The following is a 60,485-nucleotide window of genomic DNA, read 5'->3' on the forward strand; positions in this document are numbered from 1 at the left end:
TCGCACCCTCTTATGCAACCGAACCCACCATGTGTACTCGATATGGCTGGACTCAGCCTGACTTGTTAGGAACTCCTAGCACACATGTCTCGGGAGTGGTTTAAGTTTTATGTGGGACCAAATACTTGAATTTTGCACCATGCGGATCTTGTTGGGCCTGAGTCTACCAAACACGCCACATCAAACTGGCCACAGACACTTTACAAATCTGAAACCGCCATAATATCACTACTAGTAGTAATCTTTTGGGTATGAAGGCACATGTAAACTTTCAGCAGCAACCATCACGAATGTTAGTTACCGTTGGAATTTCATGTCCAATTAACTTATATGCTTCTTCCTACGATGAACGAATCTCATGCACAAAAAATATTTAATCACCCTCCTCTAGCCACACGGGGGAAAACCTAGTCACACCACGAGGCCTCCTCTACCCTGCTTTGCCGCCGCTGGAGGGGACACATGCAGAGCAGCGTGTGCCCGAGGGAAGGTGGCTGTGGGGCATCCTTGTTGGCCTGCTGGTGTCATGCGTAGGACTCACAATGGCTGATAGTGCGTGATGATCCGGCACTTCGTGACGGTTTGGTGGTCCTCCTGCTTGTGGGGTGGCGTCCCTATCCGGTGGCATGGCCTTTCCCTGAGCGACCCTTGGTGGTGTCAGCTTGTCATCTTGTGCTAGAGTACTTTGTCAGCTGCTACTGGGACATGTTTTCCGAGTAGAGATTTATTTGGTACGCTCAAAAATACTGTAATAGGCGTCACCATAACGGATTGAAATCAGAGAACCATTATTCCCTTTCCCCCCCTATTTTCTGTTATTTTTTTAAATAATTCAGGACTTCAAAAATGTTTGGAATTAAAATCAAAATGTTTGTGAATTTTAGAAATATCATCATTTCAAATACAAATCCGGATTTTAAAAAATGTTTGTGTATTCATAAAATGTTCATGATTTTTTTAAAAACAAATTCCATCGATTTTGTTTTTTTTTAATTATGAAAATGTAAAAAATTTATAAAAAACTTCCTGAAAGTTGCAGAGATGATCGCAATTTAAAAAAAAATGTTAATAAATTTGTAAAAACTTTTTGTGAATTTGAAAAGTGTTCATGATTTCAAAAATTGGTCATGATTGACAACATTGTTTGTGAATTCAAAAAATGCTCATGATTTGTAAAAGAATCCATGAATTTGGAAGAAAGTTAACAATTACAGAAAAATATGAACATATTTCAAATGTAATGGAAATATTTTGAATTTATAAAATGTTTACCCCAATTTTAAATAAGGGTCAAGTTAAAAAATCACCTATTTGAGAAAAAAATATTGGCTATGCAGAAACGTTCTCTGAATGAGTGCCAAAATTTGGCTATGCAGAAACGTTCTCTGAATTAAATATGTTTCTTCACCTGCCATACTGATACGTGTTTTGAAAGTCTGGAATTTGTCCGAATGTTGTTTTTCCATCGGTTGGTTTTGTGTGGGGAGTTAATGGATGATTATGAATGCAATGGAATCTGTTTTCTCGTGATGTTATCTTGGTTGTTGCATATCCCGACATGTTTCTATCTCCTTGCCACTACCAACTTGTTACCTGAATCCAGTACTTTGCTGTAGTTTTGTTCGCTGAATTCACGAACACAAAATTTCGTTCAGGAGTATGATTTTTTGCTGAATGCGCGCCTAAATTTCTGTCTCAAAAAGAACATATCATGCAGCGGGTGGAGCTCAAAACGACCAGGAAACATATCATTGCCTTTCTTTTTTATCTGGTTATGCGCAAATGTTCACTCGACTTAAATGTTTTCTTCATCAGTCATACTGATCTGTGATCTGAAATTCTGGAGATGTCAGATTGAAGCAGAGGCTGTGCAATTGCCCATTGCAAATTGGATGGTTTCATCCAGCTGGTTAAACAATTGCTCATTGCACAACAAAAAAGTTATCTGCCATCCTTGCTGACGATCTTGTGCTACTTTGTCAGCACTAGTTTGCTACTGTGACATGTTTTCCGAGTAATCATTTTATTTGGCACCGCTCAACAATATTGCATCAAGCCACAAGAGAACAGATTGAAACGGGGAAACTTTATTCTAGATGACACCATTAAACAAGATGAGAGAGGAGGATCCCTAGCACTTTGTCTAACAGCGTCGAAGCGATGGTCCGAGCCCGAGCTGGCCAAACGGCCCGGCCCGCCAGGCACGGTATACCCACGTGTTGTTTCACCTGCTAGGTTGTTTTTTGGTCATTTCGACCTATTGGGGTGTTTTTAGGCCATACATATGTAAGAAGTAATCTAAATAAAAACTAAATAAATAAGTGGGCAGTGTTGAGCCGGCCCATGTGCCTAGCCTCCAGGCCCGGACATGGCTCCTGACTTGGCGCGTGTGTCTAGCACGATCCATTTAGTCCATGCGGTGCCTGCATGCTAACAGGCTGGCCCAGCTAGCACGACCCCTTCGGCCAGCTTTAGTCCCATGCAAAGGGTAAAAGAGGTGCTTCCCTGTTCGGTGCATAGAGCGCAACAAAGCTACTATACACGTACCCCCTCGTGTGTTGGGTAGCGTTTGGGCCGACCCATTTTACGGGTTTTTTCCTACCTTTTTTCCTTCTTCTATTTTTTCCTTTTTCGTTTTCACTTTTATTTTCTGTTTTCGTTTTTCTTCTCTTTTTTTCTCATTTACCTTCATTTTTTTGTGAGTTTACTTTTAAATCGACGGATGTTTTTTTATCAAATTAAAAAAATGTTCATCGACTTCATTTTTTATTTATCGTGATCTTTAAAACTGTTCATCAACCTTCTAAAAAATTTCATCGAATTTCAAAAACGCTCATCAAATTAGAAATTTCTTCGTTTTTTAAAAATGTTCTTGAATACACATTTTGTTCATCAAGTTCAAGAAGATTTCATATAATTCGAAATTTGTTCATCAAATACCAGAATTTGTTCATCATTAAAAAGGATCATCAAAATTGTTCTTCAAAATACAAAAAATATTCATTATTTTGAAATCCCGAGCATTTTCTGAATTCGAAAACTATTTTTGAATTTGGTTAACATTTTTTTAATCTATGAATGTTTTTTGGAAGTTAGAATTGTTTTTGAGATCTAAAAAACACAGGCACCTGACGCCCCACATGGGCCAGCCCAGAAGGGCGCACCTGGACGCGGGAGGGGGGGGGGGGGATCGGGGTGTGCTTTCATGTCCTGGAAAGCATTGCGCCAAATAGGGGCTCCTGGTAAAAGCTAATTCTTGAGGGTTAGACGGACATTTTCATTACAATCTTTTTAGGCTGAAAGTTTTTTGTAAAGGGTGATGATGGTGGGCTATTTCAGCCCATTAGGTGTGACATCGAGTCTCGCTGTTGTGCTCGCTGATCGTCCTCGTCGATCTCTCCTTATATGACCAATCATTGCTCATGGCCGTGTCACCACCAGGCGGATGCAAATCTTAAACTCAAATTTGCATTGCATTTTTCGAAACATGAATTCACCCTCATCATAAATAAAGACACAAACAACTGAACTGATACAAAGTGATGAGAAAATCCACATATAGAAAGGTCAAAAGAAAAATAAGATGACATCGAATTAGGGGCGCACCCTATATGTGGTGGGAGATGTTGGTGGCCATGGTTGTGGTGGCGTGGTATCAACAGTTGTAGGATCTTCTCCGTCATGGCAAGGAGCAGCCGGAGATGATCTCCTCTGTGATGGCCAAACATATCAAGTTTTCGTAGTCCAATGGCATGCTATATGTAGTAGCCGGATGATATGTATGCATTGTAGTTGCATAAGTTCATATGAATTTAAGGTATGTTAATTAAGGTGTTTGATGATAAAAGTGAAAATTTAAGATATCACTAGTATAGATCGAATTTGTCTACTCTGGTTGTAGAAGCTCTTAACTCCTGAACATAAAAAGACAAAAAGACACCTAAAAAGGTTGCTCCAGGCGCTCCCTGGCATGGGCCACGATCCTCCACTGCTCGCATGAAAACGCAAGCAGCCATGGTCTTCTCATCTCCCATGAATAACGGTTCTTTTAATCCAATGGTAGAAAAAAAAATGAATGAAACCAAATTAAATTTCAACTGATTGTGTTTTAGGGCATCTTCAACGGTGATTCATAAATTTTTCTCCCGCATCTGTCCTGGACAATAAGTACGAGTCCGCGGACACACACTAGTACAAAAAGAGGTTTTCGGCCGGAGCACAAAACTACTTTAGCCTCGGGTTGAAGTAAAATCGAGACCAATGTCAGGGCATTGGTCCCGGTTTGATTCATCTCATTAGTCCCGGTTCGGGGCAAAAACCAGGACTAAAGATCCAGCGACTGTCATGTGGCGTGCCGCGGAGCATTAGTCCCGGTTCGGGGCAAAAACGGGGACTAAATGGTAGGTTATTAGTTTCGGTTTTAGACAAAAACGGGGACTAAATGGTAGGTTATTAGTCCCGGTTTTAGACAAAAACCAGAACTAAAATTTTGCCTATATATACCCTCGCCCCTGCCCACACTCTCCTCTGTTTATTGGCTGTTGAGGTGTGCTTCCCATGCTCTTTGCCAGCCTTCTATGCATGCACATGAGGTGTCCGATGAAATGCCGGAGCCACACTACTTAAGCTTTCTCCTCTCCAAGCTCGACCTCCAAGCTCCATTTTTATCAATATTTGTCTAGGTTTGGCCGTGCACCAACTACACAAGTGTTCTAAAAGGTTAGCTACTTCATCCTTTCATCTCTTAATGCTAGTTTAGCTCATTTCAAATGCTCTAGAAGTAGAGTGGTTTGTGGGTTTTAGTGTAGTAGTGTATGTGGGAGTTATTTTGATTTATATGCAAAATTTGAGCTCAAATTAACTTCTTAGAGTCTGCACATATGTAGGTTGTCGTCCCGTGTCCGTCCTCACCGTTGGTGATCTCGTCGCGAGCACCATCGTGGTGAGCCTCTTGTCCTTATCTTCTTTTTAAAAGGAAAGAAAAAAAATCTTACTTGTATGATTTAGATAGATACTTGTATAAATTACTTACTTCCATTATTTTGTTATTATATAGTGCGACGATTTTGGTATCCGCCTCCCTCGGCCCTCGTCCTGTCTATGATTCAGATGTGGTATATATTATCTTTTATAACTATTTGTTTTATTTAGTGTTTATGACAATTATGATGACCAACGTGACATATTTTTTAATCTAGGAGGTATGTGAACCGGAAATTCCAACCCACATAGAAATTCTTGTCGATAAGTTAAATTTGGTTGAAAAAGAAAACAATTACTTGAAGAAAAAATAAAAAAAATTGAGAAGAAGAATATGGAACTGGAGTTGCATGTTGCATGCGATGCGGTTGAAGATTGATGCAATGCGCTTGAAGATGGATGAAATGCGCTTAAAGATTAGGAATATTAGAAAATATGCCATTGATAAAGAGGCTTGGTATCATTATGTTGTTGGGTCAATTGTTACCTTAGTTGCGATTTTGATCGCATTTGTTGTTGCATTTAAATGTTTTACATAGTTGTATGTTGTTTTATGAGAGAACTTTATGTAATTATTTTTGCAATAATAACATTTGATCACTATTGTGCTTTGGTTTTAATGTGATGATGAACTTGTATTAATTTTGTCATTTCTCCATTCATGATGTTCTGCAATGGTTTTTTGATATACTTAATTTCATAATACGGATGAATCGGCAATGGATGCACGGTGACCGACGCACTTCGGAGTACATTACGAACCGGGACTAATGCCCGAGTCATACTTAAATTCACACAAAATGGTATCCTCGACCGAGGTTGGCAACCTTATCCTTTTCATCTGTAATTGATACAAAAATATTGCATGTGTCCATGTATGATGGTCATTTCACTATTCATGTATGATGCAGATCGATGCACGGAAGCGATGGATGTACGACGAACGACGCGGTTGCATATTTATTGGAGGCTTGCATAAATTTATCGATGCGGCTGAGGCAAACAAAGTGGATAATTTTATGTCTTGTCCATGTGTTGACTGTCGAAACGTGAAGGAGTACTCTAGCTCGAAAACCATTCAAGGCCACGTGCTTTGAAGAGGTTTCATGCCCACATATATTTGTTGGACCATGCACGGAGAAAGAGGGGTTATGATGGAAGATAATGAAGAAGAAGACGATGATGACAACTATCCTATGTTCACTGAAGAATACGGTGATACTACAATGGAAGACAACGAAGAAGAAGGAGGTGAAGAACAACCGGCATCAGATGAGCCCACTGATGGTCTTGGTCGGGTCATTTCTGATGCAAAGAGACAAGACAAGGAGAACCTGAACTTGGAGGCCATGCTAAAGGATCATAAAAAGTTGTTTTACCCAAATTGTGAAGATGACACCACAAAGCTCAGTACCATACTGGAACTGTTGAAATGGAAGGCAGAAACTGGTTTATCTGACAACTTTTCGTTTATTTCCTGATAGCAAGGAATTAATATAGAACTCCTTTATTCATTTCTTTTTCTTGGCAAGGCTTGTAAACGGTTCACTGCCAAGGCTCGGAGTGTTTGAAAGTCAGAGCTTACATTTAGACAATTGGATGTAAGTAACTACTAGCTAGATCTGCGCATCTCTTTATTCTAGTTTCAATACCGTTATCATTCTTGATTATGTTTTTGACTGAACTGTTTTCTCGTAAAGTGCTTGAGGCAGGAACACGAAAATAATTTATGTGGATACTATGTTTGCGAGTTCTTTCGCCTCACGACCCATGAGACGGGCAAAAATCGAGACATAAAAAAAATTGAAGTACGATAAACAATACTCACAACTTTATTTTATTACCATCAATTGTGTTCGGTTTCATTGATATATATTGACCCCTTCTTTAAATTAGATCGAACGGTTACGAGACGGTCTTCTACCACAGGAACGTGTACGAGCAATTCAAGACAAAATTGCCGGATTCTTAGATGCAGAGGTCCTAGATGTGAAGGGAGAATTTTATTGCCCGTCGATGCAATTCAGATGAAACGTTAAAGTGTAAAAGAGATGCATATGTGCATGTCTAACTCGTGTCTACATTTTGTAATATGTTCGACAAAGCACGACGAATAAGATGGTGTAATATATTCGTGGCGATGATGTGCAATATAATTGTTCCTTTATTGTTGTGTATGTACCATCCAATTTAGTGCAAAACAAGAATTAAAAACTGCCTAAAACAAATAAATGGGAAAATAGGGGGCAACAAAATAGCCCCATCCAATTTAATGCAAAAACCTAAACCCTAAAAAGTGCTAAAAAAGCAGCGAAGAAATAGCCCCGGTCCGTAATACGTATCGGGACTAATACCCCTCCCCCCTCGCTCCAAGCCCCGCCACGTGGAGGACTATTAGCCCCGATTGTTTAGTCCCGGTTCGTGAACCGGGACTAATGGCCCAACCGAACCGGGGCTATAGGCCCTTTTTCTACTAGTGACAGTTGCAGGAGAATGACATTCAACGCTAGCTGCATACATTTCAGCCCGCATTTTAAACAAACTGGACCAAATTCATGTAAACCGGACGATATTCATCAAAGTTCGAATAGGAAAGATCACAAATCATCCATACATAGCATTTAAATTAAGTCTAGTAGAACAAGGTCTCAAATTAAGCAGATGTCCAACAAGTTTTGATCAACGGATCATATCGTCCCACACATACTGCCCCTTCAGCTTCATTCGACTGTGTGGTTACGTAAATGATCGTCCCTCTTTTCTATGATACACCACGACAGCACGGCCGGGCTACATATAATGTATAGATCAACATTAAATGAATGAATTAATTAACAAGTTGAGCAAGAGGAAGCAAACAAAAATATGGCCACATTGCTTCAAGCTGACGAATCAGTCGTAAAACTTCATGATGCTGATCTAGATAGTGTGCGAGTAATGCGATAACGACCTTACGTTGGTTGGTTGAATGATTTACATGTCGCGGGATGCAATGTGCTTTCGTGTGTGAAATTTTTCGTGCACTTGCTGCCAGAATGGCTCCCCACTGCTACCAGAATGGCTCCCCATTGGTCGTGCCTACGAAATCCATGGACATGGCCAGCCACGCATCCCACAACAACTCATCCTATGCTCGAGTAGCTCACCATCCTTCGAACTTTAAAAATGACATGGCACTTTAAAATAGGCTCAATGTCATTTGACCGAACACCTGTCGGACGTGGTGTCCACCATGAAGGTCGTCGACGGGGCGGAATGTACCTAGGATGAAAAGCCCCGTCATAAACACCGACAATCCTTTTGTGGCGACCGGAGACGTACAAGGAACAGCGATGAGGAGGGTGAAGGCTGAAAAGCAAGTGGTAGAAAGGACGGAGTGCAAGAAAAAAAGACCGAGAGGAGGGATTATGTAGGCCGGGGTGTCAAGTAGGGACATTTTTCTTGTCCGGACTTTTTTAAAGCCCTTCATTTTTGTTTTCAAATCACGAAGAAATTGTGTTCGAGATCGATACATGACCATCTTACATGGCGTGTGTGGTCCAAACGAAAGAAATTGTATTCGGACTTCGTCGCGGATCGATACATGACCATCTTACATGACGTGTGTGGTCCAAACGATTACTGAAGCTTGGAAGGTGAGATGTCATTAGCAATCCCATATACATGTGCTGGATGTTTGACTATGAAGTCGAACGGTCATAGATAAATCATGGTTCTTTGTAGGAGCAGGATCTAGAGCGATGCGACGTTCCAGATTATTAACAAAGATAAATCTATCGGCGACATATCAGATGAGGCAGTGTCGAGTGGCAGGCAATCCAAAGCGGGCGCATGTCGTCCGCACGATACAAGATAAGATTGCATGCATGATAGGCAGCTACTACTCCTAGCTAGGTGACTACGACGGGGACGGCCCTGAGGGGCACGGCGAGCGTGTTCACGGTGGTGAACTTCTCGGTGACGTCCAGCTCGTCGGCCGACACGCCGTCCGGGAGCCGCCACTCGAACGCGTGCAGCAGCGACGCAAGCACGAACGGCACGACCCGCTCCGCCATCGGCAAGCCGGGGCACAGCCGCCGGCCGGACCCGAACGGGATGAACTCATAGTCCTTGCCCCGGAACTCCACCGCCTTATCCGCCGCCTTACCCAGGAACCTCTCCGGCACGAACTCGTCGGGCCTCTCCCACGCCGCCGGGTCCCGCATGATCGCCCACACGTTGAAGATCACCGTGGAGTCCCTGGGCACGGCGAAGCCGCCGATCTCCACGCCGTCCTCCACGGCCTGGTGCGGCAGCATGATCGGCGCCACCGGGTGCAGCCGCATCACCTCCTTCACCACGGCCTGCAGGTACTGCAGGCTCGCCGCGTCGGGCTCCTCGAGGGTGTCCGTGTCCTTGCCGCCGAGGACGTCCTCCATCTCCGCCCGCACCTTGGCCATGGCGCGCGGGTGCCGGAGCAGCTCCGCCATCGCCCACTCCACGGTGATGGCCATCGTGTCGGTCCCGGCCGCGAACACGTCGAACAGTATGACCGTCACCTTGTCGCGACCGATCTTGCCTGCGGTAACGAGCTCCAGCAGCGAGTCCAGGAAGTCGCCGTGCGCGTGCTCGCCGGTGGACGCCCGGGCATCTGCCAGACGGCGGTCGATAATTCCGTCAAGTATGCCGAAGACCTTCTGGTAGCGCGCGCCCGCCCAGCGACGCCAGCCCTGCAGGTCGAGCGGCCGGAGGAAAGGGAAGATGTCGGAGACGTTGGGCTTGGCGAGCGCGGCGATGATGTCCTCCACGACCTCCCGCAGCCCGGTGGCGGACTCGCCGCCCACGTCCACCACGTCGACGGAGAAGAAGGCGCGGGACACGAGGTTCAGCACGCCGCCGTACACGGCCTCGCCGACGTCCACCTCCTCCCCCGCGTGGCGGCGGAAGTAGCCCACCATGTGGCGCACCTTGCGCTCGCGCACGCCGCGTGCGGCGGCGAGGCCACGCGGCGAGAATATGTGCGAGGCCACGATGCCGCGCAGCGTCTTCCAGAGCGGGTCGGAGCTGGGCAGCCAGATCATGGACCGGCCGGAGTTGCCGACCGCGTTGGCGGCGTCGGGGACGGCACGCGCGGCCAGTTGGCGGTCGTACCGGGTGAAGGCCTCCCGCGCGGCGTCACGCGAGGAGACCACCACGGTGGTGACCAGGCCCAGCTTGAGCTTCATGACGGGGCCGTGGGCGCGTGCGAGGCGCGCCAGCGTGTGGTGGAGGTCGCCGCCTAGGACGAGCAGGTTGCCGAGGACCGGGAGCGGCGTAGGCCCCGGAGGCGGCCGTCCCCCGGTGCCCCCGCGGCGGGCTGCGCTGGTCAGGTAGTAGAGGAGCGCGGCGGCGAGGGTCGCGCATAGCAGCCAGACCTCGCTCTCCATGGCTGTGTGGTCTGCGATAGTACGTACTGACTGGCGTGCTCGGGCAAGGGTCTGGCCAGTGGCTTGTATAGTGACGGCACGATAGAGTGCTGGTGTGAGTGCGATGCCGTTTGTCTTGACAATTTTGCGTCGGATTTGGGTCGGACATCAAACGGCCACCTATCTCCCATCCGTCCGTCCACATCAATGCGCAGGAGAGGCTAGGGCCGCCTGTCATCCGTCCAGGAAACGGTCGTAGTCCTTTACCGTTCCTTCTTAAATAAGAAAGTCGTGGATCGGTCGTTCACAGTTTCCATCGCCACCCCGCGGTCTCCTCGAAACCCGACAGCCGCGAACCCTATCCTCCTCCTTGAACTCGCCGGCCGCCCACCTCGCAGCACCCATGGGCCTGTGGAACTACGACCGCAAAGGCATCCACGACCACGAGACTGGCTCCTCGTCGGGACGCCGCCGCGGCTCCATGAAAGAGGAGGCCGCATCGCCACCGCGCCAGGCCAACACTCCCTTCATCATCGCTCCTAGGCCCGCCGGCCATCGCGACCGGCAGTACCTCAGCGTTGAGGTATGCCGGCGCTACTGGGAGACGAGGACGCCGGTCCCGTAGAGCGATGTCCACCTCCCCAACGCGTGGCATCTCTCCGCCGACCGCATCCCTATCCCGCCGGTGCTGACGAGCGGCCGTGCACGCTGCGAGGAGATCTAGCGCCGTCGCCGCCTCCTCCCCGACGACCTCTACTACGACCCAAGGTACGTCGCCGACTCCACCCTCTGGGACACCTGGCTCAGGGACGAGCACGACGTGCGGCGTGCCTCCTACTTCACCGGGACGGTCGTGGGGCCGCGGCGGGCACGGGAGGTGCGCGGGCGTACACGGGTGTGCGTCCTCACGCCCACGCCGTCGCCTTCCCCGTCTTCGTCACCACCTCCACCTCCTCGCATGACGGAGGAGGAGGAGGAGGCCCGGCTCATGCAGCGCGTCATGGAGGACTCCATGACGACGCATGATGAGCGCCAATGGCCGGGCCTGGACCGCGCCATGGCCCTGTTTGCGGCCGGCGACATCGCCATCCCCGAGCAGATGGAGGAGGATGAGGTGGCCGCGTTCCCTTCGGAACTGGTGGGCGCGTCATGGGGTTGGTCGTGCACCGCACCGGAGATGGCGCAGGCAGTGAGGGCCGTGAACTGGTGCCCCACGCCGCCGCGGTCACCGGAGTGGGAGGTCTCGCCACGGGAGGAGGTGCTGCAGGCCAGCTTCCAGCCCGCCCCCGCGCACCAGGGACCGCCGGCCCACCTCTGGACGCCTCCGGCCTACGTCGACCTCGTCAGCGACGGCGACGACGACGACACCGGCGACCAGTGAAGACAGCGACGGCGACGGCAATGACGGGCTTCTTTTTTTATGTTAATTATGTCAAAACTGGACCGTTTTGTGGCCGTGAAAACTGGACCGTTTTTAATGTTAATCTTATTATGTTTTAAGTTTTTTTAACTGCGTTTATTTATTTTAGTTCATTTTTTCTTTTTCTTAATTAAGTCCAACACGAACATGATTTGGGGTGCGGCCGCGCGGTGAGCGCACGCATGACCCAACGGAAAGAGGCGGACATGGTCGAACCCATTGCTCCCAGACGGACAAAATCCGGCCAAACCGAACGTCCGTTTGGAATTGTGCGGTGGAGTTGGCCTTAGCGCGTGCGTGATTTTAACTCGTCTTTTAAAGTTGTCAATTTAAACGTGTGCATGTTAAAATTCCGTCTTTTCAAACGTGCGACTTATTTAATGTCATTGTAGAAGATGCTCTTAGATGTGCGTCAATAAATTTTGCAGGACCTTCCCGGTCATCTATCTGGGTATGCCGCTGTCCCTAAGGAATCTCACAAAGGTGGACCTGGATCCACTTTCAATGAAATTTGGAAACAAAACGACTACATGGAAGGGTGGTATGATGGTCAAGAGTAGACGCCTGATTCTTCTAAGTCGGGACTCATTGCACTCGTTATATATATGATGACGGTGCACAAGCTGCCTGTCTGGCTCATTAAGAGATAGTATAAATTTGTCGCGTTTGGCTCTCGAGCGGTGAGGAAACGTGCGGCGGGGGCAAGTGCACAGTGACATGGAGCCAGATTTATCGCTCGAAGAGAGCTCTTTTATGGTACCCTGGGTGAAATATCAGCCGTCAAATCTTAACTAACGAATGGTGACGAATGAGTTGTACTGCCCAGTTAAAGAGTTGGAATCGTGAATGGTAGAGCCTATATCGCGCCGTTCCAGTCCTCTAGTATAAACGTGGCGAGGGCATTTTGGGAAGAAAAAATCACAACTCGTCCGCGAACTAAAAATAAACAGCCCGCCCACGACGGCCAGTCGAACGGGCCCATCCCACCCTATACTGGACCTTCCAGTTCATTCCCCACCGCGCTCACTAGGGTTCCGGCCACCGCCGGTGTGCGTTGCCCTCCCTCCGTCACATAGAGAGGGAGATCCATGGCCCCTTCGCCTCGTCGGCGCAGGCACCTCCCCCTCTTGCTCCCGCTCCTCCTCGTCGTCGCCACGCTACGGGGAGCGGCGCCGGCTGCGGGTGCCGCAGAGTCGTGCGCTCACTAGGGTTCCGGCCACCGCCGGCGTACGTTGCCCTTCCTCCGCCGCACAAGGAGAGACCCATGGCTCCTTCGCCTCGTCGCCGCCGGCACCTCCCCCTCCTGCTCCCGCTCCTCCTCGTCGTCGTCACGCTGCGGGGAGCTGCGCCGGCCGCGGGCACCGCGAAGTCGTGTAAGGCGTGGCTGATGCAGTCCATCACCACCGACATGCCCCACCTCCGCCGCCTACTGGGGGTCCTCTCCACAGGTACCGACCGGCTCCCCCCTCTCCACCTCCCCACAGTCAGCGCGACTGTTCTCGCCGTGGATCCATTCTGTTTGGCTCCTGGGGTGTCGGTTCCTCGATTACCACGCCATTCCTCATCGATGTAGGATAGATAAGGCATTTGAAACGCTGAAAAATGTCTGAGTTCACCAGGATAGCATTTTGTTTCACATTGCTGCTGTGAATGCAATGCAAATGCCTTCTGAGTTAGTTAATAAGCCACGCATTTGGTTTAGCTCTAGGAGCATCATGTTGCCCCAGATTTCTATGGCAATTTTGGATTTGATTATAAAGGTAGCTCCCTGGTTGCAAGATTATTGCCGCTATCTGTTTGAGTATCTCGAGTACCCGCAACAAGATTACATTTGACAGGCATTGGGTTTGTACTCCTTTGGAGGTTGTTTTCACCACTTGTACGTTTATGATGTATTGGGCAGGCTTACCGAAGGAGGGTGGTCATGTGGATTTTCAAGCTGGAGTGAAGAAGATGGTTCAGCTGGCTGCTGCTTTGGCTGATCAGTCTATTCCTCGAGGCAGATTCTTGCTTGAACGTGGAGCTGGTACTCGTCAAGGCTGGTGGTCTATGGTGTTGCATTTTGCTTATTTGACGTTGTCGCTTTGCTGTTTTCCTGTACTCACTGGGGTTTGTTTTATGTGTTGGTTCACACAGTTTTTGTTAGTATACCGTGAACTTATCTCTCGTTGTTAGAGTTAGTAGGTTTTCGCCACGTAGTAGATACTCTGTTTTTGGATTATTTACAGCGAGTTTCCTATTAATGCTACAACTTCAGAGTGGACAGGATGCTCCTAGAGCCAAACCATTTTGTCTGACTTTTGTTGTTGCTGCTGATCCACAGTGGACATGCTCCAATGGCTCTCGGGGAACGCGAGGAGGAGTCGCCGCCCCCGACGCCGGTGCTCCCCCCGCGAGGACGACTGCGATGGGTAGGTGTTCCTCGGAACTGACGTCTACTGCTCGTCCACTACGAAGGCTGGTCGTTTTGGGCAGAGGAGACCATGGTGGCTGGCCGCCCTGCCTACCCTATAGGATCTTAGTCGACGCAAAATGCGTTTACAAATCAGTGCGGAGCAAATTCACGGGGCCATTTCGTGCGTCAAAGATCAGACCCCGTATACGAAACTGTAAAATTTGAAAAAGTCATTCGCGGGTGAAACTGCATCATTGTTCTTCATCAAAATACATCATTGTTCTTCATCAAAATATATTCATCATACTACTAGGTAGGGGGGAGGACTGCGGGTCGTGCAGCGTACCCGAGCCTAGACTACCAAAAATGACGGGTGCGCGACGACGATGCGGTGGAGGAGCTGGAGGAGCTTAGTCCTTGTCGATGTCGAGGTCGATCCAGATCTTGTAATGTTCGGCCTTCATGATGTGCATGTCTGCCTCCTTGGACGCGCTCGCCCGTGACGCTGTGACCCCTTGCTCGAGAAGGATCTGCTCGATCTCAAGCTCGCGGCAGTTGCACGCGGTGTCCTCCTACGCCTCCCTCACCGAGCGCTCCATGATGGCGCGCGTGAGGTGATCCTTCTGCCCCGGGGGGATGTAGTCCTCGTGGCCGATGACCCCTCCATGCGGTGGGACGGTGTTGTCCTCGAGCTTGACGGCGAGGGGCCCGAGCTCCTCTGGCCTTCTCTTCATCAGATTGATGGTTTGCGAGGACGAGGCACCCGTGGACGAACTCCCAGCGAGAGAGGAGCCGGAGGAGCCGATGCGTCGAGCCGCGAGCTTGCGCTCGTACTCCTCGAGCTCGCGGTGTTCGAAAGCCGACGGCGGCCCGTGGCCGTACTCCAGCCACCTCCGCGATCCCCACTTGCGTGCGGTGTCGGAGGTGCGGCGACGACGACGCTCAGCATCATCCCCTCCATTTCCATGGCCGTCCATGGTCGGTTTTTTGTCTCGCCGGCGGCGAGAAATTAGGACGGGGCGGGAGATGAATCGCGGCGGAGGATAGAGTTTGACCCGTATCGAAGCTGTGAAACCGCATATATGCCTGTTGGGGGGTTCTTTTTCAGGCCGCCATAAAAAATTTACGGACTGGATGCGCGATACGGGGTCCGCTAACATGGTCTGAACCCACAAAAATTTCGGCGAGTATACGTTTTCTTTTTCCAATATCGTCGAGCTTTTCTCATCCTTTTCCCCGTGTATCCCGAAGGCTGAGGAAATTACCATGCAATCCGCGGTAATCGTACTACTGATCTCCGAAGCACCGATACGTCGCTGATCTCTGTATCGCCGTTCAGAACGCGGCCGATACTCCGATACGCACGATACGGCTGGGATACGGGTATCTGAGATGTATCGCTATTTCTGATTTAAAACAAAAGGAAAAAATATACGGACACGTCTGGAAAACGGGGCAGAACGTCCCGGACACGGCAGCCCCATCTCAACTCTCAAGCGAGCCACGCACCAGCACCACGGGAGGATCCGCACGACCGCACCTAAACCTAAATCACACAGCGGAATGGATCCAGGGCGACTGCCGCCGGCGCCCCTCCAGCCGCCGACGCACCACTAGCAGCCGGTGCTCCTCCCGCCGGTGCTCCTCCCGCCGGTGCTCCTCCAGCCGGTGCTCCCCCAGCCGGCGCACCACCAGCCGCCGGCGCTCCTCCCGCTGGTGCTCCTCCAGCCGGCGCCCCTCCAGCCTGCCGCGTCCGCCCCTGCCAGCGACCCTGCTCTCGCCTCTGCTCAGCTCGGTGCCCCTCCAGCCTGCCGCGTCCGCCCCTGCCGGCGACCCTGCTCTCGCCGGCGCTCCTCCAGCCGGTGCTCCTCTAGCCGGTGCTCCTCTAGCCGGCGCTCCTCCAGCTTGTCGCGTCCGCCCCTGCCGGCGACCCTACTCTCGCCTCTGCTCAGCTCGGTGCTCAGCCTGAGACCTCTGTTTGTCTGAACTTGCTGGTAACTAAAAGCCTGAAACTTCATGTTTGTCTCATTGTCTGAACTTGCTGTATTTTATACCTGAAAGTCTGAAACTTGCTGTTTTTATACCTGAAGAAGATATATACAATGTCATCTGCGGGTAGTGGCATGGCAGCAAGCCAATCTTCAATCGGTGGTACTGCAAGCAATAGCATTGAGGTTGATGGTGCATGTCAAGGGGTTGAGAATGCCATTATGAATCCGAAATATCCATTATGGAAGCATGTTACAAAACTAGCAGCAGACCCATCAGGTCGAGGAGGCAACACATGTTTCCGTTGCCTGTTTTGTATGCATGATTTCCCGGGCAGCTACACGAGAATAAGAGCACATCTTCTTAAGATACTAAATGCAGGCATAAACCCGTGTAGCAAGGTAACACAACCTCTCTTTGAGGAACTTCGCAATGAAGATAAGGCAGCCGCTATACTTATTTCACATGGTAAAACGAGGAACACACTTCCTCTACCACCCTTAGTGGAATCCGGTCCATCGGTATCATCAAGGAAAAGGAAGGCAGCAGTAAAGCAATCTGGGATTTCGGAAAGTTTTCATTCAGAGCTTCGACAACAAGCTGATGCTCTTATTGCAAGAATGTTCATCACCGGAGGTATGCAACTTTGCATTACAATGTCAATTATTGTTGTATTTTTAAAGCATAGTTGTTGACTAGTTATTTTGTTTGTAGGGGTTCCCTTCAATCTAGCAAGAAATCCCTACTATCGAGAGTCCTACAATTTTATCGCAAACAATGAAATGGGTGGCTATGTGCCTCCTGGATATAACGCATTGAGGACTACATGTCTTGCAAAAGAGAAGAAGCATGTTGCGAGGATGCTGGAGCCCCTCAAGTCTACGTGGCCGCTCAAAGGTGTGACTATTGCGACTGATGGTTGGTCTGACCCTCAAAGGAGGCCAATTTTGAACTTCATGGCTGTGACAGAGAGTGGTCCAATGTTTCTAAAGGCGATCAACACTGAAGGGGAGGTAAAAATTGTTGTTTCTACCTTGATTAACTTGTTTTCTTGTCTTGTTTTTTTATAAATTGATTGCTGATTGTTCATTGTCTTCAATGGTAGACCAAATCTAAGCAATTCATATTTGAGAAGATGAAGGAAGTGGTTGAGGAGATTGGATCTGAGAATGTGGTCCAAGTGATCACGGACAATGCATCCAATGTCAAAGGTGCTGGATTGATGATTCAAGCAAAGTACAACAATATTTACCGGACTCCTTGCATTGTGCACTGCCTTAATCTTGTGTTGAAGGACATATGTGATCCAAAGGTGCATCATGAAGACTATGAGGTTCTTCAATTTATAAAAGAGGTTGCCGACCTAGCTCAATTTGTCAAGAACTTCATCATGACCCATGGTATGAGGTTGTCAATGTTGAATGAGTTTAGCAAACTCAAGTTTCTTCACATCGCAGAAACCAGATTTGCAAGTGTTGTCATCATGTTGAAGAGGTTGCTTTTAATCAAGGATGCACTCACGTTAATGGTTATTCATGCAAATTGGGCTAATTATAGAGAGGATGATCCTATTACAGCTCAAAGGGTGAAGGATCTTATTTTGAGTGATTTGTGGTGGGATAAAATTGTATACATTGTCTCTTTCACCTCACCCATATATGCAATGATAAGGTTGACCGACACGGACAAACCATCTCTCCATTTGGTATATGAGATGTGGGACGACATGATAGAGAAGGTGAGTTGTTCTTTTAGCTTTATTCATCATTATTTGGGCATTTTTTATGTGTGATGCTTGCTGATTTTAATTGTCCTCATCTTCATAGGTGAGAGTTCCTATTTATCGTTATGAAAAAAAAGAGCGCAATGAAGATTGTGCTCTCTATATCGCTATCAAGAAAAAACTTGCAAAACGTTGGGAGAAGAGTAGTACCCCCCTCCATTGTTTGGCTCACTCGTGCAATCCGAGGTTTGCTCTTCATATATGTTTGTCATTTGACAATCTCAAGTTGTCAACATTAAAAGGTTTGTTGATTTTACATTATCATGTTAATAGGTACTATAGTCCAAATTGGCTTGCGGCAGCCCCTGGTCGTGTTACCCCCCTTAATGATATTGAGATTTTTCAAATGAGAAACAAGTGTTTGCAGAAGTTATTTCCGGATCCAAATGACCACAAGACCGTCAAGAAAGAATTTGCAGATTTTGCTCTAATGATGAATGACTTCCAGAATGCCGATTCAATTGAAGATAGAGATGATTTTGAACCAAAGCAATGGTGGGGCACTCATGGAGGAAGCACAAAGTTCCTGAAAAGTTTGGCATTAAAGTTACTTGGTCAGCCTTCATCTTCATCTTGCTGTGAAAGGAATTGGAGCTCATATTCCTTCATCCATAGTTCCGAGAGAAACAAACTCACTCCTGAACGTGCTGAGGATTTAGTGTTCGCACATAACAACCTGCGTTTGCTTTCAAGACAATCTGAGGCTTATCATGTTGGGCCAAGCCGGATGTGGGATGTGGGTGGAGATGGGGTTGAGAGCTTCACTGGTGTTGGCATGCTTGAAGGTGCCAATTTGACACTTGATGAACCTGAATTGGAGGCTGAGATCATGGATGCTCTCACTTGAGTTGTCCTCATTTACTTTATGTTGTAATGCACAATTATGCACTGTATGACTAAGGATTTATGGCCATGTGAGCCTTTTATCTTTCTGTTGTCATGTTGTAATGCACTACTTGATATGGATCATCCTCTTTATCATGTTATTTTCTCTTGGTTTATGCTATTGCTACAAGCCAACTTGTTTACTGCTTTTTCACTTTTCATGCTTGTCTATCTCATATTATCATGTCTAATATCATATGTTGCATTTTCTATTTTTCATACATCATGAGGAGTTGAGGACCTGGATGATTATTCAATTCAAGACTGAAAAGAAATGAGGCATGGAAGCAACCAAGCTACCTGTAGGACGGTATTTTGATCCCATCTCATTCATTTTATTATGTTAGTTTTTATTACATGTTATTTTTATTATTATTCATATATGCTTGCCGTATCGCCGTATTGATGTTTTTAGAAATTGCCGTATCCCGTATTGCCGTACCCGTGTCGCCGTATCGGTATCGCCGTATCGGTGCTTCGTAGCTACTGATAACGGAAAAATAGGAGCCGTTTCCTTCCTCGTGAAAAAACAAGGAAGCTCACGCCAGCCTTGGTTTCCCAAAACGGGGCGGGGCCCTCCGAGCTCCCTGTCTCCTTCCTTCCTGCTGGCTGTAGACAGGCAACGCGGCCTACAAATACGCGCTGCTGCTGCGTGCTGCCTGGCGGAAGCTCCAGCACGGGATTTGTCAACTGTCAGCAGCAAGTAAACTCGGATACAAGCGCGCGCGTGAGCCGAGAGATAATCAGGGATGGGGGGCTGCTTCTCCGGCGACGTGCGCGGCGGCACGGAGCCCGTCGGCGTGGGCGCGAGGGCGGCGGCGGCGGGGCAGGGCCAGGGCGGGCCCAACGAGGCCGTCGACCACTTCCTCCAGGGCCACGGGCTGCGCGGCCTCTACACCCCTCTCGAGGTGATGCTCCCCTTCCCTCCCCTCCTCAGCGGGAAACCCTAGTACGTACGTAGTGTCCAGTCCACCATCCCTCGCTAGTCGTGGAGAATTTCCCATGCTTCACGGATTCGTGGCCACCATTGAAGCGGGCAGGTGGGGTGAGGAACGAATTCGGTGGGCATTCGCTGTCAGGCGAGGTGGATTTCGGGGGGCGTTTACTTGTTTATATTTCGAGAGGTATAAAACAAAATCGTGCTACGCTGTCACAACCCACAACGGGCCGGCAGGTGCTACCGAACCTCACTTCATTTCGGGTGGCACCGCAATTATATATCGCTTTGACTCTGGTTTTGAATAGATCCTGCTTTTTATATGCAGGCGTTCACCGAATTTTTAACTGCGCGCAATTTTGAGGGCTTATTACTCCAGAGTTTGCGAAATGCCGGTGCTCGTCTCTGGATCTGGGTTTGGCTTGTTTTCGAGATATGTGGATAGCATATTTATGCTGTCGTGCATTTTCTCTGCTGGTCCGAGTCCACAAAATTGCTCGATATGATGTGACATCTCACGTGTTCTTTGCTTTTACGGGAATCTTTAAGCATGACAAATTATGTTGCCGCGAGGATGTCTATTTCCTTGCCAGGTTCAGTTCGTAGTGAAATCTAACGTTGATGGCAAAAATTGGACGTTCGATTTGTAGCAAAATCATACTCTTATGAAATCTCATTAAAGTACTTGGAGAAATTCGTCTTTGTCGGAGCCAACTCGGATGTGCCGCACTAGCACACCTCAATTATGTATGTTTCGTATGTTTTTTTTTTTTTGCATCAACTGCATGCATGCGAATAAATTCGATAAGTTCTTATTTTACAGAATGGCTTGCGATTTTTCTTGGTGATCTGCTTATACAGGAATAAGATCCTAACAAAGTAATATTTTCAGTTTCCGCACGCATTTCCTCCATTGGTGGTCGCATAGAGTTTTGATGAACCAATCTCTGGAAAACTTCTTTTATGTTTTGATTGAAATTTTGATGCTGGGACATTTTCTGGAAGTGAACCAAAGGATCGGTCTAATATATTTTAGGCAGGAGTGGGTGGTGGTGGACATCAATCGCCTGCTCTGCAAATGGAACAATGTTGTGCAGACGATGGAGCACTAACTTGCATACACTGGATTATGAACTTTACGTCCTCCAATTTACCGACTAATTAATTATTTTTCTATTTTATTTATGATTTACTCAATCATTTTCAATTATAAAAGGTACTTAATTGGATTTTTACTAAGAGAAGTCATTAGAACAATATAATACTACGTTTACGATGTCATGATTTATGATGATTTGACAATAGGTACAAGAACTGTGTGGTCACTTGTTTCATATTTTAGAGTTTTCATCTGTTAGAGTGTTTATTATATTAGTTTCCATACATATTCAAGGAGAATCCATATGCTCGGATATGTTCTAGTCAGCAATAATGTTAAACCAGTTCAGTGTATGGTGTTGTTGCATGCGAATATGTTCTCAACTGGGTGATAGTACACGTCAATATGATCTGCCCTGATTGACATGTCGCCATCTTCTTGCATTACAGCTATCTTTTTCAGCTTCCAAACTGAGAGATATGGATGCTCTTTCTAAGGTAAAAACTACCATCCAGTTCTCCGAAGCATTTCAATATCTATATCTCTGTTCCCTTTCGGGTAGTTCATCTTACTGTACCATAACTTGAAAAGTAAAATTAAACTCTGTTGGAACTGAAGTAGATCTGCTAAATGTTGGATATCCTTTGGCCTTTTGCTAAAATGACAAGTTTAAAACAAACAAAACTGTACGATTATGTATGAATAGGTGCAGATTCGTGTTTCTATATCCGCATGCCATTTGTTTACCTTATTGTTACGTCACCCTTTGTAGCAACAAAAAATATGTACACGAGCAATATTAGAAGTTCCAAATTGGAATTGATTCTCCGTGTAGTTTTATGATCAAAGTTGTACTCCTTCCGTCCCAAGATAAGTGTCTCAACTTTGTACTAGCTCTAGTACAAAGTTGTACTAAGGTTAAGACATTTATTTTTGGGATGGAGGGAGTAATACATAAGGCAAACAGAATTAATTCTTTTATTTTAGCCCTACGAGTTCTATTTAAAGAACAAACAATGCATGCTTCAGTTTTAGTTAACAACAAGATGGCTTACATTTTTAATAGTTGAAACTTGAAATCGCTATCTCAAAAAGCGGCATGCCTGAGTTCATGATAGGTTGCTGTATTTTTCAGTTTGGTTTTCATATCTGTTTGTACACCAAAGACCATTGCATTGCCAATCAATTCATATTCAATCATAGTGTTTAAGTATATGCATCCTAGTGTCAAAGTTTCAATTGTAGTGTACAAAACCTTTTACAGCAAAGTGTGTAACAGAAAATTATGGTGCTTGCTTGGTGGCTTTTCTTGTGTATGTGTATGTGTATCTATCCTCCTCAGCTATAACTGTCATCTGCTTGGTGGCTGGTGCAGAGTGATCCTATGTTGGTGGTTTACACTAAAATGGATGGAAGGCTAGAAGAGATTGGCCGCACTGAAGTGATCTTGAATTCACTGGAACCATTGTGGATCACAAAAACTATGCTAAATTACCAATTTGAGATTGTGCAACCGCTCGTGTAAGTTTATAAAACTATATACATACTGATTACTTGTAGAAAGCACATACTTACTTCTACTTTTTTGGGGGCTCATGATAGATTCAGGATATATGACATTGACACAAAGTACCATAACACACCAGTTAAGGTATATTCTGTGCCCTTAATTCATGTTTTTGCTTCACTCAAGTAGAGTTGTCTTAATTGTTCATTGCGTAGAAAAATAATTGTAAGTTTTCTGTAGGCTATCTGTTATCTTCAATGACTCACACAAGACAGCAACATTATAGCCTGCTTAAAATTTCCAGTCTATTACTTTATATGCAACTGTTGAAGCCTGAACCATTTATATCATGCAGATGTTGAACTTGGCTCAGCAAGATTTTCTAGGGGAAGCATTCTGCAATTTATCTGAGGTTGTGCAAAATTAGTTATATAATACAATGCATAATCCAGCTATGGTATATAACTTCTCTAAATAAATGTAAATGAAGAAGATAATATTTATTTGCACCCCTTTGCTCTTTTTCACAGATAGTCACAAAGTTCAACCATAGCTTGACTTTGAACCTTCGAAATGGTTCTGGACATGCCCTTCAGGGCACAATGACAGTACACACTGAAGAAACTGCTTCATCAAGGACGGCAGTTGAGATGACATTCCACTGCCTGAACCTTGATAACAAGGACACCTTCTCAAAAAGTGTATGGTTAACTTCCTTGGTAGTCATAAGGTGGCAAATTACTTGCAGTCCTAAATAAATGGTTTTTATTGTGCAGGATCCCTTCTTGAGGATATCAAGACTGTCAGAAAGTGCTGTTGCCATTCCTATATGTAAAACAGAAGTGATCAATAACAACTTAAACCCTGTTTGGAGGCCTATAACACTGACATCACAACAATACAGTAGCAGGGCAAGTACATATTTCTAGTCTATGATATTTGCGTCGGCCTTGTTTAGCAAGTGTGTAATTTAAGGTTAAAATAATATTTTTTTTCTTATAATACGTGACTTTATTTCAGGATGACCCACTGCTAGTTGAGTGTTTTGATTTTGATGCCAGTGGCGACCATGAACTTATGGGGTAGGTTGGTTGAGGAAGTATTTTGGCATCTTTTGGCACTGATACCGAGTTTAATTACTTTTGTTACTTCTCTGACAAATAGGGCTCTCCAGGCAACTATCGCTCAACTTGAAAATCTATATAAGTCAAAGGCTGGAGCAAATTTTTACAGCCATAAGGGACAAAAGAAGGTTTTATTTCAACTATAATACACAGTCTACTTTTTTTTACTCCATCTAACCTCTCAACATAACCAATCCGTGTTCAGTTGAAAGGACAGTTGTTCTTGGATACGTTCCTGGAAAAAGTTCAACATACTTTCTTGGACTATATTTCCAGCGGGTTTGAGCTCAATTTTATGGTGGCTGTAGATTTTACTGGTTAGTTCTAGTTGTGAGCTCGAATAATTTATCTGTAGCTATGTCAATCATCTGAAGCTTATAAGTGGCTATTCCATGTGTTTCCAGCATCAAATGGCGACCCTCGTACACCACAATCTTTGCACTACATTGACCCCTCTGGCAGACTAAACTCATACCAGCAGGTTTGGAATTTTCTGACATTGCTAAGATATTGTTTAAACAGAAAGACTTCTTATTGAACATTTGATGTACCAGGCAATTCTAGAGGTCAGCGAAGTTCTGCAGTTCTATGACAAAGATAGACGTTTCCCTGCATGGGGTTTTGGTGCAAGGATACCACAAGGATCTGTATCCCACTGTTTCAACTTGAATGCAAGTACCAATGACTGTGAGGTGAGATTCATGCCTGGTGGCTACTGGCAATTTAGTTTTAATTAGCTTTTGACAATGGACGATACTGAAAAGAAACATTCCCCTATAAACAATTTTTGGATATTTGTGTACCAATGACTTTTTGAGCTACCAGCTTTGTCTGTTCCCTTGTTTTGCTTTTGCAGTAGCATTAACTGAACAACTAATGCTTCACCCACGAGAATATAATGCTGCAAACCCAATTGTGTTCAGCCGTATCTCCTGTTTTTGCCTTCTCACAAATGTTTTTTTTTCGAAAAGGAGGCCTTGCCCCGGCCTCTGCATCGAGTGATGCATACAGCCATATATTAATCAAACTAAGTATCCAGTAAGTACAGAGTATATAAAAAGGAAAAAAAGAGATACATGGCAAACATCGCGCCGCAGCGTGGAATGGCTAAAAGATCAAGATGACTCCTTCTCACAAATGTTGGTGGAAGATATTGATGACTGTGAGAAATTACTCCCTCCGTCCCACAATGTAAGAAATTTTTTCAAGCTAGCATAGATTGAAAACGCTCTTATATTGTGGGACGGAGGGAGTATGTTCCTGTTGGACTCATGAATCTCATTATTTACAAAATAGTGATATGGTCTTATCATACTTGCGCTGTCTCATCCTCCTTAATTACTTATATATATTTACTCTTAATTTCTCTTTTAATAGTCACAAATGTCACCTATTGGCACAGCAAATATGTTGCTACCGATGATTTGTAGCAATTGTTCCTGAAATATTGCTGAATGTTGCCAGAAAATAAGAGCAACCTGTAGAATAACTGATGGTATCTATATTGCTTAGATCAGTTTTTCGAACGTTTTGTATTTACCAGCTGAGGGCACCTAGGTTTCTTAGACCACCGTTGACGTTTACGGATTTTTCTGTTCCTATCACAGGTTGTTGGATTTGAAGGCATCATGTCAGCGTACTCTTCTACTCTGTACACTGTTTCTCTTGCAGGGCCAACTTTGTTTGGGCCGGTGATCAACAAAGCTGCAGAAATTGCCAGCCATTCTGTGCAATATGTGAACAACAAATATTTTGTCCTCCTCATTATCACGGTATGTAATTATATTATATATATCCTCATGTGACCTCTGCTCATAAAATTTACCCGAGCATTGTATATATGCAGGATGGAGTTATCACCGACGAGCAGGAAACAAAAGATTCTATTGTAAGGGCATCAGATTTGCCGTTGTCCATTCTCATCGTGGGAGTCGGGAGTGCTGATTTCACTCAAATGAGGGTAAATCATTTACCGAACACACGTGATAAATATTTCTTTCCCTGAACATTTTTCTTGTAGCAGTATTAGTTTATCTGGCAATTCTCCTTGGCTTTGTCAGACTCTGGATGCGGACTTGGGTAAGCGGCTTCAGAGCTCAACAGGCAGGGTGGCGACGCGTGACATCGTCCAGTTCGTCCCCATGAGGGAAGTCCAAGGTCAGCATCAGTTCCGCATTCTGTCACCATCAACTTACTCCAGCCCTTTGCATTGCTTATAGTACCACCGCCGAATTAAACAAGCGTGACTGATCGACGACGATTTTATCAGCAGGTGGGCAGGTGACCGTTGTCCAGAGCCTGCTGGAGGAGCTTCCTGGGCAGTTCCTAGAGTACATGCGCACCCGGGGCATCAAACCGCGACCGCCCCAGCACGCCTCGGCGTCACCAGCTTACCCCCCTCCTCCTCCCCAGCTCTGAAGGAAACCGGACTGACCTGCCACCCCACACCACGAGCTGATCTGCGCATATGTACCAGCTGGCAATTGTACATTATGCCGTCTCTGTCTGTGTCTGACTGACTAACTTCCGTCGCGTCTGCGCTCTACATCCTATGTTAGGTGCTGAACCCTGTCGATAACTTTTCCACAAGTTTTAGGACGTCGCTGCAAACACGATGTATGAAAAATGAGATAGTTCCTCATGTTTTCGCACTGAATTGCTGCTATATATGCTGGTCACTTTGTCACCCACAAGGAGTTATCTCCTAGGTGGACCCATCTTTGCCATTTTGTACATTCACTTATACAAGGTTTTATTTATCGTTGTTATATTCTATGGCATGCAATTCATAGGGCAGCTAAAAGTTGCGGAAGGCTTGGTATCACATTTGTTAAACAGAGACATAATGTACTCACTACCAAAATTACCTGCTATGCCGACGGCCAAAACGGTCCGCATAGGCCCGAAAACCGTAGCCGTAGGCCTATGCCGACGGTCACCATCGGCGTAGCACCGTCGGCAATTCGTACGTCGACGCATCGAAGGACACCGTCGACATAGATGGCTATGCCGTCGGCGTATGTACACCGTCGGCAAAAATCTACACCCGAGTCAAACCTGTGCCTGTCACTTGTGGACACGTGTCAGAAAAAATGACAAATGCGCACCAACAAGCCTAGCTTCTGCCATGTGGCAGCTCCTGACTGAAATTAGTCAGTTGTTGGAAGGAACAAGCGTTTGGCCAATGACTGAGTTGTGCATGCACGCGTGCGCGTGTGTGTTATTTAAACCAATAAAAGGAGAAGATATTGTATAACGAAAGGAAACGTCCAAATCTCTCCTTTGTCTCTCTCATTTTCTTTGATTTCTCTTCTGTTCATCCACCTTTCTCCACCTACCCTACCATTGGTGGAGTGGAGGGCCATCTTAGGGGCATACACTGGTAGACAGGAGAGAGAGGCTAACAAATCAAATCATGTAAGTGGCAAGTCAAATCGAACATGATCGAGACTGCTAGACGGCCTCCGGCCGCTACATGAAGGCAATCACTGGAGGCGAAGAGAGGGAGAGGTAGAGAGGGAGCGAGAGAGAGGGGGAGCGTGAGGGCGAGAGAGGGAGAGGAGGAGGGAGGGCGAGAGAGGGAGAGGAGGAGGGAGCGGGCGAGGGGGAGGAGAGAGGGAGAGGAGGAGGGAGGGTGGGAGGGAGAGAGAGTCCTGCTTTTTGTGTTGCATAATGTTGCACAACTTTCTTGATTTCTCTTCTTCCTTTTATTCAGGGTACAAAGTAGCAGTCTAACACCCAAAGAAAAACTCCTAGCTAGGGTGATCCTTGGGGCTCGTGCCATAATCATGGGAGCAGACTAAGCCATCTCCCGTAGTTCAGCTCTCCCACTCTGTCTTGCCATCCACGACCATGTTGACCGAAATCCAACGACATAGGCACCTAACCAACTATCTATAACAAATGGCAGTCAGTGCACAAACCTCTTCCATGGCACAGTTACTGGGCCTATAAATGCTACCATGGCGGCAAAAACGCGAGCAAGAGATGGGATGGATTAGGAAGGCAAAACCCTTGCATAAACCCATGATCCCTACAATATGCCGATGATAAGGCCGGGAGGGGAATGCGGGGAGGGTCGGGGGCACAATGCATTGGTGGTGGTATTTATCGTCGTTGCCCCAAATGGAGTCCGGTGACAACACGGTGGTATGGCGTGCATAGACAAGGACATGAGGATGGCGGTGGCGGGGCCAGAGCTCTACGGAAGTGGGGAGAAACCGAGAGGGAAGCGAGGACGGGAGCACAGTGCAAGCCTGATATGACCAGATCAGATCATCCAAGTTTGTGTGCAAATAGAAACAACTTTGTTTCAGACTTCCATTTCAAAACTCATCTCCTCATGGGTTGGATGAATCAAACCCAGAGGAATCATCCATCCTCTCACCGAAACACAATCATCCGTGAGGCCATCAGTGAGTGCACCATGACTTCCCCTCCCAAGTAAGCAATTCTTGCTAATTAACTGCTCCAGCAACGTATGCAAGGACTAAAAAAGCTTGGGACATCTCCCGCTCCACCACCACCACCACTACCACTGATTCAGTGCTATGCTCTGGTTTCTTGTATCACCCCTACGTACTGCTGCTGCTGCTCCACTTCCTGCACAGGCCGCCTGTCACCACCATCGCCACCCTCCAGCCGGCGGCGACTTTTGGCGGCAGCCAAGACCCGCTGCACGATCATCTCCTCCGCCGCATCGACCGCCTCCCGTTTCCCGGTGATCACCACCTCCCTGCACCACACACACTGCAGGTTAAATGACATACGGGCAGGCCTCTCGATTGATTTTGCGACTAAAGAACACGCAAACACCAACTGAAACCGGCTGTAGTACCTACCTCTCGTTCGTCCCAGATATGAGCTCCCTCTTCAGGATTTTGATCTGCACACCCGTAACCTGCATTCCGACGACGAACCATTAGTCCAAACCATTGCCCTGTTGTTTAACTGCTTGTGGTTGCGCTTCAGTGGTGCGGGAGATATGTACGTACCCGTTCGATCTCATTTATGATCCTTCCGCCACAGCCGATGACGGCGCCCACGTACTCTTCCGAGACACCCATGGTGAGGGTCCCTTGCACATCGCTGTCGTAGTCAGGCGATCTCACGGGTGTGTCAGGCTGGAGGAATTCAAGGAGAAGATGGTTCAGGCTTCGCGGCAGAGGCCTATTTCCTAAACTGGGATGAACAGCATATAGTTTGCATCCACTATATATGGAAAAATAACGAAATGTTTTGTGGTCCCCGGATAATGATGCTAATAAGAAGCAAAAAGGGATCAAACCCACAGTTTCATTTTAACAATATGCTTCTTGGATTAGGATGTTTTTTGGTCCTTAGATAAAAGTAAAATCTCCCATATTTCTTCTCTGCAAATATAATATCAGCCAACACATGCTTTATATTTTCTGAAGCATAAAATACGCTAGAGACAGTCAGAGTGAACCTACCATATTTTACATGACTATATAAGAACTTTAATTCTCTGCATAGAAATGGTGCTTTTTTTTCCAATTTGACATTCATTACCTCTGCAACAAGCATTACGGCAGAATAAGAGAAATAGAGAACAGATCCTTCTTTCTTTTCTCACACTCTGCTAAAATCCCCTCGTTTTCTATTTAAATATTAAACACCTGTTATTGTAAACAAAACATGTACCGAGAAGAGAAGCTTCATTAAACAGACGAACTATGCATGAAGAGAAAAATTCCAATCCAGGTTAAGACGAGATCGGATCACAACATGTACAGGTGTACTTCAATTCAGCAACAATGTCTTACACTGCTGTGGCATCTTTCAACATGTTCATCTTGCCCATCACCGCCACGCCGAATACTTGAACTTGGAAAACTAAAGCCTGTGTATTTGAGAAATGCGATTAGCCTAGTTACTGCAAAAGGTGATGCGATACGAGCTAGTAGGTGGCACCATAGTGCCAGCAAATTGTAATGCTAATTGATCACGTCGGTACGTAAATATAATAGAAACGATTAGGAAGCGACGTATATCTCAGGTTTGATCTTACTGCAAGGCTGTGAGCTTGTGATGCAACAAATTGCCTCAAGGCAGACAAGATGCAACAAATTGGGTAGAAGGCAATGGATAAAACGACAAAAAACAGAAAAACAGTACTAAATGGAAGTGATGCAGACATACTTGCGGTGGAGGATGAGTAGCGGACATCGTCAAGCAACTCAGACAATATAAGAAATATAGCCTGCAACTGATTGTCCAAATGTCCAGTGATCGTAACCAGTCTATCATGGAAACCGTAGCAGATGTCGTAGGGTGAGACCGTGATTCCAGTATTTGACTCCTCAGCTAAGGACCTGGATGATGAACAAAGAGGGAAACAAATATCAGACTTGTAATATCTGAAAAGTAGAACTAAAGAAGAAGAAATATGATGACGGGTGCTAGTGGAGGGCAGGCCCCCAAAAAGTAAACGCAAGCTAATATTCCGAATAGTAAATGGAAGCTAAAACTGCATATGCTCCCAAATAGTGGAACTGAAGAAGCAGAGCTGAAGCTGGAATGCACAGCACGCCTTTGTTCATGTGCGATGACATACACAAACATGGGTTAAATACAATAATTTAACAACAACAGCAGCAGCATTGTTGGAACAGATACAGATAAAAGGGTCAACTGCATTGCATTTCAGCAATGCCAGCAGGCGTATGTTTTCGTGACGATTCCAAACAAGGGCCCGAAATATGCAGTTCCACAGCGGCCAATCAGATGCACTAGGTAGATGCAGAGATGATTGAACAAGTAATGTGCTGCAAACTGTTATGAATTATCCCGCTGAATGAATGAAACTCATCATCACATTTCAGCAAGGGCGCCAGAGAAAGGCTTGCCAAACATGCAATTGCGCTGCCGTAAACCAAACATGTGTGCGGGTAGATAGAGAGGAAAGGGGGTCACTTGCATTGCATTCTCCCTTGGGCCATGTGTGGAGTGGAGAGCATATAACCATATGGTTCATTTCAAGCACAGCGATATTGGGCATGAGAACAGTTAGGCAATGTAAGTAAGTAATCATACTTGATGACCTCCCCTCCTTTGCCGATGAGCGCGCCGCAGCAGGCGTCGGGCACCACGAGCACCACGGTAGCCTCAGCGTCAATCACCTGGTCGCCCTGCAATCATAGCAGAGCAGAGGATCGATCCATCAATCAACAGGAGAAGATGAAACTGCTCTGAACCGAAGGAAGGCTGAATCTGGATGTTTTTGTCGACGGCTTTAGCATACCAGGTAGAAGAGCCTCTGGAGGACGAGGTCTGCGGCGTCCATGACGGCGGGGAAGGGGCCGGAGACGAAGACGACCCTGCGGTCCGTGCCGGGGAGGGGGCGGCCCCTGGCGGAGATCTTGATGTGGGCCCCGGAGCGGGCCTCCATGGCGTGGACGGCGGAGCCGGCCTTGCCGATGATGCAGCCCGCGTCGGCGTCCGACACGAGGATCCTCGCGTGCGTCGGCCTCTCCCACATGGCATCTGCGGCATGGACAGACGGGAGTGAAACTGATTTGAATTCAAACCCTCGCGAAAACCCTCGCCTCGAGCACGGAGCAGAGGAATGCGAGATCGGCGGCGGGTTGCGCGCGCGCGCGGCTGCTGCTGCTCCTGCTCCTGTCGTCGGCCAGAGGAGAGAAGGGGGTCGTCGGCCAGAGGAGAGAAGGGGGTCGTCGGCCAGAGGAGAGAAGGGGGGGGGGGGGGGGGGGGGGCTTGTTCTTGCCGGAGAAGATGGGAGGGAGGGGGGAGAGGGGTGGGCGCGGGCGGTACCTTGGCGGCGGTCGTCGTCGTCGTCGCCGTCGTGGGAGGCGGTGGAGCTCGGCGGCGGCGAGGAGGAGCCCATGCCGAGGGGAGCGCAAGGAAAAAGGCAGCGCCGTTCTGTTTTCGTGTGTGTAGGAAAAAAGAGGGCATTATTGACCGAATTTCCAAAATTTAATACTACTAACTCATCAAACACTTGCTTAAAACCTTAACTCCACGACTTAAATGCAACCCTGTTTGGTTCCAATAAGTCAGGTGACTTATAAGTCAGGTGACTTAAAACCAGTGACTTATAAGTCACCCTTGTTTGGTTGTCATCTGACTTATAAGTCACCTGACCACACCGGCGACCTCGTCACTGGACAGACCTCGCCGCGCTCTGGATGCCGCCCGGCACGACGGCGCTGTGGTCGTCGTCGACCTCGCGGAAGAACGGCTCGCCGGAGTAGCGGAGCATGCAGGCGTCGAGCCGAGCCAGACGACGGCGTCCTTCTTGAACGAGGAGAGGCGGTGCTGCAGCCGGCGGGACGGGACGGGGCGCGGCGCGGCGGCTGGCGGGCGGGGCGGGGCGAGGTGCTGCGGCCGGCGGGCGGGGCGAGGCGCTGCGGCCGGCGGGCGGGGCGGGGCGCGACGGGCGGCGGGGCGGTGCTGCAGCCGGCTGGGGCGGGGCAGGGCGCGGCGCTGCGGCCGGCGGGCGGGGCGGGGCAGGGCGCGGTGCGGCGGGCGGCGGGCGGGGCGAGGCGCTGCGGCCGGCGGGCAGGGCGCGGCGCGGCGGGCGGCGGGCGGGGCGAGGCGCTGCGGCCGGCGGGCGGGGCGGGGCGCGACGGCCGGCGGGGCGGGCGCGACGGCCGGCGGGGCGGTGCTGCAGCCGGCTGGGGCAGGGCAGGGCGCGGCGCGGCGGGCGGCGGGCGGGGCGAGGCGCTGCGGCCGGCGGGCGGGGCGGGGCGCGACGGCCGGCGGGGCGGGTGCGACGGCCGGCGGGGCGGTGCTGTAGCCGGCTGGGGCGGGGCAGGGCGCGGCGCGGCGGGCGGCGGGTGGGGCGAGGCGCTGTTGCCTGCGGGCGGGGCGCGACGGCCGGCGGGGCGGTGCTGCAGCCGGCTGGGGCGGGGCAGGGCGCGGCGTGGCGGCCGGCGGGCGGGGCGCGGCGGCCGGCGGGCAGGGCGCTGCTGGGACGGGGCAGACGGGACGGTGGGAAAAAGTGGTGGGACCCATTCAAAAGTAGGTGACTTATAAGTTTTAAGTTGGGGTGGAGCAACTTATGACTTATAAGTTGGGGTGACTTATAAGTTGAACCTGTTTGGCAAAATAAGTCACTTTTTGCACTTTTTAACTTATAAGTTGGTGACTTATTTGGAATCAAACAGGGCCTAAAAACAAACGACCTACTCCCTCCGTCCGGGTGTATAGGGCATGCGCGTAGTTCTAGGTCGTTAATTGAACTACTTAAATATGTATTACATGTAATAAATAATATATCATTAGATTCATGCGGGGATGTAGTTTCTGAATATGTAATTTTTATCGCATATAATATATATTTAGCTATTTAAATTAACAACCTAGAACTACGCGCATATCCTATACACTTGGACAGAGGTAGTACTAGTAATAAAATCCCTAAAACTTGACTCCCTGCAAAAACTTAATAATTCAACGATTTTACAAATTCAAAGTTTATAAAATTAAATATTTGTATTCAAACTCACAGAAGTGTCCAAATGAAGTAATAAAAGCCAAATAAAAAAACATGGGTATCGAGTGCTATGAAGCGTCCACAAGTGCTCGTCTTGGAGCTGGGAAGTGAACTTGCCGGTCCTCGATATTTTCGACGTGTTGCGGGAAACCTCTAGATCCCGTTTGCATTGTGTTCCGACTCGATAGGATTCCTATCACGGGTATACCGGAAGTTTTCTGGCATTCCTCTCTCATCTATGATGATCATATCACGCGAGATGATGAAACATCTTATGTTCTTTCATGACACATTGGGCTTCCAATAGTCAATAGGACAATAAACAATCGCAAAAGTGCTTTTGAAGCACACAAAAAGCTCTGCCAACATGATTTCTTGCCGACTCTTCATGTGCTGCAAAGTCGGATCTCTTGTTGCCTTGAGAGTGGATCTCTTGCTATTTGTACGGTTTTTGGCCCGGTTTTACTCATAAACGGGTCAGCTTGTTTAGGTTTTTGATCCGGTTTTCCTCATAAACTGGATCAGCCAAGCCTAAGAGGTAACTCTTGGCTTGGCCGCTTTTGAGCAATATATTCAGGTGGGAGTTCTCACCCCTCGGTGATTCCTAAAAAAAACGTTGGAATGTCTTAAAAAAATGTAGGTCACTAAGGATAGATGAAATTGTCGGGTAATACCTCATCGAGTGCTCACAACCATTGGCAGCAAAGTTGCAAGGTGGAGCTTCTCTAGCAACAAGTCGTTAAAAATGTAGCTCACTGAGGATAGATGAAATTGGCAGGTAATACCTCATCGAGTGCTCACAACCATTGGCAACAAAGTTGCAAGGTGGATCATCTCTCGCAACAAGCCATTAAAAATGTATCTCACTGAGGATAGATGAAATTGGCACGTAATACCTCATCGAGTGCTCACAACCATTGACAACAAAGTTGCAAGATGGAGCATCTCTCGCAACAAGCCTTTATGAATAACGGTGATCTCAGAAGGGCATTAAGGACATTATGAGAGCCAAATATTACAAAGAACGAATTCTAAATCCAAAGATATTCCGATGCAACTGCCTGTAGGATGATTGCTGGATCTTTGCAATGCCTTTTGTGCTGACATTTTCATCCCCAAGACATTTCTTCCATGTACAATGCATGGGATCAATTGATCCAAGCATTCCCACCCATCCTCATTCCTCACTCGGACCCATGAGCCTCTTGGCTTTATCATTGGCTGCCTCAAGCATCTGTTTTGTAGATTTTGATCACAACTTGTGAGAACCTTCAAATCGCCTTGAGGATTGTGTCTACAGATCGGATCCTTTGGATCTATACTTCTTTTCATTGATGATGATTGTTGTTCTGGTGTGCTAGTGTTGTGGGGGCCTTAGCACGACGACTTCTTGACTGTCTATCATAACAAGCACTTGTAATAGTCGCTGAGTGGTCTATGAACATGGATGTAACTTTTGTTATTTCTGGTATGGCATGATGACTAAGTTTTCATGCAAAAAAAAAAAACAATCACGACAATGGTTGTCTCAAAATCATCATCATCCTCTTCGGACAAAGAGTCATTGAATAACATTTACCTTAACATCTTCATCCACCAATTGCAATATTGAAAGATGAATTTGAATGAAAAAAGGAAAGAAAACAAAGATAAAAGTGAAAAATTGTATCAAGGCAATTCATTAAACACTTGTGGGTAGAGGATGTGAGAGCCGCGACGGGCGGCGTTGCGGCGACTAAAGGTCATGGGTGGACGACTGGGCCGAGGGGATGGTCTACAGGCATCGGGGACCTCGATTACCCTCGAAGTTGTGCTCACCCTTCGCCGAGCAAGCCAGCCACGACCAACTCCAGGGTCCGAAAAGCCGCTGGTGTGGCCGTAATTCCGGTGCCATCTAGCTCGAGCGCGGGTGCTCTATGCCATCATGCTCCTCCAACAAATCAGTTTTCGATAAAATGAAGCTCCACGGTGGCCCTATGTCTTCCACGAGCTATATGCTACACTTTCAAATACAGAGGCGACTCAATCAAAGGAGGGGCGGGAGGTCGATGGGGCTACAAGGTGTCGACAGGCGAGCATGGGTGGCGTTGCGGGGGGGGGGGGGGGGGGAGGCAACTCTAGCGTGAAGGCGGCTAAGCAGGAGATGAAAAGGTACTTTGTTTTGAGGCTTCATTTCAGCTGCTCAAATTTGAGAACCGACAACAAATGAGAGTTTGGCTAGAGTGGGAAATTTTCTAGGGACTGCTAGAGCGGGATTAACTCCTCAAAAGAGCATATTTTGAGAAGTTAAGCTCTTTGAAGAGTTTGGAACATAATCAAACGGAAACCGTGAGAAGATGAACAACATGTACACAAAGATCAGGCAGGCAGGCAAGATTGTTTCGACCTTCGACCCGCTTGCTTGGAAAGCATAAAGCAAACGCACAATAGGTACTGATTATACGAAGCAAGTCATTGTTTCTTCATCATGCCAGTTGGCTAACTGTGTCCAGAAATTAGATAACTGATGGAAGTTAGCGAATTGAACGATTAATTCTAGAAGCCCACGTGCTGGCTAGTTGAACAATGCATGCAATGTAGAGGGTTTATCTCCGTATGAAGCATACAAAATGGAAGAACCCACAGCGACGAAGCCAATTCCTGCATCTCAGCAACCAGAATAGTACGAATCTAGGTACCTGCGAACAATCAATATCGTTAGTCAATCCAATCTGTGCTATTCATTATTGAAAAAAAAGTTAAAAGTTATATAAATCTCGCATTTAAAAAAATAAAAAATTGAAATTGTACCAAAAACACCAAGGTTCGATCATCTCAGCATTATTGGGAAAAGAGAAAAAAAAGGTAGAAACAGAGCATCGCAGTAGGTCATTTGTAGTGCAGTAGCAGCCACACTTCCAACTTCTACTGCTAGCATATGCTCAAGTATTTTTGCCATCTGGTCTCAGTACAGGCTAAGAGACAAGTGGTTCAAATCATTTGAAATGTTCTTTATTATCATGGACATATGACGGGTTCATGGATTAGAAAAGCCGATAATTCTGGTTTCTTATTCAAAGACATATGTTTTAGAGCTATCTGGTCACTAACAATGTGAATAAATTTAAATTCATGCTATACAAGCCTCGAGCAAGGGATCATACATTATCTTATTCATTTATTTATACCTCCTTCGGCAGAAAATAGAAGCCGTTTTTCATGAGGCACAACATCACAAAAACAACACTCATATCCCAAAACTGAACACCCATTCCGCACGAGACATAACATGGGTGTACAACGGCCCCAGGTTTCATATCCCAAATTTCAGAAGAAAAAATAAATAAATTTCCTAATATTTCTTTTAGTGCTATATTCATAAATGGGTGCGTGGCACCCGAGAGCCACAAATCCTCTCCCCAACACAACATCCCCAGCACACTGAATCACAGGGGTATATATATACATCATCTGTACGTTTCATTTCTTAAGAAGTTAACCCAAATTCAGAGATGATGTGGGACTAGAGTACACATTCAAACACGCAGAAAGGCTATATGCATCAATCGATGCAAAGGCCGGGGCCTAGCCTCCTTTTCTAAAAAAACGCAGAAAGAATGAAACGTCATTGGCATAAGCAGAGATTGTGGGACATGAGCAAACAATGCTGAAAAATATATGTGCACACACAAAATAGTACGTGGAATGCAAGCAAATGAACTGCAAGATTCAGCGACAGGGCCAATGCTCAAGGAAGTTCATTTCTCTTCCTGCCAGTTCGAATATTGCCTACGGAGATCAAACAACAGACGGCAGTTCACAGCTGAGAAGATTAGTCCCAAGTTACCGTTGGCCAGGACATGTTAATTGCTACAAGTTCACATCACATTTACCAGGGCCTGATATACAGAAGGTTAATTCCTACAAGTTCACATCAAAGGCTCCATGCATGGCATACAGAATGGAAGAACCGACGGCAATAGTCCATTTCTGCATCCCAGACAACGGAAATGTAACTCTTGATACCTGCAGAGCAACCAATGCCATCAGCAAGACTGATTTGAAATATCCATTCATTCATGGAAAAAACATTCAAACTTATCTCACATTTTTTGTTTGATTCGAACAGTAAACATTAGCTTCAAGATTATGAAAATTGCGCTAAAAGCTCAAAACTGAATCAACTCAGCATTATTGGACAAAACCAACATTATATAGAAAAACAGCAATAGCAGATCAACTAAGTTTTAGGGGCACACCTTTGGTTCCTATTGTTAGCATATTTTCATGTTTTTGACAATATCTGATCTTGTCAATCTTATCATGCGTTAAATTCAAAAAATGTTAAACATCCACAATGATCAAAATCGAAGAAAATAGACTGCAACCCACACCAACGACCATCGTTTTTTCAGAAGAACATGGCCCTGCCCCGGTACCGTTTTCAACGAAAACGAAACTAACATTTGAACAGAGTGCCAGTATGCAGGGAATGGCCGAATGCTAAACCAACAAAACAAAAGGAAAATTGTAGTTTGGATCAGACAAACTATATTGGATGTTATCTGAATTAAACTCACAAATAGAGATATGCTGAGAAAATATTTAACCAAACTGCTTAAGGTTAACATAATTATACAATAATAACTCAAGTGATCGTTGGGTATCATTGCAATCCTGAAGAGCAATAATGTGAAAGAAATTGTAAGCCCATTAATATAAGAAGTTTAAAGCCAAATGTTGGGGCGTTGCTAGTTCTCAAACTTTTGCATTGATATAACAACAATTAAATCATCATCAAATTTGACACTAGACAGACCAATAAACACAGAAAAAAAACTCAATGCAATGCAGCAAGCAGCAAAAACAAAAATAGAAAATACCCCCAAAGGACAGGAAAGGAAAAGTATTTCATTCTGCTGCTACTAATAGATAGTTACCTGCTCAGTCAATACATCACGACACCCTGCGTATCCCAACAAATCACATTATGCCCGCGTCTACAAGAATAGGAAGTCAAAGAACCAATGAGATTCCAACAAACAGTTAAATAGGCACTAACCAGATATAAACACACTGCTATAATTCGAGTAAACAACTCAGTATGTCAATAATGAAATCCGTAAGTATGTCAATAGGCTTGCAACAAATAAAACAAATCTCAATTGACATCCATAGAATAAACCACATAACTCAACAATATATAACAATACAAGAATATCAAATAACTTGGTTTACTGCAGTATAGACAGCTTCAAATGGATAATAGTTAAACCAGCGGTAAAAGCGGTAGGATTCGAGAAGTTTCTTGAACTGCAATGATTCAAACTGGACTTTGAAGACGCCGATATATGTCCACAGTAACACCACATTATTCTCCTCGGCAAACATGAGTATCCTTGGGCTCTGACTGCCTTCCTCTGAATTCATGGAAAGTAGCTTGTCTAGTGCGACAGTTCTTTCCAGCACCCATGAAGCTACACCATCAGAGTTCGTCTTCCTCTCCCATAATTTGACGCAGTAACCCGACAGAAAGAGGAAACCGAGGCCACCACCGTCCGCCCGCATAACCGTGGCGGAGCAAGTGTTGACATCGACGTCCACCGGCGCATGTATCACACTGAGGCTCTGTGTATCCAAATTAAATTCAAGTATACCAAACAAATGCCCTACAAGCAACCAGTAAAGGGAATTCCCAACCATCACAGAGCACATGTCATGGTAAACCGCGGTGAGCACATCAGGATCGGCGGCGGCCGGAAGCGGTGCCGACATGAGATTGCTCCATGCACCGGTCTCCGACGAGTACACCGAGGCCACAACCTGCGTAAGCTGTATGTCGCTGTTGCCCACCAAGACAACCTGGAAGTGGTGGACACCTCCGGCAGCGCGAAGCACGGCTCCTTTGATCATGGTTTCCTCATTGTCAAACCCCGGGGGGACGTCCAGGTGGTGCCGGTCGCCGGTGACGGGATCCCATACCAGGAGCTGGTTCCGCCGCCAGAGGAAGATGAGCATGAGGCCATGGCGGCATCCGAGGATCACGTAGGTGTGTAGGGCGGCGATGGGAAAGGGGAAGCGGGATTGCGGGACGCGATTGGGCCCCTCCAGCGTAGGCTCGAAGCGGACGGGGGAGATGCCCTCGACGAAGCAGCCGAGGAGGGGAGGGCTGCGGCGGTGGTGCTCGCGGAAGCGGCGGAGAAACCGGGCGCAGGACACGATGCCGCGCCAGCGCTCGCAGACGAGGAATGCGCGGGGGAGGGAGCACGGAAGCGGGGGGAGGCGGAGGAGGATCTCTGGGAGGAGGTGTTCGTCCTCCAGCGGCGCCGCCGACGAGCGGCCGCGGCGGCGGCGGCTCATCTCCTCGCCGATGCGGGCTCTGCTGGACTGGAAAAAGAGCTCAGAAGGGAAGCCCAAAAGAAGGCTGGAGACTAAGGCCCAAAAGAGCCCTAACGTTTTAAATTTTGCGAATTTTCAGAAACAATCTAGGTATTCTTAATCCGTCGTAGAATTTTATAAAAAAAAGACCTTTATATTTTTACTGCTCAACTCGCAATCCAGTAAAACTGGTTAGTTTTGGATTTTTGTGATCACAAGGACGGAATCCAGCACCGGCGCTCTGTAAACGTGGCGGGTTCCAGCAGCAACGCACGGATCTGATCTAAAACGGGCCACCAACGACTTGGCCAGGAGGGTTCACATCAGTCTATATGCACATTCAATCTAAGAATTAGAATGAGATGAGGAATCTAAAAAGAGAGAGACCGATGAGGAAAGGGACGGGACCGGCGACGACGCTACGAATCAAGGGCTTGCATGCGTTAGAGGACATGACCGGCGCGAGACACACGCCGGCAACCTGGGAACGACGCACGCCGAACAGACGGCTCCCAGCACGGCAAGTCTGGCTGGTCTGTGCATATGGATGAAGAAGGCACATATGCACATAGATGACGCTGAGAAAAGAGATACGGAGCAAGAGAAGAATAGAAACACGGTGGAGACGGATGGATGTCCTTTAAGGATGTGTTTGGTTGGAGGGATGGTCTAGGATGGTTGTGGGTATCCCCAACCAGATGGCTGGGGATAGCCCTTTTTTTGTTTGGTTGGGAGGGTGGGATTCAGCCCTCCCGCCGCCGGCCTCCCCGCAGTCGGCCGCGTTGGCGCTAGCGTTGGCCCTCGCGCCCATCATCCTAGCTTTCTTCGGCCTCGGAAGCAGCGCAAGAAAGCTCCCGCTCCGCGCCGTCCGGGAGGCAGCTGCTGGCTCGCCGGCGCGCTCGCGCTGCTAGGAGCAGTGGATGGGGAGTGAGGAGGGGCAGGGGCGGGGGAGGAGGAGAGGATCGGCGCGGGAGCGAGCGGCCCGGCCGCCCCGGCCTCCTGCTGCATTGGCCGCCTCAGCTTCCTGCTGCGCCGGCCACCCCGCCCTCCTGCTGCCGCGCCGACCGCGCCGGCATACCGCTCGATGCGAGAGAGAGAGCGAGGGTGGTTGCCCATACCTGCCCGTTTTGAGCGGCTCCGCTCAGCCCGTTTTTCATGGAATATTCCTGGAATCTGGCTATCCCCAACCATCCAGAACTCTGAACCAAACGCTTGGTAGCCATCTAAAAAAGGGGTTATCCCTGTCCTCCTAGGGATAGCCCTTGAACCAAACATACCCTAAAGCGGTGGAGGCATACACATGATGTGGTGTACGTACCAGCCGCTACACCACAATGTTGTTTCCATCGGTGCAAAATAACATTGAAAATGAAATATAATCCTTCAAATCAAACAACCTTTTGATTAAAAAAACTACATAATCGAAATGATTAGAATTCAAATCTTTTGATAATTTTATAAAATATTTTAAATGAATTGTTAAACTGTCGAAGAGTATCCAAGAAATGATTATTTGCGATTTTCAAACTCTTGCAGTGCACGAGTTTACAAAACTGTTCAAGATTATTTGTAATTTTGTAATAAAATGAATGATTAATGAAAAAATGTTCGAAATTTTTAAAACAAGTGTTTGGGACATAAAAATTGTTCGTAAAACTTTTAGAAGTATGTGTATTAAAAACTTTCAATGAAATTTGAACAAACTTTCGCCTATTCAAAAATGTTCATCAATGCAAAAACATCCTAAAAATTCAAAAATTGTTCATGGCTTACAAAATAGTTTATCATTCATAAAATGTTTGCAAATTCAAAAATGATCATGCATTTCCAAGAATGTTCGTTAAATTAAAAAAATGTTTGTCCAATCAAAAAATTGTTTGGGAAATTCAGCAATTATTCCACCCAATTTCTAAAAAACGTTCCTCGATTCTAGAAATGTTTCTCAATTCACAAAAAATATTTAAAAATGTTCACATTTTTAAGAAATGTTTGCAAATAGCATAAAACGTACATGAATTCAAAGGTTGTCCTTGACTTTAGAAAATGTTTGGAAATTTGTAATAGTATTTTGTTCACAATTTCAAATATGTGCATGAGTTTACAAAACTGTTCGTGATTTCAAACATTGTTCATGATTTCGCAAAATTGAGAGTGAACGAAATGCGATCACGATCATTAGAAATTATGATTTGTTTTTCCTGTTGCAACGCACAGACTCTTTTGCTAGTAATAGTCAAAACAACATACTCAAAACAACATGGACATAGTGGGGAATTAACAGAACGTAGCTGATCATATTTTAGACTTTCCTTCTTGTCTTCGTGAACTTCTTGGGAGTTTTCATTAACCTTTTTTTTGGGGGTGATTTTTTCATTAAACTATATCAAAATCCTGCACATACGAGGGTGGCCTCATGGGCGCATTAGACCACTTCTTCGACAAAATAAATAAATGTGCGCACACCTGGCTCCCCTTATGTCTTTGGCGACGACGGTTTGACGGTAAAGCATCATGTGGCTTTACTCCCCAAGAATGCTCTTTGTATATATCCCTTTTTAAGAATTTGGAAGAATGTTTTAAAATCTCAGAATTAAAAAGTTGAACGTTTTCTAAGTGTACCCATGGATGTAAATTAGGTATGGACAGAGTTCCATCGATTCATACTTTTGTTTAGGGTCTACATGAGAAAATATATGGATAGAAAATGGATCTACTATTTGCTACACTGGACTACCAATTTAGTTTTTAGCTTGCAAATCAGTGTATTGGCATGTGTATGTAGATTTTTCTTCTTCTGAAAAGTTTACATACACATTCCTCTTTCTTACAAGTATCTAGAGCCAAAATGGTGCACTCCTCAATTCCTACCCTAGTGCTCTTTCATTGTCTACGCCTCAAAACTTGTGTTGTTTTGGTCACGCGGATCGATCATTCTTGCTTTGGCACATTGTCGTCCGATGCTCAACGTATTTTTCAGCAAGCAGTATTAGAAATTCCCTTTACAGTAAGAACGCAAAATTGTATACGGTACTCTAACTATTATTTTTAAGGGTAGGATCATGTGAGTACGATACTATGGACCTCAGGTCAAAAGTGCAGATTTCAATCCGCTTAAGAATAGGGTCATAAACTTAGGTGCGCTGACAACCCATTCGAGGTGGAAGCATCATTGAAATTCCACTACTATACAAAAAAAGCAAATAGATCAGTGTATGAAACATACATAGTTTTTGCTTCAGAGAAATGGAAATACCATCATATAGAGTCAGGGAATGGTTTTTGTCCGTGTTATTTCTCCCTGTTTTTGCAAAGTCCGAAACCATTTTTGTGAAGAGGGCACGGTACTACCGTCCCAGGCACAACAGTAAAAATTTACTGCTGCTGGAGGAGTGGTAGTAAAATTTTTTTACTACCGCTGGCCAAGCGATACTACCGCGATGACCACGGTACTACCGCACTACCCGAGCCACGGGGTATATAAACAGGGGGGCAGTTCTCTTTTTCTTTCTCTCCCCCATCTTCGTTGTCACTCGTGGAGCTCTCTCTCTCTCAAGTTCTTGGCTGGAAGGGCTCACCGGATCTCCCTCTCTGACCCCTCTCCTTCCGTTCCGGTTGGAGGGATCATCCCCCTCCTCCTCCTTGTGCCATGGAACGCGGTACAACCCTTATTCTCTCTCTCTCTTTGTTTGGATTTATTGGATCTAGGGTTAGGGGCTTGATGCGTAGCTTCCATTGTTTTGTGGCCCGATCGTTTCATGCATGGATGGGAGGAGAGTGAGTGGTAAATATTCTGCTTAGTTGGATGCATCATGTGTTGGTTGGGTCTCCGGTAGTGCCGGATTTAAAGTTTTACTGTCAGATCTGAAACTTTGTGTACCCGTGCGGTACTACCGCTCCTCGCGCTAGGCCTGGGCATTCGGTAGAAACCGAAATTTCGGTTTTTTTGTCAATTCGGTTTGCAAAATTGAAAACCGACATAAAGTCAAAGAATCACCTAACCGAAATTTTGGTTATTCGGTTCGGTATTCAGTTTTTACCGAAGCGGTGATTTTCGTAGCTTGGCCTATGAGCGCTTCTCTTCTCACCAACCGCTTATATCACCAGGACAGCCGAGGTGGGACTAAGCCACCGTCTCCTTCCATCACACACTTCACTAGCCCAAAAAAGCACATCATTCGGCCTTTGCATAATGTGGCCGGCCCATACCTACCAATTGTTACATAACCGTGGACTAATCCACCTGCTCCTTCCATCACACAGTTCATTAGCCCACATAAAAAGTGGCCGCCCATGATAGACTAGCTACATAACGTGGCTAGGACCTCCGACGGCGATCCGATCGCCGATGTGAGGATCATCGATCGCTGGGCTAGTCCGGGCGAGGCAACTTGGGCGCTTTCAACGGGGTACGATGGCCAGCGACAATGGGCCATCCTCCTCCTCGGGGTGGACGGGGAAGAATCTGGAGGACATGTTGCAACACCTTGATCTGAAGGACGAGGAACTAGATGATGTGGTGGTGGGCGAAGAGGAGGTCAAGAAACTTGAGGCGGACGCACGGTGGCTTGTGATTGGGAAGTTGCACACCTCTCGGCCTTTCTCATCGGTAGCTATGTTTGAAACCCTAAAAACAGTGTGGGGATTGGCTAAACCCCCGAAGTACAGAGAAGCGGGAGACAATCTGTTTGTGTTCCAGATGCTCTGTTTGGGGGATTGGAAGAAGGTGGTTCATGGAGGACCGTGGCTGTTCCGGGGCATGGGGCTTATAGTGGAGGACTATGACGGGAAGACGAACCCTGCGGAGGTGGTGCTCGATGGTATCCATGTCTGGCACAGATTCATGGGATCCCTGATATGTATAGGAGTACGGACATTGTGGATCAGCTTGCCCGTCGCATCGGCAGGGTCAAGGAAATCCAACTCTCTCCCAGACTGTTCTACGCAGGAGATTACGTGCGAGTTCGCATGCGCATACTGGTTGGCAAACCTCTTACTAGGGTTACGGCTTTGGTAGTTTCACGGGAGGGCCGGCGCATGTTCCCTATCAAGTATGAGAAAACATCATATTTCTGTCAGGTATGTGGACTTATGGGACACAACCACGAGGAGTGCGGTGATGGTGTGTGGGAGGCGAAGCAGAAACAATGGGGGAGCTGGATGTTGGCACAGAGGAAGGAGGCGGCGTCGGGTAAGAGAGATGAGGACCACATTGGAAGAGGTGGTCGGTCTGGAGGTAAAGCGAGAACTGGTGGTAGGGAGCGTGGTGGTAATAGGGGCCATACATCTCCAGCTCGTAAGAGATCGTCCCAGGATGCGGGACTGGATGATGGACAGGGAGAGGAAGATGATGTTACTAGACCTTTGAAAGCACCCAGACCCGAGGGAGAAGCATCGGATAACGACTCAGGAACCCGGCGTAGTCTGAACTTAGCTCTGGCGATCTGTCAGCATGAAAGCACAAGGGTGCGAATAGCATCTAGCAGCACACATAGTATGGGAAGTGAGAAGGATCAGACGGAAGGAGGGAGGGTGATGAATGAGGTTAACACAAATAAGCCCATTCCACCCCCGCCACCAACGTATATCTCTCCCCGAGAGCTCAAAAAAGCAAAGAAGACATCATCGCCTGTCAAGTTTAGCACGACGGTGGCGTCAGGAAAAGAAGTTCAGACCTTGGCACTAACGGCGGCCTCCCTCGAGGAGGACTGCCGGGCCTAATGTCGATCTTATGCTGGAACTGCCGCGGGCTGGGCGACCCCGCGACAGTTCATGAACTCCGCGACCTTGCGCGGTTGAGTGCGCCGGCTGTTCTTTGTGTTGTGGAGACACAAATATCAAAGAATCGCATGGAGGGATTGGCAAGAACTTTGGGATATGAAAGTGCATATGGAGTGGGAAGCTCGGGCAGAAGTGGAGGATTATGCATGTTTTGGAGGAAACCCCTCATACTACACCTGCGAAATTTCTCCAAATATCATATTGACATGGAGGTAAATGAGGAAGGTAGAAATCCATGGTGATTAACATGTTGGTATGGGGAGGCAAATAGGAGCTTGCGGTATAAAACATGGGAGATGATGCGTTTCCTGAAGGCGGATAGTGATCTTCCGTGGTTATGCATAGGAGATTTTAACGAGGTCCTCAGGAGGGAAGAACAACTAGGCCCAAACGATCACGATATGGGGCAAATTCAGGCTTTTCGCGAGGTGGTGGACGTGTGCCAGTTGGGGGATCTAGGGTATATCGGGCTGGACTGGACCTTCGAACGTAAAGTTCAGAATGGGGCTACATGCAGAGTTCGGCTGGACCGAGCCTTGGCTTCGGTGGAATGGAGCGCCATGTTCCCAATGGCCTCGTTACGTCATCTCCATGCGGTCAAATCGGATCATTCCCCTATCCTCCTTCTAAATAGTATGGAAGCACAGAATCAGAGAATAGGGAAGGGGAGGCCCTTTCGGTACGAAATGATGTGGGAGAGGCATGAGGGATTCCAAACAACTGTCCAGGAAGCTTGGACTGCAAGCACTGCTACATCAGCAAACGAGATAGGGGAGAAGTTGCAGCGCTTGGCAGTAACTCTGACGGGGTGGGGCTCCAGCACCTTTGGTGTGGTTCGAGCAGAGCTGAGGATGTTGCGGGCTAGGCTAAGTGTGCTGCGGGAGGATCCCCATCGAGTTGCAGCAACCCATGAGGAAATTAAAATAGAGGACATAATTATTGAGGTGAGATTCCAAGAGGAGATCATGTGGCGCCAGCGTGCACGAATCCAGTGGCTTATGGAAGGGGATAAGAATACGAAGTTTTTTCATAAGAAAGCCTCGAGCAGAAGAAAGAAGAATACAATGGTGAGCTTGATGCGCCCTGACGGATCCACATGTGATGATCCAGGGGAACTGCAGCACATGATAGTTCAGTACTATGAGAAGTTATATGCTTCTGAGGGGGTTATCGGAATGGAGGAAGTGCTATCCCATGTACCTTGTAAGGTTTCCACACCCATGAATGAGATGCTAGCGCAGGTTGTAACGGAGGAGGAGGTAAAAAAGGCGCTGTTTCAAATGTATCCTACAAAGGCTCCAGGACCGGATGGCTTCCCGGCGCATTTCTTTCAGAAATATTGGCATTTATGTGGTGCTGAAGTGACCAACATTGTTATTCGAGTGTTGAAAGGAGAAGACTCCCTCGAGGAGCTTAACAATACGTTCATTGTTATCATCCCTAAGGTATTAAACCCCACATTACTATCTCAGTTTCGGCCGATCAGCTTGTGCAATGTGCTCTTTAAAATTGCATCCAAAGTACTTGCTAACCGTCTGAAGCAGATTCTCCCGGAAATCATCTCTGAAGAACAATCGGCGTTTGTGCCAGGCCGCTTGATCACTGATAATGTTATTACAGCTTATGAATGCCTTCATTTTATGAAGAATAATCGAAGCAAAAAGAATGGGCATTGTGCAGTAAAGCTGGACATGATGAAGGCTTACGACCGAGTTGAATGGGTCTATCTAGAGGCCATTATGAAGAAGTTGGGTTTTTGTGAAGCTTTTGTGCGCCAGATTATGAGGGGGGTAACCTCGATGTCTTTCTCGGTACTTTTTAATGGAATGCAGACCGAGGGTTTTAAACCATCAAGGGGCATTAGGCAAGGGGATCCGATCTCCCCATACCTGTTTTTGATTGCGGCAGAGGGGCTCTCCTGTATGCTACATCATGCCAGTACGGAAGGGGGTTTTGAAGGTCTTCAAATTGCTGCTCTCGCACCAAAGGTAAACCATCTACTGTTTGCGGATGACTGCTTGCTTTTCAGCAAGATTACCTCAGAGAACGCCCACAAATTGATGGAAATTCTAACAGCATACTGCCACGCATCGGGCCAGCGAATAAACAATGAGAAATCATCTATCTACTTTGGGAAGGGATGCCCGGAAGTGCAGAGGGAAGTGTTCAAAGGCATTCTTCAAATACGCAAGGAGACACTATGCGAGAGATATTTGGGTTTACCATCAGAGGTGGGGCAAGCAAAGAATGGAGTATTCTCATATCTGAAGGACCGTGTATGGAAGAATATCCAAGGGTGGATGGAGAAGTGCTTGGCAGGCAGCGGCAAGGAGGTTCTTATAAAATCAGTGGTGCAGGCAATACCAACCTATTCTATGGCGATCTTCAAGTTACCACGGGGGTTATGCCAGCATATCACGGCCATGATTCGGAAATTTTGGTGGGGGTGCAAGTCAGGGGAGAGGAAAACGGCGTGGGTGTCGTGGGAAACTATGTGCATGCCAAAGTACAAAGGGGGTTTGGGATTCCATGATATGGAACTTTTTAACCTGGCTTTGCTTGCCAAGCAGGTTTGGAGGGTGATGACGGAGCCCAACACGATGAGTGCAAGGATTCTGAAGGCGGTCTACTTCCCCTCCACAGACATTATGTCCTCCCAGCTCGGATCACGACCATCGCAGGTATGGCAGGCTCTCTGTGAGGGTAGAGATATTCTCAGGACAGGTTTAGTAAAACGGATTGGAAATGGCAAGGATACTCACATATGGAATGACAATTGGCTGCCCCAAGATTTCTGCCTACGCCCCTATGCTGCGATCTCGGCAAATCCTCCGGAGAAGGTCTTGGAGTTAATATCACATGCGGACATATGCTGGGATGATCATGCTCTGGCTGTTCACATGCTCCCAATGGACGCCGATATAGTGCGCAAGATTCCTCTTAGCTACACTGCACAAACAGATTCCTATGCATGGCATTATGAAAAGTCGGGTGTGTTTACGGTAAGATCATGCTACAGGATGGTAGTGGCAACAAAGCTGCGGCGGGAATGCTGGCTCAATGGAGATGCAGAAGCTTCAGACACTGACCGACAAGAGGCCAACTGGAAGAAACTATGGGGGACTAAGGTACCGGCAAAACTTCGTCTGTTCGCTTGGCAGCTCGCTCGCGCCTCACTACCAACGGGGCAGGAGAGGGGGAGACGGCAGATGACAGTAGATACATCATGCCCAATCTGTCAAGGGGCGGAGGATAGCTGGCGCCATGCTCTACTGGACTGCAATATGGCGCGCAGTGTCTGGTCTTTGCGTGCCGATGATGATGATTCTTTGCTTCCAGCCTACGGGGATGAAACGCAAGACCCGAAGCTCTGGTTACATGGGATGTGCAACACACTAACCTCTGAGCGTTTCATCGCTATTTTGACCACACTGTGGGCGATCTGGTGGGCTCGACGAAAGGCCATACATGAGAAGGAATTTCAGAGCCCCCTCTCGACCCACCTGTTCATCGAGAGGTACCTAAATGAGCTACGTGGTTTACCATCGATGCAGAAGAGCATGACAAGGAGGACCGATGTTTTGCCTGCTCCCAGGTGGATCCCCCCATCCGAGGGTGAGGCGAAGTTGAATGTGGATGGAGCTGTCGCCAAGTCTTCCAATATTGGGGCGGTTGGAGTAATATACCGTGATGCACAGGGACATTTCATGGGGGCTTCGGCGATAGTCCTGATGGGGGTGATTGATCCTGCGGTGGTTGAGGCCCACGCATGCAGGGAGGCAATAGCTTTGGCGGAAGATTTGATGATCCCAAACATTCGGATTGCATCGGACTGTCTGAGAGTCATAAAAGATCTTCAAATCCAAGATCAAAGGGGCGAGTATTACATGATCCTCCAGGATATTCAAAATAGTAATTCTAGTTTCAATAGTTGCACTTTTGTTTTTGAACGCCGTGATAGTAATAGTGAGGCGCATAAAATAGCAAGGATGGCTACTACCCTAGGTTTAGGGCGTCATCTTTGGCTCCAGCGTCCTCCTGACAACTTATGTATTCCACAAGACATTATGAGTTGAATAAAATGGGTTGTCAATCAAAAAAAAGCTACATAACGGGGCTCCTATAAAAAAAGCTACACAAGGCATAAAGTGGCCGCCCATTTCAGATCAAGAAGGAGTCTGCCACTGGTGAGTCCACTTTTGTGCTCAACACTTTTCTGGATATCATGCACAGAATATTCCGCAACACACTTTTTCCTCGGGTTGGCAACAAGGATCAAGTGCACTCTTACTTGGTGGACATGCTCCTCGTGTGCGAGAAAGGACGGACTAGTGATACTGGCCCCCTCGATGTCTCTCATGTTATGTGGACCGAGCTTCATTCGGCAGTGTTCAACCGTAAGATCCCCATCTATGGGCCTTACTGTTAGAATTATGCCCTAGAGGCAATGATAAATAAGTTATTATTATAATTCCTGTGTCAAGATAATCGTTTATTATCCATGCTATAATTGTATTGAATGAAGACTTAGATACATGTGTGGATACATAGACAAAACACCGTCCCTAGCAAGCCTCTAGTTGGCTAGCCAGTTGATCAAGGATAGTCAGGGTCTTCTGGCTATGAGCAAGGTGTTGTTGCTTGATAACTGGATCACATCATTGGGAGAATCATGTGATGGACTAGACCCAAACTAATAGACGTAGCATGTTGATCGTGTCATTTTGTTGCTACTGTTTTCTGCGTGTCAAGTATTTATTCCTATGACCATGAGATCATATAACTCACTGACACTGGAGGAATGCTTTGTGTGTATCAAACGTCACAACGTAACTGGGTGGCTATAAAGATGCTCTACAGGTATCTCCGAAGGTGTCCGTTGAGTTAGTATGGATCAAGACTGGGATTTGTCACTCCGTGTGACGGAGACGTATCTCGGGGCCCACTCGGTAATACAACATCACACACAAGCCTTGCAAGCAATGTGACTTAGTGTAAGTTGCGGGATCTTGTATTACGGAACGAGTAAAGATACTTGCGGGTAAACGAGATTGAAACAGGTATGCGGATACTGACGATCGAATCTCGGGCAAGTAACATACCGAAGGACAAAGGGAATGACATACGGGATTATATGAATCCTTGGCACTGAGGTTCAAACGATAAGATCTTCATAGAATATGTAGGATCCAATATGGGCATCCAGGTCCCGCTATTGGATATTGATCGAGGAGTCCCTCGGGTCATGTCTACATAGTTCTCGAACCCGCAGGGTCTGCACACTTAAGGTTCGACATTGTTTTATGCGTATTTGAGTTATATGGTTGGTTACCGAATGTTGTTCGGAGTCCCGGATGAGATCAAGGACGTCACGAGGGTTTCCGGAATGGTCCGGAAACGAAGATTGATATATAGGATGACCTCATTTGATTACCGGAAGGTTTTCGGAGTTACCGGGAATGTACCGGGAGTGACGAATGGGTTCCGAGAGTTCACCGCGGGGGCAGCCCACCCCGGGGAAGCCCATAGGCCTTAGGGGTGCCGCACCAGCCCTTAGTGGGCTGGTGGGCAAGCCCAGAGAGGCTCCTGCGCAGGAGATAAGAAAATCAAAGAGAAAAGAAAAAAAAGGGGAAGTGGGAAGGAAGGGAAGGACTCCACCTTCCAATCCTAGTTGGACTAGGATTGGAGGAGGAATCCTCCTCCCTCCCATCGGCCGAACCCCTTGGGGCCTCTTGAGCCCCAAGGCAAGGCTCGTCTGTTGGAAATATGCCCTAGAGGCAATAATAAATTAGTTATTATTATATTTCTTAGTTCATGATAATCGTTTATTATCCATGCTATAATTGTATTGATTGGAAACACAATACTTGTGTGGATACATAGACAAAACACTGTCCCTAGTAAGCCTCTAGTTGACTAGCTCGTTGATCAAAGATGGTCAAGGTTTCCTGGCCATAGGCAAGTGTTGTCACTTGATAACGGGATCACATCATTAGGAGAATCATGTGATGGACTAGACCCAAACTAATAGACGTAGCATGTTGATCGTGTCATTTTGTTGCTACTGTTTTCTGCGTGTCAAGTATTTATTCCTATGACCATGAGATCATATAACTCACTGACACCGGAGGAATGCTTTGTGTGTATCAAACGTCGCAACGTAACTGGGTGACTATAAAGATGCTCTACAGGTATCTCCGAAGGTGTTAGTTGAGTTAGTATGGATCAAGACTGGGATTTGTCACTCCGTGTGACGGAGAGGTATCTCGGGGCCCACTCGGTAATACAACATCACACATAAGCCTTGCAAGCAATGTAACTTAGTGTAAGTTGCGGGATCTTGTATTACGGAACGAGTAAAGAGACTTGCCGGTAAACGAGGTTGAAATAGGTATACGGATACTGACGATCGAATCTCGGGCAAGTAACATACCGAAGGACAAAGGGAATGACATACGGGATTATACGAATCCTTGGCACTGAGGTTCAAACGATAAGATCTTCGTAGAATATGTAGGATCCAATATGGGCATCCAGGTCCCGCTATTGGATATTGACCGAGGAGTCTCTCGGGTCATGTCTACATAGTTCTCGAACCCGCAGGGTCTGCACACTTAAGGTTCGACGATGTTTTATGCGTATTTGAGTTATATGGTTGGTTACCGAATGTTGTTCGGAGTCCCGGATGGGATCACGGACGTCACGAGGGTTTCCGGAATGGTCCGGAGACGAAGATTGATATATAGGATGACCTCATTTGGTTACCGGAAAGTTTCCGGGCATTACCGGAAAAGTTTCGGGCTCATCGGTAGTGTACCGGGAGTGCCGGGAGGGGTGCCGGGGACCATCGGGAGGGGTGTCACGCCCCAAGGGGTCTCATGGGCTATGGGAAGAGATAAACCAGCCCCTAGTGGGCTGGAATAAGTTCCCACTAAGGCCCATAAGGTTTGAGAAGGAAAAAACACAAGGTGGAAAGAGTTTCCAAGTGGGAAGGTGGAATCCTACTCCAAGTAGGATTGGAGTAGGACTCCTCCACCTCCAATTTCGGCCAAACCTTTGGGTTTTGAGGCTGCCTCCTCCCCTCCCTCCCACCTATATATACGGAGGTTTTAGGGCTGATTTGAGACGACTTTCTCACGGCTGCCCGACCACATACCTCCATAGTTTTTCCTCTAGATCACGTTTCTGCGGAGCTCGGGCGGAGCCCTGCTGAGACAAGATCATCACCAACCTCCGGAGCGCCGTCACGCTGCCGGAGGACTCTTCTACCTCTCCGTCTCTCTTGCTGGATCAAGAAGGCCGAGATCATCGTCGAGCTGTACGTGTGCTGAACGCGGAGGTGCCGTCCGTTCGGTACTAGATCGTGGGACTGATCGCGGGATTGTTCGCGGGGCGGATCGAGGGACGTGAGGACGTTCCACTACATCAACCGCGATCTCTAATCGCTTCTGCTGTACGATCTACAAGGGTACGTAGATCGCTCATCCCCTCTCGTAGATGAACATCACCATGATAGGTCTTCGTGCGCGTAGGAAAATTTTTGTTTCCCATGCGACGTTCCCCAACAGTGGCATCATGAGCTAGGTTCATGCGTAGATGTCTTCTCGAGTAGAACACAAAAGGTTTTGTGGGCGGTGATGTGCGTTTTGCTGCCCTCCTTAGTCTTTTCTTGATTCCGCGGTATTGTTGGATTGAAGCGGCTTGGACCGACATTACTCGTACGCTTACGAGAGACTGGTTTCATCGTTACGAGTAACCCCCTTTGCTCAAAGATGACTGGCAAGTGACGGTTTCTCCAACTTTAGTTGAATCGGATTTGACCAAGGAGGTCCTTGGATGAGGTTAAATAGCAACTCATATATCTCCGTTGTGGTGTTTGCGTAAGTAAGATGCGATCCTACTAGATACCCCCGGTCACCACGTAAAACTTGCAACAACAAAATTAGAGGACGTCTAACTTGTTTTTGCAGGGTATGCTTGTGATGTGATATGGCCAACGATGTGATGTGATATATTGGATGTATGAGATGATCATGTTGTAATAGAAATATCGACTTGCACGTCGATGGTACGGCAACCGGCAGGAGCCATAGGGTTGTCTTTATAACTGACGTTTGTGCTTGCAGATGCGTTTACTATTTTGCTAGGACGTAGCTTTAGTAGTAATAGCATGAGTAGCACGACAACCCCGATGGCGACACGTTGATGGAGATCATGATGATGGAAATCATGGTGTGACGCCGGTGACAAGAAGATCGTGCCGGTGTTTTGGTGATGGAGATCAAGAAGCACGTGATGATGGCCATATCATGTCACTTATGAATTGCATGTGATGTTAATCCTTTTATGCACCTTATTTTGCTTAGAACGACGGTAGCATTATGAGGTGATCTCTCACTAAAATTTCAAGACGAAATTGTGTTCTCCCCGACTGTGCACCGTTGCTACAGTTCTTCGTTTCGAGACACCACGTGATGATCGGGTGTGATAGACTCAACGTTCACATACAACGGGTGCAAAACAGTTGCACACGCGGAACACTCGGGTTAAGCTTGACGAGCCTAGCATGTGCAGACATGGCCTCGGAACACATGAGACCGAAAGGTCGAACATGAATCGTATAGTTGATATGATTAGCATAGAGATGCTTACCACTGAAACTATTCTCGACTCACGTGATGATCGGACTTGAGATAGTGGATTTGGATCATGTACCACTCAAATGACTAGAGAGATGTACTTTTTGAGTGGGAGTTCTTAAGTAATATGATTAATTGAACTAATTGTCATAAACATAGTCTAATGGTCTTTGCGAATTACGATGTAGCTTGCGCTATAGCTCTACTGTTTTATATGTTCCTAGAGAAAATTTAGTTGAAAGTTGATAGTAGCAAACTTTGCAGGCTGAGTCTGTAAAACCGAGGATTGTCCTCGTTGCTGCACAGAAGGCTTATGTCCTTAATGCACCACTCGGTGTGCTGCACCTCGAGCGTCGTCTGTGGATGCTGTGAACATCCGACATACACGTTTCTGATTACTACACAATAGTTCAGTGCAAGATACTTAATGGCTTAGAAGCAAGGCGCCGAAAACGTTGTAAAACGTCACGGAACATAAGTGATGTTCTAAAGAGATGAAATTGTGATTTCATGCTTGTGCCCTTGTTAAGAGGTACGAGACCTCCAACAAGATTCTTTGTCCACAAAGTAAAAGAGAAAAGCTCAATCGATGAGCGTGTGCTCAGATTGTTTGAGTACGACAATCACTTGAATCAAGTGGGAGTTAATCTTCCAGATGAGATGGTGATGGTTCTCCAAAAGACACTGCCACCAAGCTGTGAGAGCTTCGTGATGAACTATAACATATTGAGGATAGATACAATGATCCTTGAGCGATTCGTGATGTTTGACACTGCGAAAGTAGAAATCAAGAAGGAGCGTCAATAGTTGATGGTTTGTAAAACCACTAAGTTTCAAGAAAGGCAAGGGCTAGAAGGGATACTTCGTGAAACGGCAAAACAGTTGCTGCACTAATGAAGAGACCCAATATTAAACCCAAACCCGAGACTAAGTGCTTCCGTAATGAGGGGAACAATCACTGAGGCGGAGCAACTCAAGATACTTGGTAGATAAGATGGCTGGCAAAAGTCGAAAGAAGTGTATTTGATATACATGATGTTGATGTGTACTTTACTAGTACTCCTAGTAGCACGAGGGTATTGGATACCGGTTCAGTTGCTAAGTGATTAGTGACGCGAAATGAAAGCTACGGCATAAACGGAGACTAGCTAAAGGCGAGGTGACGATACGTGTTGGAAGTGTTTCCAAGATTGATATGATCAAACGTCGCACGCTCCCTCTATCATCGGGATTGGTGTTAAACCTAAATAATTGTTATTTCGTGCTTGCGTTAAACATGAACATGATTGGATCGTGTTTATTGCAATACGATTATTCATTTAAAGAGAATAATGGTTACTCTATTTTCTTGAATAATCACCTTCAATGGTTTATTGAATCTCGATCGTAGTGTTACACATGTTCATGATATTGGTGCCAAAAGATACGAGTTGATGATGATAGTACCACTTACTTGTGGCACTGCCGCTTAAGTCATGTTAGTATAAATTGCATGAAGAGGCTCCATGCTGATGGATCTTTGTACTCACCTGATTTCGAATCACTAGTGACATGCAAATCATACCACATGAGCAAGGCCTTGTTTTCATTGAGATGAAATAAGATAGTAACTTGTTGAAAGTGATACATTTTGATGTATGCAGTCCAATGGGTGCTGAGGCACGTAGTGGATATCATTATGTTCTTACTTCACTGACGATTTGAGTAGATACAGGAGTATTTACTTAATGAATCACAAGTCTGAAATGTTGAAAAGTTCAATTCCGTTTCAGAGTGAAGTTCGTCGTAACAAGAGGATAAACTGTCTACGATATGATCATGGAAATGAATATCTGAGTTATGAGTTTTGGTACGCAGTTAAGACAATGTGGAAATTGTTTCGCGGTTCATGCCACCTGGAACATCATAGTGTGATGATGTGTCTGAACGTCATAGCCACGCACTATTTGGTATGGTGCATACTATGATGTCTCTTATCGAATTACCACTATCGTTTATGGGTTATGCATTAGAGACAACCGCACTCACTTTAAATAGGGCACCGCGTATTTCCGTTGAGATGACACAGTATAGACTGAGGTTTAGAGAAATCTAAACTGTCGTTTCTTGAAAGTTTGGGGCTTCGACACTTATGTGAAAAAGTTTCAGTCTGATAAGCTCGAACCCAAAGCGGATAAATGCATCTTCATAGGATATCCAAAACAGTTGGGTACATCTCCTATCTCAGATCCGAAAGCAAAGTGTTTGTTTCTAGAAACGGATCCTTTCTCGAGGAAAGGTTTCTCTCGAAAGAATTGAGTGGGAGGGTAGTAGAACTTGATGAGGTTATTGAACCATCACTTCAACCAGTGTGTAGCAGGGTGCAGGAAGTTGTTCCTGTGGCGCCTACACCAATTGAAGTGGAAGCAGATGATGGTGATCATCAAGCATCGGATCAAGTTACTACAAGCCTCGTAGGTTGACAAGGTCGCATACTACTACAGAGTGGTACGGTAACCCTGTCTTGGAGGTCATGTTGTTGAGCAACAGTGAACCTACGAGTTATGGAGAAAGCGATGGTGGGCCCAGATTCTGACAAATGGCTGGAAGCCATGAAATCCGAGAGAGGATCCATGTATAAAACAAAGTGTAGACTTTGAAAGAACTACTTGATGGTCATAAGACTATTGAGTAAAGATGGATCTTTAAAAGAAGACAGACGATGATGGTGATAAGTCACTATTAAGAAAAGCTCGACTTGTCGCAAAGATGTTTTCGACAAGATCAAACAGTTGACTATGATGAGACTTTCTCACTCGTAGCGATGCTAAAGGTCTGTTGGAATTATGTTAGTTGTTGATGCATTATTTATGAAATATTGCACGTAGGATGTCAAAACATTGTTTTCTCGACGGTTTCCTTGAGCAAACATTGTATGTGATACAACCAGAAGGTTTTGACGATCCTAAAGATACTAACAAGTATGCAAGCTCCAGTGATCCTTCAATGGACTGGTGCAAGCATCTCGGAGTTGGAATATACACTTTGATGAGATGATCAAAGATTTTGGGTTTGTACAAGGTTTATGAGAAACTTGTATTTCCAAAGAAGTGAGTGGGAGCACTATAGAATTTCTGATAGGTATATGTGGTTGACATATTGTGGATCAGAAGTAATGTAGAATTTCTGTAAAGCATACAAGGTTGTTTGAAAGAAGTTTTCAAAGGAGTACCTGGATTACGCTACTTGAACGTTGAGCATCAAAGATCTATGGAGATAGATCGAAAGCGCTTAATAGAAGTTTCAACAAGATGCATGCCTTGACAAGTTTTTGAAAGAGTTCAAAATAGACCAGCAAAGAAGGAGTTCTTGGTTGCGTTGTGAGGTGTGAATTTGAGTAAGACTCAAAACCCGACCACGGCAGAATAAAGAGAATAGACGAAGGTCGTCTTCTATGCCTTAGCCGTAGAATCTAAAGTATGCCATACTGTGTACCGCACCTGAAGTGTGCCTTGACTCAAAGTATGTTGAGAGGTACAGAGAGTGATCCATGATTGAATCACTAGCAGCGGTCGAAATTTATCCTTAGTAACTAATGGACTAAGGAATTTTTCTCGATTATGGAGGTGGTTAAAGAGTTCGTCGTAAAGGGTTACGTCGATGCAAGCTTTGACACTAATCCGAATAACTATGAGTAGTGAAACGGATTCGTATAGTAGAGTAGATATTTGGAGTATTTCCGAATAGCACGTAGTAGCAGCATCTATAAGATGACATAAAGATTTGTAAAGAACGCACGGATCTGAAAGTTTCAGAACCGTTGACTAAAACCTCTCTCACGAGCAAGACGTGATCAGACCCCATAACTATATGGGTGTTGGATTCGTTGGAATCACATGGTGATGTGAACTAGATTATTGACTCTAGTGCAAGTGGGAGACTGTTGGAAATATGCCCTAGAGGCAATAATAAATTAGTTATTATTATATTTCTTAGTTCATGATAATCGTTTATTATCCATGCTATAATTGTATTGATTGGAAACACAATACTTGTGTGGATACATAGACAAAACACTGTCCCTAGTAAGCCTCTAGTTGACTAGCTCGTTGATCAAAGATGGTCAAGGTTTCCTGGCCATAGGCAAGTGTTGTCACTTGATAACGGGATCACATCATTAGGAGAATCATGTGATGGACTAGACCCAAACTAATAGACGTAGCATGTTGATCGTGTCATTTTGTTGCTACTGTTTTCTGCGTGTCAAGTATTTATTCCTATGACCATGAGATCATATAACTCACTGACACCGGAGGAATGCTTTGTGTGTATCAAACGTCGCAACGTAACTGGGTGACTATAAAGATGCTCTACAGGTATCTCCGAAGGTGTTAGTTGAGTTAGTATGGATCAAGACTGGGATTTGTCACTCCGTGTGACGGAGAGGTATCTCGGGGCCCACTCGGTAATACAACATCACACATAAGCCTTGCAAGCAATGTAACTTAGTGTAAGTTGCGGGATCTTGTATTACGGAACGAGTAAAGAGACTTGCCGGTAAACGAGGTTGAAATAGGTATACGGATACTGACGATCGAATCTCGGGCAAGTAACATACCGAAGGACAAAGGGAATGACATACGGGATTATACGAATCCTTGGCACTGAGGTTCAAACGATAAGATCTTCGTAGAATATGTAGGATCCAATATGGGCATCCAGGTCCAGCTATTGGATATTGACCGAGGAGTCTCTCGGGTCATGTCTACATAGTTCTCGAACCCGCAGGGTCTGCACACTTAAGGTTCGACGATGTTTTATGCGTATTTGAGTTATATGGTTGGTTACCGAATGTTGTTCGGAGTCCCGGATGGGATCACGGACGTCACGAGGGTTTCCGGAATGGTCCGGAGACGAAGATTGATATATAGGATGACCTCATTTGGTTACCGGAAAGTTTCCGGGCATTACCGGAAAAGTTTCGGGCTCATCGGTAGTGTACCGGGAGTGCCGGGAGGGGTGCCGGGGACCATCGGGAGGGGTGTCACGCCCCAAGGGGTCTCATGGGCTATGGGAAGAGATAAACCAGCCCCTAGTGGGCTGGAATAAGTTCCCACTAAGGCCCATAAGGTTTGAGAAGGAAAAAACACAAGGTGGAAAGAGTTTCCAAGTGGGAAGGTGGAATCCTACTCCAAGTAGGATTGGAGTAGGACTCCTCCACCTCCAATTTCGGCCAAACCTTTGGGTTTTGAGGCTGCCTCCTCCCCTCCCTCCCACCTATATATACGGAGGTTTTAGGGCTGATTTGAGACGACTTTCTCACGGCTGCCCGACCACATACCTCCATAGTTTTTCCTCTAGATCACGTTTCTGCGGAGCTCGGGCGGAGCCCTGCTGAGACAAGATCATCACCAACCTCCGGAGCGCCGTCACGCTGCCGGAGAACTCTTCTACCTCTCCGTCTCTCTTGCTGGATCAAGAAGGCCGAGATCATCGTTGAGCTATACGTGTGCTGAACGCGGAGGTGCCGTCCGTTCGGTACTAGATCGTGGGACTGATCGCGGGATTGTTCGCGGGGCGGATCGAGGGACGTGAGGACGTTCCACTACATCAACCGCGATCTCTAATCGCTTCTGCTGTACGATCTACAAGGGTACGTAGATCGCTCATCCCCTCTCGTAGATGAACATCACCATGATAGGTCTTCGTGCGCGTAGGAAAATTTTTGTTTCCCATGCGACGTTCCCCAACATCGTCCCCTCCCACCTATATATACAGAGGTTTTAGGATTGATTTGAGACAACTTTTCCACGGCAGCCCGACCACATACCTCCTCGGTTTTTCCTCTAGATCGCGTTTCTCCGGAGCTCGGGCGGAGCCTTGCTGAGATTAGATCACCACCAACCTCCGGAGCGCCGTCACGCTGCCGGAGAACTCATCTACCTCTCCGTCTCTCTTGCTGGATCCAGAAGGCCGAGATCATCGTCGAGCTGTACGTGTGTTGAACGCGGAGGTGTCGTCCGTTCGGCACTAGATCGTGGGACGGTTCGCGGGGCGGATCGAGGGACGTGAGGACGTTCCACTACATCAACCGCGTTTATTAACGCTTTTGCTATGCGATCTACAAAGGTACGTAGATCGAAAATCCCCTCTCGTAGATGGACATCACCATGATAGGTTTTCGTGCGCGTAGGAAATTTTTTGTTTCCCATGCGACATTCCCCAACACTTACAAGTTCTACTTCATTAGGGAGAAGTGGTCATATGACTTTCCTGGCATGGTCTTCCATGCTCCTGCCTGGATCCGCCATGAGCCCATCAAGCTGCACCAGAAGAACAAGTGGGCCAACACCTGCATTACACTAGCTGCTGAATGCATGGAGGTTGAGGATGATGAGACCTATGCTGATGCTGTGGCTGAGGATGTGGGCAGCCCAGAGACTCATGGACCTTCCTCTACTAAGCCATCTTGGGGCAAGAAATTGAGGGACTGGATGAAGACCTTGTTCTATATGCAGGCAAAGGGGTAGTACATGACTCATGTGGTTCAGAAGGAGAGCCATCAGGGAGACAAGCTTATCATGAGGAAGCTCGACGTGCACGTCTCCAGCGGATCTGAGGAGGTCATCACTCCAGAAGCTGATTGGCTGGAAAAGAGGAACCTGCAGTGGATTGAGTCTGATGAGGAGTCGGCTGAGGAGTCAGATGAGAAGACTGATGAGGAGTCTGATGAGGAGTTTGATGGCTGATT

At 46.7% G+C, this 60,485-nt stretch overlaps 3 protein-coding genes across 5 annotated transcripts; 1 reads left to right on the forward strand and 2 right to left on the reverse strand.

Annotated features, from left to right (window-relative positions):
• Window positions 1–8,602: 8,602 nt before the first annotated feature.
• Window positions 8,603–10,413, reverse strand: LOC123402463 (cytochrome P450 76M5-like). The gene has a single exon (XM_045096388.1). It carries the CDS (start codon window positions 10,383–10,385, stop codon window positions 8,871–8,873), a length of 1,515 nt encoding a protein of 504 aa, XP_044952323.1. The 5' UTR covers window positions 10,386–10,413; the 3' UTR covers window positions 8,603–8,870.
• Window positions 10,414–19,492: 9,079 nt separating this feature from the next.
• LOC123404328 (protein BONZAI 3-like) lies at window positions 19,493–26,233 on the forward strand. 3 transcript variants are annotated; one of them, XM_045098247.1, is made up of 16 exons: window positions 19,493–19,744; window positions 21,322–21,369; window positions 22,248–22,393; window positions 22,475–22,523; window positions 22,735–22,791; window positions 22,910–23,080; window positions 23,156–23,290; window positions 23,400–23,461; window positions 23,544–23,631; window positions 23,709–23,820; window positions 23,908–23,984; window positions 24,058–24,195; window positions 25,111–25,275; window positions 25,350–25,463; window positions 25,564–25,660; window positions 25,773–26,233. In XM_045098247.1, the coding sequence occupies exons 1-16, from the start codon at window positions 19,586–19,588 to the stop codon at window positions 25,919–25,921; spliced, it is 1,767 nt and encodes a 588-aa protein (XP_044954182.1). In that variant the 5' UTR covers window positions 19,493–19,585; the 3' UTR covers window positions 25,922–26,233. The 3 variants fall into 3 exon arrangements, with proteins under 3 accessions (XP_044954182.1, XP_044954183.1, XP_044954184.1); XM_045098248.1 differs by having other exon boundaries at window positions 25,776–26,233; XM_045098249.1 differs by lacking the exons at window positions 19,493–19,744; window positions 21,322–21,369; window positions 22,475–22,523 and having other exon boundaries at window positions 22,324–22,393; window positions 25,564–25,670.
• A 1,558-nt stretch (window positions 26,234–27,791) lies between these two features.
• On the reverse strand, window positions 27,792–31,370 carry LOC123402278 (protein BTR1-like). The gene is made up of 7 exons (XM_045096179.1): window positions 31,298–31,370; window positions 30,768–31,009; window positions 30,560–30,654; window positions 29,666–29,838; window positions 29,290–29,366; window positions 28,345–28,626; window positions 27,792–28,238 (listed from the first exon to the last, which is right to left on the reverse strand). Exons 1-6 carry the CDS (start codon window positions 31,368–31,370, stop codon window positions 28,471–28,473), a joined length of 816 nt encoding a protein of 271 aa, XP_044952114.1. The 3' UTR covers window positions 27,792–28,238; window positions 28,345–28,470.
• Window positions 31,371–60,485: the final 29,115 nt, after the last annotated feature.

Source organism: Hordeum vulgare, chromosome 6H (genome assembly GCF_904849725.1).
Source record: "Hordeum vulgare subsp. vulgare chromosome 6H, MorexV3_pseudomolecules_assembly, whole genome shotgun sequence".
NCBI classification, from domain to species: domain Eukaryota; kingdom Viridiplantae; phylum Streptophyta; class Magnoliopsida; order Poales; family Poaceae; genus Hordeum; species Hordeum vulgare.

Excerpts from the sequence above, each read along its gene's own strand:
- LOC123402463 (XM_045096388.1), bottom strand. The coding sequence starts at position 10,385 with ATGGAGAGCGAGGTCTGGCTGCTATGCGCGACCCTCGCCGCCGCGCTC.
- LOC123402278 (XM_045096179.1), bottom strand. The coding sequence starts at position 31,370 with ATGGGCTCCTCCTCGCCGCCGCCGAGCTCCACCGCCTCCCACGACGGC. Across the intron at positions 30,655-30,767 it reads TCCAGAGGCTCTTCTACCTG|GGCGACCAGGTGATTGACGC; the intron begins GTATGCTAAAGC and ends CTATGATTGCAG. Across the intron at positions 29,367-29,665 it reads CTACTCATCCTCCACCGCAA|GCTTTAGTTTTCCAAGTTCA; the intron begins GTATGTCTGCAT and ends TCAAATACACAG.
- LOC123404328 (XM_045098247.1), top strand. The coding sequence starts at position 19,586 with ATGGGGGGCTGCTTCTCCGGCGACGTGCGCGGCGGCACGGAGCCCGTC. Across the intron at positions 22,524-22,734 it reads ACCATAACACACCAGTTAAG|ATGTTGAACTTGGCTCAGCA; the intron begins GTATATTCTGTG and ends TATATCATGCAG. Across the intron at positions 23,462-23,543 it reads GGCGACCATGAACTTATGGG|GGCTCTCCAGGCAACTATCG; the intron begins GTAGGTTGGTTG and ends TCTGACAAATAG.